Source organism: Chionomys nivalis, chromosome 1 (genome assembly GCF_950005125.1).
Source record: "Chionomys nivalis chromosome 1, mChiNiv1.1, whole genome shotgun sequence".
Taxonomy (NCBI): Eukaryota; Metazoa; Chordata; class Mammalia; order Rodentia; family Cricetidae; genus Chionomys; species Chionomys nivalis.
The window spans coordinates 148,670,504-148,741,699 of NC_080086.1; the positions used below are offsets into that span (position 1 = coordinate 148,670,504).

The following is a 71,196-nucleotide window of genomic DNA, read 5'->3' on the forward strand; positions in this document are numbered from 1 at the left end:
ACAATTGTGTTGAATGGATCCTTAAAAATCTATCTATCTATCTATCTATCTATCTATCTATCTATCTATCTATCTATCTATCTATCTATCTATCTATGTATCTATCTGTGTATCTGTCTATCTATCTATCTATCTATCTATCTATCTATCTATCTATCTATCTATCTATCTATCTATCATCTATGTATGTATGTATGTATGTATCTATTTATCATCTATCTATCAATCATCTATCTATCTATCTACCTATCTCCTCTCTCTCAGCACAGATAAAGATAAACCGCAGATACAGTTGTCCTTTGGTCCCTGTGGGGGATTTCTGGGGCTATTCAAGGACGTTATACCAACTGGCCCTGAATTTGCATGTAACTGCAAACAGTCCCCCTGCACTTCAGATCATCCCTGCTCACCGACAGTAACAGCACAGTGTGCTGGTTCTGTCTATAGCTGCCACACTGTGCTGGCCAGAAAAGAACAACAAGAAACAATGACTGTGCATGCTCAGGACAGATCAAGCCTTGTAGGTCTGACCACATTTTATCTGCATTTGACTGAGTCCACGGCTGCCGAACCCATGGGCACACTGGACATTCAGTATAGTTCAGATACTAGATCTGGGTCCACAGAAAACATGGAGTCAGGATATAGAGTTACAGATACAGGTACAGATGCTATTAATTCTCTTCTTACTATGCTCCACAGAACTGCAGAAGCCTAGAGCTCACTCTGTTAAAAACCCAACCAAATCAGACACCAGTGCAATAAGCTCAGGATTGAGCCTCGGGCTTTGGAAGTAGTTTATGATGGGATGCTGTGTGGCCAACAGTACCAAACCCCATCAACCCATTTTCTGTGGTTTCTACACGGGTGTGTGGTTTCGGCCAGATACGCTCAGCATCAGAAGATAATCAGATGGCCCAGTTCTCTATCTGTTCTGGATATTAACCCCATCTGATTGTAGCTCAACCTTATTTCCCATCCTGTATTCTGCCTCTTAACTCTTTTAATTGCTCCTCACACTTGCAGAGACTGTGTTTCATGTAATCCCCTGGCCGGATCCTGGGGTTGCGTCTGTGCTGTGAGAGTCTCCTTCCCGATGTTCTTACCTGCACCACCATCTTGAAGCTCAGCTTTTCTCTGTAGTTTCCAGGCTTTGGCTCTCTCATTGCCTTCGGTCCATTTGGTATTTTTTTTTTTTTTGAGACAGGGTTGCTCTGTAATTTTGGAGCCTGTCCTGGAACTAGCTCTTGTCTACCAGGCTGACCTTGAACTCACAGAGCTCTGCCTGCCTCTGCCTCCCGAGTGTTGGGATTAAAGGTGTGTACCATTATCTTGTAATTTCTTTTTTATGGGGTGAGAGTTATGTACCTCACGCCATTCTTCTGTGTGTGGATATGCAGTTTGCCATTATTGTTTGCTGAAGTGGGTTTTTGCTAATTTGTGTTTTTGACACCGTTTTCAAAGTATGAGGTGCCCATAGCTGTGTATCTTATTTCTAGGTCCTCTACTGTAACTCATAACCTACACGTCTGTTTTTGTGACAGTACCACACTGTTTCATTGCTGTGGCTCTGTAGTATGGTGTGAAATCAGGTGCTGTGGTGTCTTCACCATTGCTCTTTTGGCCTCATCTTCTCTGCTCCCATAGAAAGTTTTTCCCTTTTTCCCTAGTTCTGTGAAGAACGCCATTAGTATTTGTTGTTGTTTGGTTTCTCGAGACAGGGCTTCCCTGGGTAGCCCTGGCTGTCCTGGAACTCACTCTGTAGACCAGGCTGGCCTCAAACTCAGAGACCCACCTGTTCTGCCTCTGGAGTGCTGGGATTAAAGGTGAGGGACACCTCTATTCAGTGTCATTAGAATTTTGATGGGGATTATATTTTTGTAGATTTCTTTGAACAATGCTGCAGTTTTTACAGTGTTAACTCTGTCAACCTGTGTGCACGGGAGAGCGTTCCATCTTCATCAAGCTCTCTGACAGCTGGAGGGACACCAACCCACTTGGGCATGTGGCTCCGATAGGCCTGTCCTTCCTTCTTCCTGTTCCCTCTGCTTTGCTGAAAACCATTAGATCACATTCCTGAAGCCAGCCACCAGGTCTAGTCCCTTATTCGAATATCCTCTGAGGCTACACCAAGGTCCACTATCAAGTACTAACGTCCAACAACCAAAACACCCCCTTGGCTCACCCAATTAACATGCCCAATCAAAATTGAACACCTCATCCTAACATAGGGGTTCTCCCTTTGCCTTTATAAATGGTCATTTTCTATGTGCTGCGTAGTCTCCCCTCTGTCCAGAGGCAGCCCTTTGTCCCCCAGAACAAATATCCCCGCCCCTTCCCACCCCTGCCCCTTCTCCCTCGTCCCCTCCTTTTCCACCACATCCAAGTCCATTCTAACACAGACCCCTCCCCTTTTCTCCTCTTAAAAAATGAACCTGCAAGGTCATTTGCTGCTGTTTCCTGCCTGAGTCCGAGAGCAGTCACTTTAATTCTCTTCCCTGCTTAATAAAGGATCTCTGGGAAAACAGGTGTTTGGTGCTATTTGTACCTAATCCAGGCTCCTAGAGGAAGCCCCCTCTGTGCGCGCATGTGCCCTCACACACAGGGCTTGGGAATCTCCTTCAACACCTTCACTGTCTTAAATTATTTTTGGTGAGGTCTTTCACCTCTCTGTTCAAGGATCCAATTTAACCTGGTTGTGTTTATTCCATTTTTGTTTGCTTGTTTGTTTCTGGCTGCAGTGGACGGGACTCTTGGCCGACATCTTTCTTACAGGTCTGTGTTACAGCGCAGAAGACCGGCTGAGATCTCTGTGTTGGTTCTGCGTCCTTGCTGGAATTGTTTCAGTTTCTTAAGCATTTCGTGACTTCTCTTCACTAATGATGGGAGAACTGCTATCAAGTTGCTTAGCAAGAAAAGTGCCTACTCATAAAAAGATCTTGATCAACATTTTATATTAGGCTGTGATCCCTTTATGCAGGTCAGCAGAAGCTAAACAATGAAATACACCAACTGCTTTGATTCAGCAATGGCAGGCTCACTGATGGACACACACACACACACACCACACACACACACATATACATACACGCTACACATACATACACCACACACACACCACATACCATACACACACACCACACATACACACACTACACACATACACACACTACAAACACACACATACCACACACATACACACACATACACACCACACATACACACACCATACACACACACCACATACCACACACACACACACACCATACATACACACTACACACACATACCACATACACATACACACACATCACACACATACCACACATACACACACTGCACACACACATATACCACACATACACACCACACACACTCACACACACACCACACATACACACCACACACACCACACATACACACATACTACACACACACACTCACACACATGGATATACTAGCTAAATATCAGCACAATTCTTTAACTGAATAGCCCTTCATTGCTAGGCAAGAATGCTAAGGTAATTAAATGTTAGGACATCTACAAGTAAGATTCATGGTGGATGGTCAACCAAAAGAAATGCAGTCTGAGCATCTATTTAGATGCTTCTAAGGCTTGGCTATGGTTTAAATGTCTCCCAGAGGTTTATTCATTGGAAGTTTGGTCCTTGGAGTGAAGATGTTAACAGGTAATGGTACATTTAAGAGACAAAGCCGACTATGGATCCTGCAGTCCACAGTAATGACCTGCCAGGCAATGTGTGCCTTCCCATGTGAAAGCGGCATGACTCTTATCAGGACCGCCAAACGCTTTCTCCTTGGGTTTGAGCCCCACTCCATATGAGAGATCCTATGCCAGGTGTTGTTTACCTGGCCAGGAACTGTGGCACACAAGGTCACAGGCCTTGGGGAAGCTTTCTACTACCGTTTTCCTAAATGGTCCTGTTGCCCAGCTGTCTCTAAATACTCATGTTTATATATCTCAGCCTCAGTCAGAGAAGTTTCTATTTTCCGTGACAACAGTTAGTGTGTGCATTCATTGCTGGTCATCAAGAATGAGTGATAATGGAATTTGTGGCCCTAAATGGAAGAACTACATCGTCTCTTCCAAGGTTCATGGAATGAGGCAGAAAGAATATAAATACCAGAGGATGGGGGAAAAGGGCTTTTGGACATTATATGGCCTTTGTACTCATGAATTCACTGCACAGAACAAGAACAAGGCTGTGCTCATCAAAATTTCATCCCCACCTCTCTCTGAAGAACTAATGGTGGTAAGAGACGGCTAGAAAAGAGGGTACCATTTTCTTCAGTGGTATAGCAATGATAAGTTGCCAAAGCTCCTTAAAATAACCCATGCTCATGCAAGCAACTCTAACCAAACTGTGTAACACACAGCAGGAAGATGTGTAAGTAGAGGGGGCTTGGAGAAAGTAGAAGGGCTGTGATTAGTGCAAGAAGACCCAGAGAGTCAGTTCATCGGAGCTTGGGAGCTTAGGTGCAACTCTGGCCCTGTCTCAAACGGGCACTAAAGGCAGTGCCTTTCTGTCTCCATGCTGACCAATCATTGATTAGGAGCTACCAGAGCGTGAAGGACGACCTTTCAGGAGGTTACTGCTCAGGTCAGAGTGAACCTCAAGTGTGGCTAGGGCTGGTGGGCACTCATCTGCGCCCTGTCAGTTGTTAGCAGTCCTCTCGGTTTGGAGATCAGGGTCACACTTCTGCAAAGAGCAGCATGCAGTCCTGCAGCAGACGATAAAGTGTCCTAGGCTGCCTGTGGACCCCTGAATGGGGTCTTCAGAGCCAACGCCATCAAACATAATCACTGGCTGTGACTCGATATCACAGCAAGTACAAAAGGAAGAGATTCACCTAGCCCTAAGCTGAAGGTTCAACCACAGCACAGAGCTGTTTCCTCTGTTCTTCAGACTGAAACCTGTTGCCCTGGCCCCACCCCTCCAGCTTCTACGCTCAGGGCTTGCAGGACTGCAGCAGGAGTGACCGTGTAGCCAGCTTCCTTGAGGACGCGTGGGAACTCAACGGTCCTGCAGGAGAAGGTGAGCCGTGGGATGGAGGACACAGAGCATGTGGGACAGGGACTGGGTGTGATGGCCATGGTGCAGCCCAGGCACTCAGTGCATGAGGTTGAGAGACCCTGGAAGGATACTGAGACTGCCTAGTATGCGGTTCATCATCTCATGACTAACAAGAAAGACTTGCTTGATAGGAGGCTTCTACCCAAGTCATTAGATGCGGTTGCCTGAAAACCCATCACTTTTCCTTAAGATGTCACTGCTGCCCCTGAGGCAGATCTTCAGAACTAGGAGGCAGGTCACCAAGTGTGAATGTGCCCTAACTCCCTTCAATTGCCCACATCAAATCTCAGTGCACCAATGACTGTCAGAGGGACATCAAAGTGGGCAAGATTGAAATCCTGTTGCTGACTCCACATCTGGATCCACCTTGTGCTTCTCAGGAAAGATGCCATGACCCTGAAAGTATGGGGACTCGGGTGGATGTTGTGAGCTCTGGAACAGGACAGGCTGTGCTGAAGGACCCATGTGCCTGTAGTTCTGACTAAGCCTGTGAGCTGCAGTGTTTGCTGTCTGGGTCCTCTTTCATGATGCTGGGAATCTAACAAAGGGCCATGCACACGCTGGGCCAATGCCGTGTCGCTGAACTATGGTTTCTGCCCTTCGCAAATTTTCTTCATACAAATAGCCTTACACAGCAAGTGCCTCAATCTTGAGTGGTGGTCACAGCACTGCAGGCGACCTTTACAGAACTTGCCCCGTGGAGTCCAGAGCCAGCCTGATGGGTTGGTTGCACAGTCCCTTTACAAGTGGAGAGAACTGCATCTCAAAGGGTTTAGGGATTCTCCAGAGTGGTCTAGGCCCTGCTCTCTCTCTCTCTGTAGTCTTCTAGGGACTTTCTCCATTCACTTCTGAGCTTCAGGTTCTCGGGGTATTCCTAGAAACATTTTAGAAAGTTTTGAGATGAGTGTTTCTGTCTCCTAAGCTTGGCTTGTTAATATGAAAAAAAAACCACGAGAGATGGGTGGCCCTCACCTGGCATCCCTAGGGTAGACTTGTGCACAGCTCCTCTTTCTAGAGGGAGGGCTGTTCTCGCCCCTCTTGTTCCTGGTGGCACATCTGATGTGATGCCCACCAGCCTTTATAATCATGGCCTGAGAAAGAAATTGCTTAGGGCCTGGTTATAAGAAAGTTTAATGGAGTCAGAGGGTCTTGGCCTTCAGCACCTGCCCTGGACAATGTGAGTATGGGACCCTAGGGCAGGTGTTGGGCATGTTGGAACAATAGTTTCTTACCTACAGAACCAGGAAAGAAACTGATTCCCCATGCAGACTCCCACGAAGTGTGCACATGGGTGGAAGCAGTGCACAGTGAACTGTACTTGGAGAATGCACACACACCCATAGCTCTTCACTAGAGAGAATACTACACACAGAGAAGGTGAGGTGCCCATTTCCCCACCTCTGGGTCCTGGGCAGTTGCTCTGTGACGTCCCAAGGGACTTAGCACATCCTCTGTGTGCGTGTGAGTTAGTCCACCAGTCTCCTAGTCAGGGCAAATGGGATCATTCTTTGCTCTACCTTTTATAGCTATCACTCCCACCAGCGAGGTTCTGCACACTTCTGTCTGTGTTGTTCTCAGTGTGTCCTTGGGTACATCCTCAGATTTGATATTGTGGTACCCTGGGCAAATCCTTCAGTGATGGCCTTTCACAGAGCTGTGTGGCTTGGCTTTCCCGTCTGCTGTCTGACAGTTTCTGCCCTCCCCACACTGTACCAATGGAATGTGCTGCTGTACGTCCAGACTTCTGCTAAATGTAGGGATGAGAAATATATGCTGGACTTACCCCTTGTCTAGGGACCTTCCGCTAAGTGGTGGACCTTAGATACCAAGACCGGATCTCTTGATGGGCTTGTTTTCACTGCTCCGGCTTAGCAGGCAGAATCAGGAAAGACACCCAGGTATCCCGCCAGCTTCTTGTCTTGCCATCTACACTCTTTGTATGTGCATGTGTGTTTAATTCTTTGAGAATTTCGTATTTGAGTACTGTATTTATATAATTTCTAGCGCTCAGGGTTGACTTTAACTTTTGCACTTTTTAATGATATCGTTATTCATTATATTTGTAAATCATTTAGGCATTTGTTCAATGATACTTTTTATATGCTGATCCATAAACCTGCAAGGAACAGAATGCTGGGTACAGCCTGATATGTGATAGAGTATTGATCTGCAGCTTTCCAGTGGATAGTGAAACTGTCTCTCTGTTTCTTGTTCTCTCTATTGGAGTTGTCTAATTCTTCAAATACTTAGGGAAAGTGAGGTGAAAACATCTGGACTTGAGTAGAAAAGATTTTCCCCACTAACTTGCTAGTTTGGGGACTCAGTGGATGAGACAGAGACAAAGAGAGAGAAGGATAAACATATGGGAAGCTTGCATCAGCCCACATTTCCTACAATGTCCTTCAATGTGAATTCGGGCTGTGAGTTATGGCAATAACTTCCTCTTTTCAAGTCCAGGCAAAGCCCCACTTTGCCATAAGGTTCCATGTTTATAAATTCCATGGGAGTCTAGCTTGCTAATATTCTATTAGGATTTGGCAACGATAATTGTATGTGAGATTTACTTGCATTTTTCCTCAATCATTGTCAGCTTTTACCTGTGAGTTTCCTTTGCCTCCCAGAAAGCATGTGGGAAGCTCTTTCCTTCCCTGGGTTCTGGAGAGTAGAATAGCATTGAAATTCTCCAGTCACCCAAGGCTCAATATCGCTAATAAAATTGTTTTGAGGCACTATGGGAAGCTGAGCATTTTGATGAAGGAGGCTAAGAAGTAATTTGCAATGTCTTTCATGGTTCCCTGGACTCTCTCACTGTCTGCATCCACGTGGTTCAAACCTGAACGGGCATATTTCTGCACAGTTACACTTGTGATTTAAAATCCAGACATTAGCGTCTCTGTCTTCTCCTTAGAGTGGGATGGTTACCTACAGTCCCGAGCTAGTCGACTCCAAACATTTTGTGTTGCTAACCCCACAGGTATCTGCTATTGCCCCTGAGTATGAGAACCTTTGCAGATGGGAAAGGTCGAAAGGTTGGAAGGGTCAGTGTGGCTTCCAGTTTATCTAAACCACTTTCTTCCCTTTGACATGTGCTCAAGACCCCTGGAGTCCAGAACCTTCTGAGAAGATCATGGCTGAGCCCAGTGACAACTCTCTGAGGATTGTTCTGGTAGGGAAGACAGGGAGTGGGAAAAGCGCCACAGCAAACACTATCCTGGGGCAAAGGAAATTCGATTCTAGAATTGCACCCCATGCTGTCACTAAGACCTGTCAGAAAGCGTCCCGCAAGTGGAAGGAGCGAGAACTCCTGCTTGTTGACACCCCAGGGCTCTTTGACACCAAGGTCAAGCTGGAAGCCACCTGCATTGAAATCAGCAAGTGTGTCCTCCAGTCCTGCCCTGGGCCTCACGCCATCATCCTGGTACTGCGGCTGGGTCGCTACACGGAGGAAGAGCAAGAAACTGTCATTAGGATCAAGGCTATCTTTGGGGAGGCAGCCATGCAGTACATGGTTGTCTTGTTCACCCGCAAAGACGAGCTGGAGGACCAGAGCCTAAAGGACTTCCTAGAAAGTTCAGATACAAACCTAAAAAGCATCATCAAGGAGTGTGGTGACCGCTGCCTGGCCATCAACAACAGAGCAGGGAAGGCTGAGCAGGAAACGCAGGTGCAGGAGCTGGTGGAGCTGGTCGAAGCCATGGTGCAGAGCAATGGCGGCGTCTGCTTCTCTGATGCCATCTACAAGGATGCAGAGCAAAGGCTGGAGAGCCAAGTAGCGCTCCTGAGGCGACTTTACACTGAGCAAAAACGGAATGAAGTTAGAATAGTAGAGGAAGAGTGCGCTCTCGGGAAACTCACTGCTCAGGAGAAAGAGGAAATGGTACAGGCGATTAGGGGAAAATACGACCAAAAGATAAGACAGGAAGCAGAGAATAACATACTCAGCCAGATTGTTGAAGGAATTAAGAAAATTCTTTTGAAAGTGTGGCATATTTTTCGTAAGTAGTATGTGTGTTTTTTTCATTTCTTCTAAGCATTTCTTCATCTCCCTCCCTCCCATCCTCCCTGCTGTCCCATTCCTACAGCCACCAGCAAACTTCAGAGATAGCAGAACCAGGAATTCACTGAGCCAGAGTGAAGACTCAGTGTCAGGCTCCCAGACCGGGTGGCACACTCTGCACGCAGCTCCCTGTGCCAGCCTTGCCTTCCCCACTCTGATGGACTGAAATGCCTCTGCAGACATGACCCGAAATATACACTGCTCCCTATGCCAGCCTGCCCTCCCTGCTCTGATGAGCTGAAATGCCTCTGCAGCCATGACCCGAAATAAACACCACTCCTTTAAGCTGCTTTTGTGAGATGTTTATCATACGAACAGAAAAGCCAAAATATAGTCCTTTATCAGTTTGTAATTCTGATTTTATTGTTAAAGGAGAATCTATGGTGTTAGGACAGTACAGACACATTTGTTCTGAATTTCAGAATCAAATTCTTAACCACTCTGACCACCACACATCACTGTCTCCCCTAGGAATCATCTCCATGCTTTCTTTTGTAATTCTTCGGACTCACTCACCCAGGGTTGGTTAATCTTAACTCCGTAGAGCTTCTGTCCCCACAGGAAATGAGTTACTGACACACAGAGCGTAGTTTGGGGTTGGTTCACAAGGGTAAGGAGAGAGGAGAAAGCATCTCCCCACACTTGCTGTGAGAAACTGTCGTGGACCTCATGTCTGAGGGTCAATGCTCAAGTGAATACCACATCCCACTTGACTAGAGGGTGTTAGGTGCCCACTGCTCTGTGAATTTGGGCTTTTGGTCTTCCTCAAGGGATGGCACAGTTTTGTCTTTCAATATTTGCTCAGTTTCTGTGTCCTTTGTGAAGATTGATTAGAATATGAAAACAAGGCCATCAGTAATTGTTGATGAAACACAAGAATAGAATTACACACTTTCCAAAGAAACAATTATCTCCCAAGTGTTTTTATTTTGGAGTGTTCTCTTTGAGCCCTGCATCTTAAGTAGGTGGTATGCAAGCCCAGGCTCTTAGTGTTAGGCGTGCAGATCTCATCTCTTTTGCATGGTGCTGTGTATCCAGGAGTAACAGGCCCTGGGTCATCTCAGCAGGATGGCCATCAGTGCCCACCATTTAGGGACTTGAGTCCCTGAAGCCTCGGTCAGTTCGGCTTCATTTTACTCAGCTGCTTTGAGTTTTCTCGCAGTCCCGACCCGAGCTTTATTTTTGTTTTGTCTGTCGTCGTTCATGGAAAATGTTTACTCAGGAACTTGAGGCCAGTGAGTGACTGGGATTTTTGCCCCCTGCTCACACAGAAAAGGACAGTTCTCTGCCATCAATGAGGACTTTGTAACTACCATCTTACGGTTTTCTTCACACATCGAACCGGAAACAGTTACTTTTCACATGTGGCCAACCACCTAACCATAGAGTTCATTGTACAATGTAGTTGAACTCAGGAAGGATAAGAAGTCAAAACAGAAGGGGCTTCTACAGCATGTTTGGGAAGGAAGCGGTGGTTGTTGATGAGCTTCTGAACGGAGGAAAGAGCAGGCAAGAAGCCCCTGAACATCCTCAGAGGTCTCAGCTAAGGCTCCTTTGCTCACTTGGACCACAATCATCTGTTTGCACGCACTGAGGAGGTGGGTGAAGAAGCCGAGAAGTGGAGGAGCGTCCCAGTAAGGGGATCAGAAACCAGTTTCTGTGAAGCACAGTGAGGGGAAGGGATGTGACGAACCCTGAGGTGATTTTTTATTTTCCATAAGAAAAATGTCAGGACCTGTCTGACCGAACCCAGCTCCATGTCTGCCATCCACCTGTAGATCTCGCTGCCCTTCGACTCCTTTGACGACCTGAGAGTGGCTTGCTGCCACTTCTCTTGGGCTACGCTCTGCTTCTTCCTAGAAACACATCTAATCCCTTCCTACTCACTGTTAACTCTTCAGCTTCATTGCAAACAGCATCATCTCTTCTTAGAAGTGTTTTCACTGCAACCACCATCAGTGCAGCCCCTGTAACCCCCAGCGCACCCCAGAATTCTTCCTAATAACATTCACCGTGGTGAAGTCTCTTCAGTGGTACGCCTAGCCGAGAAAGTCAGAGGGGGGTTGTGATAAGAAAGTCTTCCTTTCTGAAAAGACGGCAGCAGAATCCCTCCAGGGTGGAGGAACAGTCAGAAAAGTACCACGGTTGAGATATCTAGACATGAAATAAAGTCTATGCTTTCCTAAAACAGGTTCAGACGCAACTAAGGTGATCAAAGAGAGAGGAACTGGGGACGGGAGAGATGGCTCAGCTGCTAAAAACACTTGATGTTCTTGTGAAGGACCTAGGTTCAATTCCTAGCACCCACATGGCAGCTCACAACCATTTATAACTCGAGTTCTGGGGATCTGATGCCCTTTTCCGGCCTCCATGGGTACTGTATGCGTGCGGAGCACAAATATACAGGCAAAACAGCAAACACATAACAATAATAAACTGAATTTTTAAAAAATAGAGAATTGCTCTATACTAGTAGACAAGATCACTTATTAATGCCATTGCCAAACACTAAATAAACTAACAACCAACAGAATCTGGCAGAATCTTAAACAATTGAGATGTCTTACGGGGGCAAACAAGATTCAATATTTGAAAATATTTCCATATAACTTAAAGCATTCCAGAGCCGTGAAGTAGTGCAGACTGGCCACCTCCTCAGCTGCCAGCAGTAGTTAAAGAGGCCAAAACCCTGATAAACCGTCCCTCCTGCTGCAGCAAAGTTTTCCATCTCAACCACAGCTGCCATCTTGTTTATTAAGAAACACTGATGTCATGCCATGGGCACCAGGAAGACGATACAGAGGCTTCTGTCACAGCCACTGTTAATGTTCTTCTAGATACTAGTTATAATAAGCTAACAGTGGAAGAACTTAGAAGTCTGTTTTCTAAATTCAAGAGGACAAGACAAGCTGTCCACCATTTGAGCCAAAAGTGCACCTCTACAAACCAACATCAAAATAACCAACCATGCAACTGAGAAATTGTCAGAAAATGAAAAAGATGGATATCAATAGACATTGTTCTGAGCATGTTGAAACTACTCACTACTTCCACGCTGAACAATCTGTATGAAAATCACAATGAAAAATTTCACCTATTATATCGTTAAAGATAAAATGGTGAGCAGATGACTGCCTTGAGTTTTAGTAACGTTTCTTTTACATAAGTGGGTGCTTTTATATTAGGGGCATAGATATTCAGGATTGAGACTTCATCCTGGTGAATTGTTCCTGTTATGAGTAAAAAATGTCCATCTCCATCTCTTTTGATTGATTTTAGTTTGAAGTCAACTTTCTTAGAAATTAGTATGGCCACACCTGCTTGTTTCTTAGGTCCGTTTGCTTGATAAACCTTTTCCCAGCCCTTTACTCTGAGTAGATGTCTGTCTTTGTGGTTGAGGTGTGTTTCTTGTAAGCAACAGAATGTTGGATCCTGTTTTCGTATCCAATCTCTTAGCCTGTGCCTCTTTATAGGTGAGTTGAGTCCATTGATATTAAGTGATATTAATGACCAGTGGTTGTTAACTCCGGTCATTTTTCCTTTCTTTCTTTCTTTCTTTTGGTAGTAGAGTTTGTGTGTTTCCCTTCTTCAAGTTGTGCTGGTGAAGGGTCATTAGATGTCTGAGTTATTGTGGGCATTGTTGGACTCCTTGATTTGTGATTTTCCTTCAATTACTTTCTGAAGGGCTGGATTTGTGGCTACATATTGTTTAAATTTGTTTTTATCCTGGAAAATTTTGTTTTCTCCATTTATAGTGAACGAAAGCTTGGCTGGGTATAGTAGTCTGGGCTTGCATCCATGGTCTCGTAGTTTCTGCAGTATATCTATCCAGGACCTTCTGGCTTTCATGGTTTCCATAGAGAAATCAGGTGTAAGTCTGATAGGTTTACCTTTATAGGTAACTTGACCTTTTTCCTTTGCAGCTCTTAATATTCTTTCTTTATTCTGTATGTTTTGTGTTTTGATTATTATATGACGAGGAGATGTTTTTTTTTGATCCAGTCGATTTGGTGTTCTGTATGCTTCTTGGACCTTCAAAGGAATATCTTTCTTAAGGTTGGGAAAGTTTTCTTCTATAATTTTATTAAATATATTTTCTGGACCATTGAGCTGTAGATCTTCTCCTTCTTCTATCCCTATTATTCTTAGGTTTGGTCTTTTTATTGTGTCCCAGATTTCCTGAATGTTTTGTGATGAGAATTTGTTGGTTAGACTCTAGAGGGGTTCACAGGTGTCCAGGAATATGTCCCCAGCTGGTACCTTGGGCAACTAAGGAGAGGGAACCTGAAATGACCCTATCCTATACTGATGAATATCTTGCATATCACCTTAGAACCTTCATCTGGCGATGGATCGAGGTAGAGACAGATTCTCAATTTGGAGCAACGGTCTGAGCTCTTAAGGTCCAAATGAGGAGCAGAAGGAGGGAGAACAAGAGCAAAAAATCAGGACCACGAGGGATGCACCCACCCACTGTGACAGTGGAACTGATTTATTAGGAGCCCACCAAGGCCAGCTGGTCTGGGACTGAATAAGCATGGGTTGATTCCGGACTCTCTGAGCATGGCGGTCAATGAAGACTGATGAGAAGCCAAGGACAATGGCACTAGGTTTCAATCCTAATACATGAACTGGCTTTGTGGGAGCTTAGCCTGTTTAGAAGCTCACCTTCCTGGACGTAGATAGAAGACCGTCGTCTTCCCGCAGGGCAGAGAATTTGGACTGCTCTTCAGTATCGAGAGGGAGGGGGAATGGTGTGGGGGGAGGAGAAGAGGAGTGGGGATAGGGGGAGGGGAGTGGGGGGAGGGGGCAATATTTGGGAGGAGGGGAGGGAAATGGGAAACGGGGAGCAGGTGGAAATTTTAATTAAAAAAGAATAAAAAATAAATAAAAGAAAAAAAAATGGTGAGCAGAGATCTGAGAGGAGCTGACATCAGCAAGAGCCCTGAGCTGCACTTTGCTAACGTTTTTATTGTAAGCAGTGCAGCAATGCTTATCACACTTGTCAGCCTGCATCAGTTGTTACCTGGTTCTCCCTGAAGAAGTCGATTTAGGCAGCTGTGTCTCCTGTTCCTCCATTGAAAGTCACTCTAAAATCTGAGGACACACAATACCTTTATTAATTCATGGTGTTCTGTGTCAGGAGTGCTAGCAAAGCCCAAAATGTACAACTGAGTTCTGCTGGGGCTCAGCTAGAGTGGTCCAAACAACCACAGATAGTAGAGACAGTTAAATAAGGAGACATGTTTGAGCCTGTGGCTGTCACCTGTTTCTAGGTTCTCAGAGGTCTAGGTGGAGTTTCTATCTCACCCTCCAGTTCCCAAATAATGCACAGCCATTCCCCAGATAATTGATTCGGAGACTTAATATAAATTACAACTGCTTGGCTGATAGCTCAAGCTTGTTACTAGCTAACTCTTGCAATTAAATTAAATTAGATATTTCATATCTATGCTTTGCCACGTGACTTATGACTTGTTGCCTCATTTTCTACACACCCTGCTTCCTCCATGGCTGGCTGATGTCTCCTCTGACTCTGTTAGGGGCCATTTCAGGCCTCTCCTCTCTCACAGGGCCTTGAAGTAAAAACCTTGAGATGGAAAACTTAAAGTTAACTAAAACATTGTGTGCTAATCTTAGAGACTCAAGGTCCGGAAAGCACCATAGAGTGCCCCCATTATTCCTTGCTTATCGCTAGCAGCAGATGTTCTAACTGCTGACCTTGCAACAACCCCGCTTAGCTGCCGAATCCCTTCCCTCTTCCTCCTTCCCCCTTTTTTCCTTGCCTGAGTTCCCCACTGGAGGAGTATTTAAGACAAAAGCTTGCTTCAATAAACGAGACCTTGACAAAAGAATCTTGCTTGGTCTCCTTCCTTCTCACCCATGTTCTTTCAGATAGTGCCTCTTCAGGACTCTGGAATAACTGGACCTGCTGGGAGGGTCATGACTCCACCCTTCTTCTCATCATTCTCCTGGTTTGGTTGTCTCACCTAGAATTCCTACCTGGCTATTAGCCAGTCAGTTCTTTATTAACCAATGAGAGTAATACATACTCATGTATACAGAAGGATTATTCCACAGCACCCAGGTGCACTTGTGGAGACAGGAGTGGACTCTTTCACACCTTCCCAAGGCGGCAGCGCTCCTCCCCTGGTGAGTTTGCTTCCCCAAGACCAGCAGAGCATTGCAAGGTCAGAGGAGTCTAAAGGCAGTGTTGGTCGGCTCTGTTCATTACCGGGCTAATAACAGGAAGAAGGCGGATTCTGTGTGAGCCCTGAGTTCACAGACGCACAGAGATGTCATTTTAGGAGCCCACTGCGTTGTCATAGCAGCTCTGCCAGGTCCACTCGCTGAAGTAGGGCCTCTGAATGTGCTCAGATGGGACTGTAAGAGGCACCACCTCGCATGTGCCTTTAAGGACTTGTCTGCAAGCCCTGCAGACAGAAGCCCTGACCCATCCACAGCTCCCACCAAACCTGCTCCATTCCCACTACACCGCAATTCACACTAGAGGACCCCTTGTTCTGAACAGAACACTTCCAACAGAAAGCTACATAGCGAAACTCCAGACAGAGAAGACCTACATTGTAGTCTCAAGGAAGGAGGCCACCATTGCATTCCCCAGCCTTTGCAAAGCCCTAATAATTCCATCCAAACTTCTCTAAATCAGCCTTAAGCAACTCTAACAATATAGCAAGGGTTTCTATAAAGTGTAAGGAAATTATCAAGGGTTTCTATAAAGTGTAAGGCAATTAAATGCCAGCCTAAGAGTTTACCACTTATCTCCACCGGATGAGCACTGACCTCGTAAGTTTGCCTGCAGTGGGTGATGGCTTAAATGCCTTCATCTTTTCTACTGCACCTCTGCAAGCATCCAGAAGATAGATTCAATACGAGAGTGGGTTCTTATGAAGAATGACATCGCATTAGCTCACAAATAAAGACTTTTAAAATGTGTTTGAGTGTTTTGTCTTCATGTATATATGTGCACCACATGCAAGCCTGGTGCCCATGGAGGTCAGAGGTCAGGAGAGGGTAGAGGTCAGAAGAGGGCAGAGGTCAGGAGAGGGTGGAAGTCAGAAAAGGGTAGAGGGCAGGAGAGGGTGGAGGTCAGAGGTCAGGAGAGGGAAACAGTCAGAAGAGGGCAGAGGGCAGGAGATGGTAGAGGTCAGAAGAGGGCAGAGCCAGAGGTCAGGAGAAGGTAGAGGTCAGGAGAGGGTGGAGGTCAGAGGTCAGGAGAGGGAAGAGGTCAGAAGAGGGCAGAGGGCAGGAGATGGTGGAAGACAGAAGAGGGCAGAGGTCAGGAGAGGGTGGAAGTCAGAGGTCAGGAGAGGGAAGAGGTAAGAAGAGGGCAGAGGGCAAGAGAGGGTGGAGGTCAGAAGAGGGCAGGAGAGGGTGGAGGTCAGAGGTCAGGAGAGGGAAGAGGTCAGAAGAGGGCAGAGCCAGAGGTCAGGAGAAGGTGGAGGTCAGAAGAGGGCAGACGACAGGAGAGGGTAAGGCAGAGGTCAGGAGATGGTAGAGGTCAGAAGCGGGCAGAGGGCAGAGGTCAGGAGAGGGTGGAGGTCAGAAGAGGGAAGAGGTCAGGAGAGGGTGGAGGTCAGAGGTCAGGAGAGGGAAAAGGTCAGAGAGGGCAGAGGGCAGGAGAGGGTGGAGGTCAGAAGAAGACATTGGATCCCCTGGAACTGAGCTATGAATAGTTAGTTTTAAATGATCTGAGCCATCATGTGGGTGCTGGGAAATGAACCCACTCCTCTGCAAGAGTAACAAGTGCTCTTAATTGATGAGCCATCTTTCCAGCCCTTAACTCACAAAAAAAAAAAAGGACCACCGACTATGTGTTCATCCACTCCTGAGCTGCATTTAAAAGAGGTTTGTGGTGAGGAGGAGATGGCTGGCTGTGCAGCATGAGAATGGCACCCTGGAGCAGAACATGGCACTGTCCCCGCCCAAGCTTCGTCCATGAACTGATCCAAGGAAGTGGCCACTGTCTTTACATCATGACCCTTACCCTCAAGGAAAGGACAGTGACCTACACGCGACATCACAGATGGAAAACTCACAAGGACACATCTTTGTGCTTCCTGTGGGGGCAGCACCGCCTCTCAGTGACGTCACTGTGCTCTCACAGCTGCCTCTGGGGTGTGGGCTCTGCACCTGTCTCTCCTGTGAACTTTGACACCCAGCGATAAGCTGTCCACCATAGCAAAACCGCTTTATTCCCAACGTGCAAAGTCTCGGGATTAAAAGCAAATGTAGTCCAAATTGACATGAAGCAGACTCTTTGCAGAGGAAGCAGGGGGATGGCTGTGTGCATTCTGTATCCTCTTCCCATCACAGACAACAGAGCCGCCTTCTCTGGAGAGTACCGCCAGCCTGGCTGCTGTGATGTTTCTTCCGGAAGAGTGGGTGTGGGGGAGAGCAACTTATCGCAATTGATCTTATTGTGAGAGTCTGGATATTTTCAGGGTGTGTTCAGATTAAACACCCTCTTAACTCATAATCCTCACAAAGTATGCCAAGTCTAAGCCTCCCCAAAGGACAGCAGGCTAATGACGCTTACAAGGGAGCCCTGTAAAACTTGTCAGTAACGCGCCTTTCCATCTCAGCTTGGGATTTTTAAAAATATTAAGTCCATTTGTTCTTTTTGCTTTGCAATTTTTATCATCTCTTTACCTGCGCCTCTTCCCTCCTCCAGTATTCTGTATCATTTTGCTAAAAAGTGTGCCTTAACCAAGCCTGGAGGCCTGAAATGCAGGCCTGTGGTGCCAGTTAGCTGGAGAGGCTGAGGCAGGCAGATGGCAGGTTGAAGGCATGTCTCAGCTACAGAGCAAATTCAAGGCTGGGTTGGGCAACTCAGTGAGACATTGTCTTCAAATGAAGATAAAAAGAGGGCCAGAGGTGATGGAGGTGGGTCATCTTTCTATCTGTTGTTTCATTGGTTAAGTAATAAAGAAACTGCCTTGGCCCCTTTAATAGGACAGAAAATTAGGTAGGCGGAGTAGACAGAACAGAATGCTGGGAGAAAGAAGCTGAGTCAGGAGTCGCCATGATTCTCCCACTCCAGACAGACGCAGGTTAAGATCTTTCCTGGTAAGCCAGCTCGTGGTACTACACAGAATATTAGAAATGGGTTAGATCAATATGTAAGAGCTAGCCAATAAGAGGCTGGAATTAATGGGCCAGGCAGTGATTAAAAGAATACAGTTTCCGTGTAATTATTTCGGGGCATAAGCTAGCCATGCGGGCGGCTGGGTGCCGGGGACGCAACCCCACTCCTCATATTACAACACAGAGGGGCTGGAGTGATGGCTCAGAGGTTAAGAGCACTGACTGCTCTTCCAGAGGTCCTGAGTTCAATTCCCAGCAACCACATGGTGGCTCACAACCATCTGTAATGAGATCTGGTGCCCTCTTCTGGCCTGTGGGCATACGTGGAGACTGATCACTGTGTACATAATAAATAAATAAATAAATAAATAAATAAATAAATAAATAAATAAATCTTTAAAAAAAAATAGAGGGCCAGAGATACATTTGTTTAATGCTACAACCCTTGCCTAGCATTATGTGCTAGGCCAAGGGTTCAATCCCCAGCCCTGAAAAATAAATATAACTGCTGCTCAAATGCAATCATTAATCATCTGAACTAAACTGTAGAGCATAGTCTCCCTGTCACTCCAGTCGCACAGCCAAGCATCGGAGCCTCACGAGCCCTGGGAACGCTGCTGTCATCGCAGAATGCGCGATAAAGCAGAAATTCTTCACAAACAAGGGCTGTGCAAGAAACCACAAGACGGTTGTCAATAGTATCTTAATGTCTGTGGTCTGAATCATTTCCCAGAATTGTTCTACGCCACAAGATTAAAATGAACTGTTGTGACTCAGTAGTTCACAGCAGGCCCTGCTGACTCATTTCAGCCGGGCTCTGGTCCTTTTTCCTCACTTCTCTCTTGTATGTGTCGACTTCTATGGACACATGGCCAGATGCTATAAGACACAGGGACAAGGTTCCTTCCAAGTGTGGTATTACAAGGGCAAGAGTGGAGAGGGTGGGCCAGGAAGAAGGTTCTTTGAGGATGTTCCCACCCTCTCTAGTGAGGATGAACCTAGGGCCTCACCTGTTAGGTAAGCATTATGCTGTGGGAACTGCAGCCCCGAGTTGATATCCCTGCCCCCATTTGAGGTGCTTATCTGCAAGGAAAACATAATAAATTCCCTCTGCTCCTGGAGTGGGGAAGGAAGGAATTTTGAGTGCATGGTGACCATTCCTTGATCCCTGCCAGGGTCAGGTTACAGTCCCTTCTCAGCCCCCTCCTCATTTGGTGCCGTGGTATAAAGCCACCCCCAGCAAGACTATAAAGGAAGCTGTTCCACCTCAGCCTCATGCTCTGTGTATTCATTCAACCTGGACACCCTCCGCCGAGACTCTAGGTTCCAGCCCGCGCTGGCGTGGTATTATGCCACTGTGCTATGTCCCCAGACTCCTTTTTAGTTTTGATTTTGAGGCAGGGCTGCCTAGGCTGCCCTTAAACTCATGATACTACCTGCCTCAATCTCTCTAGAGTTGGACATGTCTGTGTTTGTTGGGGACATCTTTAAAGCTATGCTGAGACACAGGCTCAAAGGGTGGAACAAGAGAAATATCAGCATGTCCAACCTATAGGAACGGCCCAGAGACTGGCTTTCCCTCCAGCTGGTCAGCTGGCAGTCCCCAGTGTCTGGCTATTGCTCGTGCCCAGACGTTGCATCTGCTGAAGAGAGACACCTCTAGGTTAAGCGTTTTCTCCAGGGGAGGTTTACATTTAATAACCAGCTGATAGAGTTATAAAATTCAGTCCCCTCTTCTTCAGTCTCAAGATCAGTGCAAACTATAGAGTGCCATGTGGAGTCACCATTTGTTGTGACTGTGTCTCAGTCTAACTTGTCTTTGCCCAATCCTGTTTTTTCCTTCCCTTCTTAGCCATAAATCTCAAGATGACTCCCTAGTGGCTCCTTTCATCACCACTCTGTCTCCCACCTCAATAGCCCATAAGCCTTGGAATCCAGTCTTTACACGCATGCACACATGCACACGCACACATGCACAAGGACACACACAGACACACAAATACACGTATAGGAACAGCATAGTTTGCAATACTAATATATCAAAGAAAAAATCATGTAATTATTCCAATCACCATTAAAACAGATTTAAAAATAGCTCACACCTCTGAATAAAAAGTGTTTACTTGGACGCTCACCTTTCTGGACGTAGATAGAAGGACCTTGGTCTTCCCGCAGGGCAGGGAATTTGGACTGCTCTTCAGTATCGAGAGGGAGGGGGAATGGAGTGGGGGGAGGAGAAGAGGAGTGGGGATAGGGGGAGGGAAGTGGGGGGAGGGCAATATTTGGGAGGAGGGAAGGGAAATGGGAAATGGGGAGCAGGTGGAAATTTTAATTAAAAAAGAATAAAAATAAATAAATAAGTAAAAAAAAAGTGTTTACTTAGTGAAATAGGAATGAATGAAGTCTGCATGCACTGATTTGAAAATTAATCACTAATAGCCAATATCAGCCTCAGTGATAGTAGGTATTCTATTTTTAAAATTTTTCTTTTTTGTTTACTCAAGTACTGGGCATAGAACCCAGGACCTTGGGTATTCTAGGTAAATGCTCTATCAATGAGTTACACCTCTAGTCTTTGGTGTTTTGTCTTGTTTTGAGATGAGAGTTTTTTTTTTTCTTTCTTTTTTTTTTTTTTGAGACATGGTTTCTCTGTGTAGCCCTGGCCGTACTGGAACTTGTTTTGTAGACCAGGCTGGCCTTGAAATTACAGAAATCCACCTGCTTCTGCCTCCCAAGTGTTGGGAGTAAGCCATGCGCCACCACACCTGGCGAGTAGGGGGGTGTTTTTAAGTACCCTAGAATGCCCTTAGATCTGTCATCCTCCTGTCTCAACCTGGAATCTAATTCATGTAAGAGAAATCCTTAAAGAGCAAAAGAGAACTGAAGATTAGCAGTAACCAAGTCTAGGACTGAGTGAGACCTCGGAGTCCTAGATCTTCCTTCCCTCCCTTGGCTATGGCAGCATGTTTGATGCTACTGACCCCGCCGGACACAGTCACCCCTTGGTCACAGTGCTTGATTCTGTAGGGAAATGCCAAGACCACAGCTGCAAGGCAAATGTTTCTGTCTCTTTAAGCCGTCATCATCCGGCCTTTCTCTGGGTTTCCTGATCTCGGGGACCCAGGCCGCCCAGTGACTTCCTCTCTGCTCCGCCCTCAGCACCTAGAGACCAAGAGACCTCTTTACTCATGGCTGAAGGGAAGGCAGGAGTTCTCTGGGGCTTCTCTGGGCCACTTTAAAGTCTGTCACCAAGAAAGGTGAGCCTGAGCCTGTGAGCAGGGTGGGGAGGGGGCTGGGCTGTGAGACCAAAGTGTCTGCTGCCTCCACACCAGCATTTTACAAAGCACTATGCAAGAGCAAACCGTGCAAGCGCATGTGCCGCAGGCAAGAGCGGGCGTCTAGACGCCTGAGGGGTGGTCTGGGTTTCAACCTGAGCAAGTTCAGAGGAAGTCTTAGGAGTACACAGATTCTTGATGGGCAGATCTTGTCTCTTCCCAAACTTCTTTCATACGGTAAGAGAAACCTATTTTAGATTCCATTCCAGGAGCAAAGTGCGGTTTAGAAGATACCATTCCTCAAACTGCACATACAACAAATGCAGAAGATGCTTCTATGTCTCTATAAACCATGCCTTCAAGGCCAGTCTTGATGTGCCAAGTCTGCGCCCCTCTGAAGTCTCTTATTCTCACACCTGCGTGGGAGGGGTGCTCTAACACACCTCAGAGGAATGGAACTTGGTCATCAAGCCCTGTCCCCACCTGTCATTTAAACCTTTGTTTCCTGAATGAAGTTTGTCCCGCTCCGACTATAGGGACCTCACAGTTTTTTCCTGTCTACAGTGAAGAGTTGGAGAAATAGCTCATTTTCAAATACTGGGTGTGGATTAAGCTCATGAGGAACAATCCACTGTTCTAGCAGAACCACTGAGGACGGGGCCAAAAGATGCGATGTCCAGGGAACACCTAAATATTTCTGAGAAACGCCAAGGCAAGAAAGAAACTAGATAACTCCTGAGCTCTCTTAAGCATGTAGAACTGTTCTTGCTTTATATTCCCTGATAATTAAAGCCACTTGTCACCCAAGATTCATTCAGTGCTTGTTTTTCTATTAAAAAAAAACATTGGAAATACCATTGGCTTCCACTCTGAGCTTCGGGGAGTCCTGACGCCCTGCCCTGGCCTCCCCTGAGTCCATGCACATGCTTCTTCATTTCCACCCAGGACAAGGTCTTCGAGCTCCTGCAGAAGTCTTGTTCGCTGCTCTCAGTCTTGTGGCTGCTTCTTCATTTCTGCATCATTTGTGGGAATTTGCTGATTCCCGCACCCAGAACAGAGACACAGAACCACACAGTGAGTTCTACTAAAGGCTTTGGGGAGAGGGAAGAGGTGCTAACCCAACCTATTCCCAAAGCCCCTCTAGGGAGACAGGGTGTTGAGTTAACATCTTCCTTTTTCCTGTGTGTGGTGCCCACAGGGGGGAGTGTGGGAGGAAACCCATCACCCCTAGTGAAGACAAAGAGACAGATTCTGAAATGATGAGAAATGCAGACAAGCACTCAGACAAGAATGTGGGAGCAGAGCTCTTGCCAGAGAAAAGCCAGAGAGGGCTGGAGAGACTGAATCTGGGGTCTGTGCAGTCACAGACTGAGGCCTGTTCACTGGAAATGGGGCTGGAGCAGCAGACTGAGGGGACACCGTGCTTTGTGCTTAGGGACTCCTGGGACCAGGCACACATGACCAGAGCGTGCTTGACTGTATCAAATAACTGTGTAGTCAGAACATCTTTGATGGAAGGGAAGTTGCTTAAAGAGAAGGGCTCAGAAAGTCATAAGACAACTCCGTGGAGCTGGTTCTTCCATCCATCTTTACTGGGCTCAGGAGAGCAAGCTCAGGTTGTCAAGCTAGCACTGCAACCATCTTTCTGGTCCCCCCAGAAACTATTCTTCAAAAATCCAGATGCTCTCGATAAGAAGGAACAGCAGATTTTCCTGTGGTGGACAAAAGGCACCCACCATGTCTCTGCTCACCTGGCCCCTAAAGCCTTGCTTTGCATTGCAGTGTCCCTGCTCTTTAGACTTAGCCTGACATTGTGGCTGGTTTTGCCTGGCTGCAGGAATGAGCGCATGAATGAGGAAATCATGACTGAGAGTCCTGAGAAGCATGGGAGGAAGGAAGATGGCAAGAGACGAGGAAAGCGCCTACGGTAACAGCCCTTCTCTCGATGCATCCCGGCCCGTGTGGGCACTAAGGGTAGGAAGTGGGTGGAGCTTCCTCAGATCTGGGAGCCCCTGGGATGAAACAGTGGGACCCATTTGACTGTGTTTCTGCCCCTGCCCTGCTGAGAGAAGCTCACAGCTTTGATCCTGTCACTGGTTCCCACAGCATGAAGGAGGATCCTACGCCTACTCTGGTCTTCACAATATGACACAGAGGATGGGAAACCCAGGACTAGAGTGAGCCTCACTCACCAGGTCTCCGGTGTTAGAATAGAGGGCTAACTGTGTATTTAGTATTTGAGGGGTCGGGGAGATGACTGTGGGTAAAGGCACAAGCAGCCAAGCCAGATGGTTGATGCAAGGAGGGAACCGAGTCCTGAAACTCGACCTTTAACCTCCATAGGACACAGTGATACGGCACCCCCGTAGATAAAATGTAACAAAATATTATCTAAAGGGGGGGACTTTCTCTTTAAGGAGCCAGCTTAAGACAAGAGAGGAGAAAGAGGGAAGCAGGTAAACTTTCCTCTCTAACAGCCCGGGAAAGGCCCACATTGTCTGCACTTCCGTAGGAGAGGTGTGCCCTAGCCTGAGCACTTCCTGCTCTTACACAAGCACTTGGTGGGCTGCGATCCAACCTGTGCCTGGGACTGAGGGGCTTCCCTGTGGTCGGTGACTAGCATCTGTGGGGGAACATTAGGATCAAATCAGCATCAGGTCTGCCTGTGTAATACAAAGGCAGAGAGGGAAGATGGGGAGGAGCCTGAGCTCTGAGAGCCCAGAGCAGATGGGAGCACCAGCTTCCAAGGGGAGCAGGCACTGCGGTTTGTTCCCTTTCGGCCTGAAGTTTAGAACATAGGCGAGTCCCAGGGAAAAGCCGTGTCTCTGACTCAGTGTTGCCCTATCTGGTCCTCAGGCTTGGAGGAGGATTCACAGGCCCCAAAGGGGCCCCCACTGAGGCTCATCCTGGTAGGTAGGACCGGGACCGGCAAGAGTGCCACTGGTAACACCATCCTGGGCCGGACCTGCTTCGTATCCAAGCTAGGGGCTGTGCCTGTTACCAGATCCTGCTCCTGGGCCAACAGAAAATGGGCCGGTTGGTATGTAGAGGTGGTGGACACCCCGGATGTCTTCAGCTCTGAGGTCAAACAGACCGACCCTGCTTGCTTGGAGACAGCCTGCTGCTTCCTACAGACATCGCCCGGGCCGCACGCGCTGCTGCTGGTCACCCAGCTGGGTCGCTTCACCACTCAGGACAGCCAGGTGCTGGCCAGGGTGAAGCGGGTGTTCGGGGAGCAGGTGATGACGCGGACTGTGGTGGTGTTCACTCGCAAGGAGGACCTGGCAGGAGAGTCTCTGCAGGATTACGTGCGATGCACAGATAATCGCGCACTGCGGGAGCTGGTGGCCGAGTGCGGGGGCCGCGTGTGTGCCCTAAACAACCGAACCACTGCCCGCGAGCGCGAGGCACAAGCTGAGGAGCTGCTGGGCCTGGTCGCTGGTCTGGTGAGGGAGCACGGGGGCGCGTACTACTCCAATGAAGTGTATGATCTGGTGAGGACCCTGCGGGGCTCTAACCCTGAGGACCAAGTCAGCAAGGTGGCAGAGATGGTGGCAAGACGCATGCAGAGGCCCCTGCGCACCAGGCTGCTAACTGGGCTGTGGGACTGGCAGAAATCTTACAGAAAGAGCTGGAGACGGGGCGTGGCCTTCCTGGGTGTGGCCTTCCTGATCTACCTGCTGGTCTACAGAAAGGCGCCTCAGACCATTGGGGACCAGAATAGCAGATAATGCTGGTCTTAGAAGATGTTTTAACTAGGAAGAAAATCTTTTTAAAAGGAATACTTAGATCTCTGCTGAGAGCTCGCAGTACTGGGGGAAACACGGTATCAGCTTTGCAAAGGTTTCGGAGGTGATGAGTCTCAACTTTAACTACATAATTCAGAGTTTAAAAAAAATAAAATTTGTCTAACTAAAGTTTTCCTTTAGACCTTTTGATCATCCCTGTGGTTCATTCTTCACTTAAAACGGCTAAAACTCCTGGTAGCTTGTAAAAGGGGACAAAATCACAGCACAAAGAGAACAAGCATTTCCTTTCTTTTTAAAACTTATTCTTTGGTAATTTCATATAATAAATTTGGGTCATATTCTCTCACTTTCCCCAAGTCCTCCCCACTTCCCTCCTCTCAGAACTTCATTTTTTTATTTTTTGTTTGTTTATTTTATCTCTTAACAACAACACGAAGCTGGATTTGTTGGCCAAGACTCCTGAGCCTGCCCTGGGGTGTGGCTGATATACCCAGTGTCACTTCTTTGAAGAGAATCCATTTTCCTTCCCCCGGGAGTTATAATTTGTGACTAGTTTCTTGGTTGGAGGGGGCATTTATGTCTGGCTTGCACTTGCTCGGGTGTTGGGCATGCCGCTACAGACTCTGTGATCACATGTGCACCTGCCCTGTTGTGTCTAGAAAGTTGTTTTTTTGACGTCACCCAGCAGCTGAGGCTCTTAGGGTCCCCCTGCCCTCCCTTCCACAGAGATCTCTAACAAGATGGCGGCCAGGAGTTTCTTTCCTTTGCTCAAACCAAAGCCCAGGGTCTGGAAATTGGCTTCCCTAATTAACAGTCACAGGACAGAAGGGTCACCGCCTGCTTTCTAGAGAACACAGGCACGTGGCTTCTTTGGGCTTAATTTGTTTCTCTGTGAAAATAGATATCGAGTTTGGAAGCTATCAAAATTCTTTCATTTTTTTCTTTAAACAAAGGAATTATTTCAAGATGGGCTTGATGGCACATGCCTGCCACTCAGGAGACAGAGGCAGGAGGATCGGGTGTTCCTAGCTCAGGGCCCTGGGTTCAATTCCTAGTTGGGGGGGGGTGTTAGTGTGTGAACTCTTGACAGTTAGGTTTCTGAGAGATTCTGGCTTTGTCTGAAGAGTTACAACCTGCCAGGATGGCTCCGGGTCTGTTGATTTCTCCCTACCGCCCACCCTCCCTAACAAACTGAACCGAACTCACTCCAGTGCTGTCTGCTAGGTTGAGACTGTGTGAAAACAAAAGCCGAGGGGTGAATAAAAATCAAAATGGAAAAACTCGCTCTAACAGGAACATAGCCATCCCTCAGAAGTCTTTCTCTCTTCCTTCCCTCCTTCCTTCCTTCCTTCATTCCTTCCTTCCTTCCTTCCTTCTCTTCTCCTCTTTCTCTTTTTTTTTAAAAAAAAAAAACAAGTCCTTAGACCCCTTTGTCCTTCCTATCCCCCTTTGCTTTGAGATGTTTATCTTTTTAAATCCTTTTTTCCTCTCCAGGTGAAGAGCAGAAGGAGCTGGTGGAATGCAAACATCAGGGAAGGTCAGACCCTGCTCCTCAGGGACATAGGCTCTAACTTAGGTTGAAGGCCTCTCCTCCCATCGCAGACCTTCCTCTTGCCCGAAGGATGTGGGGAGCTCATTTCCCTCTGGATAAAGACACAGCTGGTCACTACCAATTAGGAGAAAGGACAGTGACACTAATAAAGGTTCTACCACATCCTCTGGAGGAAGAGCTATGGCTTCTTATTAGACTGTCTCACTCCGTGGCCTAGGCTGCCTTCTAACTCAAGGCAATCCTCCTGCTTCAGCTCCCTGACAATGATAAGAAAAAGCCACCATGCTCAGCTTGAGTTATGTCTCCTCTTGAAAATGGATGCAGAGGACTGCATCTATCTGGTTTTAAACTCTCCCCACCACCCCACCTCACTGCAGTCTCTTAGCGTGTCACCTCCTCCGCTCCCCTGAAATCTTAGTATCCATAATCTAAAGCCAAGCACACTTCCTGCCAACAGAAAGCATCATGAGGGAATTCTGAGATGAGAACCACTGCATAAGCCAGAGCTGGGTTTGATGATCAAGGTTCAATACTTAACAGGTACAGTCAGGTAAAGAAATGCTCCACACAGCAGAGAAGAGGCAGTCAGCACCCAATCTCATGTCTGAGCTCAGCTGCCCTTTGAGGGGGCTGTCCAGGCCCTCTGGGACCAGCAGTGCTTTTCTGCCTCCGTTTAGGGGACTGTTTTAAAGACAAAGTGGTCACGTGGGTCCCAGGGTCTTGGGGGCGAGCAGATGCTCACCTTCGGTGCTAAGGTGCTAAAGGGAGAACCCAGGGCCCAGCACTTTCCAGTCTTTTTTTTTTTTTTTTTTTTTTTGGTTTTTCGAGACAGGGTTTCTCTGTGGCTTTGGAGCCTGTCCTGGAACTAGCTCTTGTAAACCAGGCTGGTCTCGAACTCACAGAGATCCGCCTGCCTCTGCCTCCCAAGTGCTGGGATTAAAGGCGTGCGCCACCACCACCCGGCAGCACTTTCCAGTCTTAAGAGGGCTTTCTGGAACCTGGGGGACTGGGCTGTCCTCCACCACCCAGCTTCTGACTCCCAATGCTTTGTGTGCTCAGACCTTTCTGAAGAGGAAATGAGTAGGGCAGGGCGGTCCTGTTGGCTTTCCACAGGAAGCGGCCATTTACCACGGCAGCTCTTCTGTGTTCCGGCAGATTTCAGGTCAGCAGCGTTCAAGGCCTTTTCCCTCCATTTTAGGGGACAGCCTGTGGGGCAGTGGCGTGTTCTGCATCACCATGTTTTTCCTTCTTTTTCTGACTCTGGAGTTACCGCTCTGCATAACTCACAGAAAGACCTTTCTGTGAGAGCATCATCCAGCAAGTACAGGTCCCCTGCCTGCCTGCAAGTGACTCACGCTGGTGACTGGAGGCTGAACCCTGCTGGCCCCGGGTAAGGAGGAGGCTCTGACAGCCACTTGGGGGCCGGGAGGACCAACGGGGACCTGTTCTGCTTCTCTTTAGCAGGCCCTCAGGCGAGCTCTGGTACTTTGGGTTCCCTGGACAGTGAAGTGAGCATCAGCGACAGCACATGGTGGGGCAGAGCCCTGAAATTTCCATGTCATCATCCCCAGACCCATGGGGATGCTGGGACTTTCTGCCCCATTGCCTGCGCCTTTCTGAAACCCTCGGTTTAACAAAGCTGAACCAATGTTTTTTCCTCTTTGACAGGTGGGAAATTAAAGTCCCAGCGCCCAGGTTTTCCCAAGATCCCCAGCAGGTGGCGAAACCTTCTCCATTTTTACGCCAGACTCCTCAAAGCCCACTCAGGTCAGACAGGCTTCACCCCTAGGAGGTCAGCATGGGGCCTTAAGGCTCTACAGACCAGGATGGAATCTCTGTGTTCCCTCCATCATGATCCAGTCCTCCCCTAGAAGGCCAGTCAGTGAATTCTATCTCCTGACCTCGTTCTGAAACCACCCTATTCTTCCCAGTCTGCGTAGCCCATACCTTTCCTATAACACAGCCCAAGACACTGTAGCAGGCCAATAGCTGTGAGTTCAAGACTCGTGTGAGCGCTCCCCTTGTTAGCTGAATCTTAAGGGAGAGGGTGGGTTTTCCTGGACTCTAGGTCACCAACCTGCTCTGTGACTCCAGGACCTGGATATAAAGGTGAGGGAGAGGCAGATGGGTGGAGCAGATGTCAGTGAAGATGTTTTTATTTTTAGTTGTGTCAGAGAGTGCAGCACACACTGGTGCTATGGGACTCTCGTAGAGGTAGGAGGGCAGCTTTCTGAAGCAACTTCTTCCCTTCTACTTGGTGCAAACAGCATCTTTCTTGTTGCTGCTACACCATGGGCTTGCTGGCCTGACAGCTTCTGGCCAAGTCTCCTCTCTTCACCGGCTGCCTCGCTGTGTGAGACATTGGGATTGCGGACGCAGGCAAGCATCTCCAGCTTTTCACTAGCGTCCTGGGCCTCAGAGTCAAGTCCTCAGCTTGTGCAGCCGTTGCTCTGCCCCTGTGTCATAGCTGCCAGCCTGGTTCTTGCGCATCAGGAAGCCAGAAAGACCGTCTCTCAGAAAGTGGCTCCCTGAGCTGTGTCCTCACTGCGGGGTAAAATAAAGCATCCTGATGAATCAGCTCGGCTGGCTTCAGACAAGAATGTTCATTTTGTGTGTTTTTTCTGCCTGCTCCCTGAGTGATACCTGCCCCCTGGTCACCCACTGCCGCTCACACGCTGCCTGCCAATCTCCCGTGGCCTTTGTACCCACCTCTGAAATTGGCAGAATTTTCCTTTTGGAGCAGAAATCCATGTCCATTCTCGATCGCCCCACTGTTGTGTGCTCTGCAGGCTGACAGCCACAGCGTCAGTTCCTGTCCCTCAGTGCCCCACCCCTCCCCTCCCTTTTCCTAGGCTGTTGTCAGTCCCTTCTCCTGTGTGACCATTTCAGTGACTCCTTCTCATGCACCCTGTCTCATCTCTGGGCACGTGGGCATTTGCTTATATTCATCAACAAATTTGTCCTTTAGTGGGACATATGTCTCCTGTAGTCCGTCTGATTCAGAACCTTCCCCACTAATGTTGCTGAGTTGGGTTGTGACAGCCACATTGCACACAAGCCAGGTTCTAATGAAATCCTTCAAAACAGAACAGAAACCCCAGGTGGTTCCAGGACAGCAGGCTTATTGATTTATTAGGGATTATCTCCCCCAACTACCCATTGGGTGAGAAGTCCAAGAGGCACAGACAAAAAGAGCTATTTGGGGAGAGTTAGCTATAAGGCGAATGTGTGACTCTGGGCAGCCTTGCCAATCCTCCTGCCCTCCTTCCTCAGGTCAGTTCTTGGAGGAGTTGCCATCCTCCCAGGGAAAGCCTGCTGTATTTGTCTCTTTGCCTCTGGAACATTTTCCCATGCTGGGAATGCCCGATACTTCAAACAAACCAGTGTTATTCACAGCACAGCAATTATTTTCTCTGTCCTGGCAGGTTCGTCTACTTTGGTTCAGGTTTTTTTTTTTTTTTAAGTCTAGTTCTTGCTCATAACAGAATTCTCCAGACATTTTATACTTCCAGCTTGGTGGAGTGTAGAAAACCTACACCTGTATTAAGGCACCGCACTGCAGGACCATTCGCGAGCCAGGCAAGGGCCTGGAGATTGAAACACACAAAGACTCACAGACAGAGACAGGAGTCATCCTTGAGGCCAGAATGCCCCCTTTATTGTATCCAGGGGCAGCCTATATAGGGATCCTTAACTGATAGCCATGCCCCAGCCAAACCCACCAGAAACCACTCCCCTGCCATCAGGAACTCCTGAGGGTCTCATGCTCAGAGCAGCTGCGAGCATTACAAGTTGTTTACCAGAAATTCAGGATCTGGGGGGTTCATAGCTCCCAACAGTGGAGAAGATCATCCGTTCATCTGCAGGAAATGCCTGCTTTCCCACGAGTGAGGAGGAGCAATAGCACACTGTGCTGCGATGCCCCTGCCTCACTCCAGTCAGTTACTTACAGATGTTTGCAGTCAACATAGGTGCGAGAGTTAGCCATGGAAATGGCCATGGGAGGACAGTTACCCCGAGCTACCTGAGTCAAAGCGCCTCGCCAGTTCCCACGTGGACGTGACTTTAATTCTTTCCTGTTTCAGTTCCAGAAGAAATGGAAGGCCTCCGGAAGAGCACATATGGAGCCATAGTTGAAGGTAAGAAAGCACCAAGGTCCTGAAGGGACCAAGACCCAAAACAGGTTCAGACACTCAAGATCAAGAAGAAGACAACTGCCGTTTGTTCCCTGTGTCTCCAGATCTCTGTGTCCAAGCCTCTGCTGTGTTCATGTACACATATGCACACATACATACAGGCATACACATACACATGCACAGAGACAGACATGCACACAGACTCAAGTGCTTGCAAACACACACATGTGCACACACACTCCACACGATGTGGTGAAACGTGATTCTGACACACATTCAGGGTTAGAAGGGCCTGCAACTAAACAGAAACAGGGTTTCTCTTTCTTCCCTCATCTCCTCTCAGTGGGGGGGGGAGAGAAGGAGGGAGGGAGAGAGAAGGAGGGAAGGAGGGAGGGAGAGAGGGAAGAAGGGAAGGGAGGGAGGAAGGAAGGAAGGAAGGGAGAAAGAAAGTTGCCCTAAAGTGATTATGTCTTACAGAACCCCCCATAACACTAAGGGAAATTAAAACCAGCACAGAGTAAAGGGAATCAGCTAGATTTTGTTTGCTGTGATACTGAGAATTGAGCCCTGAGCCTTACAATGTCGGATGGGCACTCTACCACTGAGCCACCCTCAGCTTTCCCCCAAATGACAGATTTTTAGGAGTGTACAGGGCACTTAAAACTCATTTGGACTCACGGGACAGCCCCGGGTCCTCATCCCTTCAAGGCTGGAGATCTGAGCTCTCGTCTTCATGGTGTCCCTCCAGCACTCCTCTTGTTACAGGCCCTGGGCCACGCCCAGCAATAGATGGCCTTTCTAGCATTCTGCTTCTGATTCTAACCATCTTCTCTCCCACCCTTCTGCACCCGCCCACTTTGTATCATTTCCCCGATGTTAACTGTCACCGTCCCCCACCTCAAATCCAAGTGCCCCCTTGCTTCCTAGGCTAACCCAGCTGTCTCTGCGTGTGAGCCAGTGCAGCTCTTCTACCTGGAGTAACCTCGGGGTGGGGGTGGGGTCGGATATGCCGAGCACATTCACACAGTATGTCTAGAGCACTGTGGGTAAAAGAGGTGGCTGTCAGCCATGACTTCATCTCTGCCCCCTCCTTAACTAACGCATACTTATTTCACAACCAGTTTTCTGGGGAACTGCCTGAGCATCCTCCAGGGGAGAGCACAGGGACCTTTTCTTCAGAAATGGCACATTTGTTGTGGTCCAGAAGGAACAGAGCCTCTCCTTCCTGTGGCAGTCCCACCCCCTGCCCATGTGTCCTAGAATGGGCTCCCAACAGGGACTTCATGAAAGTCCAGGACCACCTAAAATTACAGGCAAACAGCTGGGAGCATTTGAATGGCACCTCTTTCTGGGAATGAGGACAATTGATTTCAGGAGATATCCGCAAGGACCCAGGACGTCAAAGCCCGAAGACTTGCTGAGTGAGGCACAAACCTACTTTTGTCTACAGGGAGCGGGGAAGCCTACTGTGGAGCAGAATCGGGCTGCCTGAGGATCCTCCTGGTGGGTAAATCTGGCTGCGGGAAAAGTGCCACAGGGAACAGCATCCTCGGCCGACAAGCGTTCAAGTCCAGGCTCAGAGCCCAGTCAGTGACCAGGACCAGCCAGGCAGAGACGGGCACATGGAAGGGAAGGAGACTGTTAGTGGTAGACACGCCCCCCATCTTTGGGTCAAAGGCCCAGAACCAAGACATGGACAAGGACATTGGAGATTGTTACCTGCTGTGTGCCCCAGGACCCCACGTGCTGCTGCTGGTGGCCCAGCTGGGACGCTTCACAGCTCAGGACACCCTAGCCGTGAGGAGGGTGAAGGAGATATTTGGGGCAGGAGCCATGAGGCACATGATCGTCCTCTTCACCCACAAGGAAGACCTGGCAAATGAGACTTTGGATGAGTTTGTGACCCACACTGACAACCACAGCCTGCGCAGCCTGGTCCACGAGTGTGGGAGAAGGTACTGTGCCTTTAATAACAGGGCCTCAGGGGAAGAGCAGCAGGGACAGCTGGCAGAGCTCATGGCCCTGGTGAGGGGGCTGGAGCAGGAGTGTGAGGGCTCTTTCCATAGCAACGACCTCTTCCTTCATGCCCTTGTGCTCCTTAGCGATGGCTGCCGTGAGTACCAGGAAGCCTACAGGTGGTACCTGGCCAAGGTGAGGCAGGAGGTGGGGAGGCAGAAGCGGGAGCTGGAGGAGCAGGAGGGCAGCTGGGTGGCTAAGATGCTTTGCAGAGTCAGGACATGCTCATGCTCCCAAATCGCAGCAGCCGTCCTACTTATTGGGTGTGGTTTGATTTTTATTGGCATTTTAATTACCTTGTATGTTAACTGGTGGAACTGAGCCTTTTCAGGTGATTTCTGCCATCAGCGCCCTCTCCCGGGGTTCGCATTTCTGTCTGCACCGGGGCACCTCGGTTTCGCTCTCATTTGACTCCCTTGAATCAAGTATGAAAGAAAAAGAACGCATTTCTTAAGTTGTGAGGGTGAATCAAGGAGTTCCATCATAAAGGCCCGGGTGCTAATACTCAGGCATCTGCACTGGCCGGCCCTTAGGGTCCTGACAGGCTGCTCCTCAACTGCACCCCCTAAGAACACCCCATGCACATTCGCCATGTTCCCTCATAAAAGTCAAGCCTCGTCCACCTCCTGTCTCCTTCTCTTCCACCACTCTTGTCCCCAGGGACCAGGATCTGGCCCTCTCTCTGCCCCCTTTTCTGACCCTTCTTTCCTCTTCCACTAAACCTCCACTATGAGCCCTGCTGTATTGCTTTACTCCTTCCTGCTGATTTTTAAACTATAATATTGGTGTCGGACCCGTGGCAGGCTCTTCTGGGCTTCCTCTTGCCCACTGGCAGCCTGAGGCATGTCGAGACCCCGGATCCCGGTCCACAGATGACAGCCTCACTTGTCCAACTAACAGGTTGCTGAGCCCGGCTAACCAAAATGGGCGTGATTGGTGAGCCTCCCCTTGTCTGGCCATTCCACACGAGTGAGGATTCGTCGCTCCGCCATGGTTTCTCACCTCTGGAACAAGCCCTGATATCAGTCAACCCATGTGTCTCTTGGGGCTCAGCACACCATGGCCCCTGGACCTTTGGGTGATGACCCACTGGCCAGCTTCTGCCTTCTCAATCAATCCCCTCGGAACTCCTGGGACACTAGAATTGCAGACCCTTGGCTCTTACTTCTCTGCCTCGCTCACGAGAACTGAATCATTGTCTACACCTCCAAGTGCTCAGGCTTTTAAGTGCTTCTAAATTCATCTGCCTTTGCGAACAAATCTGGCCCAAATGCCCCTTAGATATCAATCCAAATGGCGGCTTCTCAGCACCCTATATCCTGATATTTTAAGGGACCTTTGCTACATTCTGTGAGTGATCCAACAGATGGAAGGGGTGCCCTGTTTTCAAGCTTTCTCTTATCTCCACTTCAAGCCCTTTCTACATTCTTTTTCCCGGTTCTTATACTCAGCTTCGAAGCCCGTTAAGCTGCATTTCCCCCTTTCATTGAGTAAACAGACAACAAACTGGGGTTTTATACATCTAACTCTGCTTCTTTCATTTAAGAATTACAAAGTTAGTTTCCAAAGCAACAGTCCGCCTCTGCCGCTAAAGCAGTTTCGTGCTGCCAGGTCCCTTTCCGCCATCAGCTGTGCACCGTGCGCACCCTTTAAAAGTGCCCGGCAGGCAGAGCATGTAGTGGGGAGCTGCGGGCAGTGTTCCTTCGCCCCAGCTCCTGGTCGCTTGGCTAGCTTATGCCCCAAAATAACAACACACAAACTGTATTCTTTTAAACACTGCTTGGCCCATCATATCTAGCCTCTTCTCGGCTAACTCTTGCACCTGGACTAGCCCATTTCTAATAATGTGTGTACCACCCCAAGGTGTGCTTACCAGGAAGATTCTAGCCTACGTCCATCCTGGGTTGGAGCTTCACCGTGTCTGCCCTGGGGAGCAGCTGCATGGCATCTGAGCTCCCTTCCTCTTCCTCCCAGCATTCTGTTCTGTTTACTCCACCCACCTATGTTCTAACTTATGAGGGTCAAGCAGTTTCTTTATTAGCCAATGACCTTCCTCCATCATTTCCCCTTTTTCTGTTTAAACAAAAAGGAAAGACATTCACTTTAACATAGCAAAATTACATATAACAAAACAGTTATCAAGCAAGAATTACAGTTACAATATTTACATCTGTTTTATCTTTTATCATAACAAAGGAAAACGGCTATAACTATCTATCTATTCTTCAACTCCATCAAAGACTCCAGAAAGATACAATATTACCTGAGTAAACAAGAAATAAGCAACTTTCAAAACTCTAGAAATGATAGAGACATCTCGCTTCCTGGACAGTCACCCAAAGTTCCTCTGTACCATTGGGGCATCCATCTTTGGCCTACAGGCCAAATTTCCATGAAGCAGGAAATTTCAAAGGCAGTTCAGTCACTATCTGCTGTGTCCTGCAGAATGTCTCGCAGACTCCTTCATGAATCAGGAACCCCAAAAGATCATCTCACCTTTAGGCAAGTTCAGCAGTTCTCTCTCTGAGGGTTCTTTGTGTCCAGTTTATGCAACAGTCCAGGCAAGAGCAGTTTCTTGCCCAAATGGCTATCAAACTCCATAAGGATCCTCTTCAATGCCCATCTTCTTCTTGAAGTAGATTGGTGCTGCCAGGAGCAGAGTGTCTCATTGTCATGAAAAGTCCTAAGTTATTAAAACATTTAAAATGCCATATTCTATCATCTTTGAAAGATATGAAGAATGCCTATCTAAAATATGTCTATGTACATCTAGAAAATCTTAACTAACATGACTACAAGCTTGACTATTATAGATGATTATCCATTAACAACCTATATACATTACATTTTTACATGAACTACACAATCACAATACCTTAATCAAGATCAGAAATATATATACATACAACAAAATTGACCTTAAATTTAAATCACTAAAGCAAAATCCATATCAATGCAAATTATTCATATCTGTACCATATCCCCCTTTAAATGTAAAAGAACATTTATAAACAATATTTGGGAATATGGACATAGTTATTTCTCTCCAAACTGCTTCCTGCTGAATGGGGGCACTGTTAATCAGATATTTCAGGGTATAACCTGTGTGCTAGGTTCATCTCAGTCATCAATTGAGTGAAGTAATTTTTTGAAGGTGTTCACAGCAACCTTTCAGGAGGGCGTGGTCTATCATACCGTATTGGGATGGAAGCAATCCGCAGGGTGTCATCGTCTGTAAAAACAAAAGAAGAATCTCTTTTCCAAAGTATCATATCCTTAGATCCAAATTCTGAAGTCAAGGTATTTTCAAAATATCTATGTTGGATTAGTTCAGTAGCATTTATAAACAAATATCTTTTAGCAACTGTTGCTCCTTCCTCAGCATTCAAACAATTCAAACAGAGCATAATAGCATACAGTATCAAAATTCTCTGTGTATTTTCCATCTTTGTGCGCTTTATTTTAACCTCTATTTTGTTTATTTTTACTTTTAATTTTTGCTTTTTGAGACAGGTTCTCTGTATCTTTGACCTGGAATAACTCTGTAGACCAGGCTGTCCCTGACCTCTCAGAGATCCACCTGTCTCTGCCTCCCAGGCATTGGGATTAAAGGTGTGTACTGCCACACCTTGAAGTCACAGAGGTCAATCTCCCTCTGCCTCCCAAGTGTTGGGATTAAAGGTGTGTACCACCACACCCAACTACTTCCTTATTTTTGTTTTTTTTTTTACTTTTAAGAACTTTAACTTTTAGCCTGCATATATTTTTAAACACACTGTAAATCATTTAAAGTTTTCTTTGTCTTTGAATCTCTCTTTACTGTATATCTCTCTTTTTCTGACCACATGAGTCTTTAATTTACCAAGCAACATCACTAGGACGAAAGCCGTGGCTTTGACGGCTGGAACTAGCCCATTCCTTAGCTTTCCAGCTTCATGGCGGAGATACCAGCTGTAGCCATTTTTATTGCCACAAGTCTAAGTCTATGGCGTTTCAAGGTCCCTGCCAGCAAGCAGGCTGCAACAGACAACACTCAAGTCCTCTCTCTGTAGTTGGCCCTCCTGCCTCAAACAGTCAGAGTTTGCCCTGGCAGGACGGCCCAGAAAGCCCGCATTTTAAAACAACACAACTTTTTTCCTGCTACGGCTGAAAACAAACAAGCATGCAGTCAGCTTTTATCAATACCATTTAAGTGTTTCGTGGCAGGACCTCTTAATGAGCTGCAGGGTTTTGCAACTAAAGCTGAGTCAGGAAGCCTCTCTTAGATGAGAGCGTTTGCTTGCCTCTAGCAAGCAGAGCAGACCCGAGAAATTGCTGCTACCAAGAAAAATACTTTACTCTATTCTTTCCCAAGCTTTCTCAGGCTTTCTGTGGATTCAGTTGTCCACACGTTGGCACCATTCTGTAGTGGGGAACTGCGGGCTGTATTCCTTCCGCTCCAGCTCCTGGTCGCTTGGCTAGCTTATGCCCTGAAATAACAACACACAAACTGTATTCTTTTAAACACTGCTTGGCCCATCATATCTAGCCTCTTCTCGGCTAACTCTCGCACCTGGACTAGCCCATTTCTAATAATGTGTGTACCACCCCAAGGTGTGCTTACCAGGAAGATTCTAGCCTACGTCCATCCTGGGTTGGAGCTTCATCGTGTCTGCCCTGGGGAGCAGCTGCATGGCATCTGAGCTCCCTTCCTCTTCCTCCCAGCATTCTGTTCTGTTTACTGCACCCACCTATGTTCTAACCTATGAGGGCCAAGTAGTTTCTTTATTAGCCAATGACCTTCCTCCATCAAGAGCGCATTCCCGTTGCCTCGTCTCTTGTCTCTACACCTGTCTTTGTCTCTATTTCCACCCCCCATACCCCTTTTTCTCTCGTGCTTCTCTTCCTCTTGTCTGCCTGCCTCTCTCAAGTCCTCACTCCGAGGCAGCCTTTCACGCTTTCACTCCCAATAAACCTCTTGCACTAACTCTGTTGCGTGCAGCGTGTTTGCTTGGTGACATACCGGGGAGGGCCCGCCAGAGATAGCCACTTCACGCTAGGAGCCTACCTGCCTGCTCCACCTGCACAGATCCACTCTCTTCCACCTGCAACAAATCTGCTTTCTGATCTGATTTCTGCTTTGCCTTATGTTCAATACCAACAACTGGGTCTCTGGCAGGGCTCCCTGCCTTTGACCATTCCCCTGGATGTGAGGTTTCATTTCTTGAGCACAGTGTGATTGTGTCTCTCAGGGCTCATAGCCCTTGGCCCCTGTTCTTGTGAGATGATGTATTGGACAGCTTTTGCCCACTCAGTCTGGTCCTCCCTGGATCCCTGGATCTGTCTCATCCTTGGGAACTGTGTCATACACCTCCTTGCTTTTGGAGACTCACTGACCAGTATTCTCTGGACCGGCCAGTCAGGGAACTGAGAAAGAATTCTCCACTTTTTTTTCTTTGCTCCAAGACCTGCTTGCGCCTGTCTGCTCGCCCTCTCTAAATGTCCTGTTTGCTGCAGCATGTGGGTCAGATGAGGAGGCTACTTCCTCCTGCTCAGACACACCAGTTCCCCCTTTCTTTTTATTTGCCCGACTCCTATTTAATATAAGGTGTGTGTGTGTGCATGGGACATGTATTTAACCCCGTATATGTAAATATAAGCTGGGTTTAATTCTGCATGTATGTGTATGTAACTCGAATTCAATTCTGTGATATGTACATGAAACTATTATTTAAATAAACATGTTTTAAACAGCAGCCATGTGGCTCGCTTTCACCTTGACTGGTGACATCATCATGATGTAAGCAACTACATGGCTGGTGGCCATTTTTTACTAAGGTTAAAGAATACATTTATTAATCCTAATGAACCTCTGTTCATTTTATCTCCTTTTAGACTAAGAATGCAACACACCTCAAACATTTTGGGTTGGTAAGGACTTTGTAGGATGATAGAAATGTAAAGTTACATGTGTCAACTCTGGTTTAGAATATACTCTATATCGTGATAAAAATTTAAGGTTATAAAAGTCTATTCAGAAGGTATACTATTTGAGGAAGGATATGAACAAAAGTGGGGAGGGATAAGAGATGGTGTTGGGGACTGAAAATGAACAAAATGTATTATATAAATGCATGAAAATGTCATAATAAACCAAGTATTATGTATAACTTATATATGACAATAGGAACAGCAACAATAAAACTTTAAAAGAAGTTAAAAAAATAAAGGTCTATTCAGATTAACAAAAGCTGACTTAGAGATTTACACCTAAGTACTTACGTCTTTGCCAAGTGGTCAACATCAAGCTTCCAGAGAACTTAAATAAGTGATGTCATATGTTTGATAAATAAGATTTGATGAACAAGATATGTATTCTAGTACTCACTCATAATTGGTTTCTAGCCATGGATAGGGGCCACTGAGTCTATAATTTGTGATCCTAAAGAAGCTAAACAAGAGGGTAAACCAAGGAAAAACATATAGATATCCTCCCAGCTATGGGAAATAGACAAGATTGCCGGGCAAAAAATTGGAATCTTGGGGGTGGGGTGGGATGTGGGTGAGGGGAGATGGGGAGAGAAAAGTGTGAAGGAGAAGATGAGGGGAACTGGGGAAATCGGGGTGATTGGGGATAAAGGAAGGTTGGATAGGGGAGCAGGGAAACTCATATCTTAGTTAAGGGAGCCACCTAAGGGTTGGCAAGAGACTTGAACTTGGAATGGCTACCAGGTGCCCAGGGCAATGTCCCCAGTTAGTTCCTTGGGGCACCTGAGGATAGGGAACCTGAAATGAAGCTATCCTATAACCATACTGATGAATATCTTGCATATCACCATAGAACCTTCATCTAGCAATGGATGGAGATAGAGACCTACACTGGAGCACTGGACTGAGCTCCCAAGGTTCTAATGAGGAGCAGAAGGAGGGAGAACATGAACAAGGAAGTCAGGACCATGAGGGGTGCACCCAACCACTGAGACAGTGGGGCCGATCTATTGGGAGCTCACCAAGGCCAGCTGGACTGCGACTGTAAAAGCATGGGATAAAACCGGACTCTCCGAACATGGCGGACAATGAGAGCTGACGAGAGGCCAAGGAGAATGGCACGGGGTTTTGATCCTACTTCATGTTCTGGCTTTGCGGGAGTCTAGACAGTTTGGATGGTCACCTTCCTAGACCTGGATGGAGGGGGGAGGACCTTGAACTTTCCACTGGGCAGGGAACCCTGACTACTCTTGGGACTGGAGAGGGAGGAGAAGAGGAGTGGGGGGAGGGGGAGAGGGGCGGGAGGAGGGGGAGGGAAATGGGAGGCGAGGAGGAAGGGGAAAATTTTTTTTCTATATAAAAAAAAAGATATATATTCTATAACGGAGTTTCTGGTCCCCCCAAGAGGGTCCTTTTCCCAGAGCTGGGCATTTGGGCAGAGGCACCCATGGCTTGCCAAGGGCAATGCTGGCCTCTGTGCTCCTTCAGTCCCTGCTCACAGGCCCCCTTCTCCTGTTTCCATGTGGCCTTGATGATCTTTCCCATCCCTTTTCCTTGTCTTCTCAGGAGACAGCCTTACGAGTGTGGCACAAATTTGTTATGTTCCACTTTTTACTATTGACTACCCTCAGTCATCAACCACCTGTCTCCTGGTATCAGATGGAAAGAGGGTGTGAGCTGATGCTGTGGTGTGGGGGAAGGACCAGGGGCTTTCAGGTTTATGTGAAGATGGGAAAGCTTAAGTTCTGACAAGGAGAAAGCAATCTGAGATGTATAAAAGAACAAAACATGTTCCAGATTTCTCATGCGTGCTCTGTGACTGTTCACAATCTTGACATTAATTGATGGAATTCTGGTAAGCCATCAGTCTAGCTCTGGTGAAGCCCTAAACATTATACTCTACCACTATAGTATCACAGCTACAAGCTCAGGATTTTAAATTCTCTTTGGCTGCTTTCTAATGTGTCTAAAACTTATCTCTATGTAAACTCTCTATGTAAATTCAAAGTTCTCGTGAGCTCCAGGGAGTCACCTCGAACCCACTTCAAACAGCATTTTGCCAGGTCCAAGTGGTTCCTGACTGTTATACAGAGACTGGACAGTGAAGTGAAACAGACAGGTACCCCAGGACATGGCCAACACCCCAGATATCCCAGGTTCCCCAAAGATGACCGACGCTCCCCAGGTCAGCAGGAAGCAGTTTCGAGAACATGGCATCCTCATCCCTGCCTCACCTGCTACCCCTTTCTAACTCCTCACCTTTTTATAATAAACAAGACGGGGGAATGTTAGTATTCAGGCATCTGGACTGGCCTGCCCTTGAGGTCCTGACAGGATGCATCCTCAGCTGCAGGCACTAAGTACACCCCCGTGCACATTGGCTAAGTTTCCTCAATAAAAGGCAGGCCTTATCCACTTCCCGTCCCTTCCTCTTCCACCACTCTTGCCCCCAGAAACAGATCTCTGTCCCCTTTTCTGCCTCCTTCTCTGTCCCCCTTTTCTGACCCTTCTCTCTCCTCTTCCAATAAACCTCCCATGTGAGCCCTGTTGTATGGTGTGACTCTCTCTCCTGCTGTTTTCAAAACTATAACACTGGGGACTTTCAAAAAGGAGGGTGTTTGGACTCTGTCGCAATGGGTGTGTCTCACCTAGTGCCCCACTTCCTACAGAGGGGATGTTAACACACAAAGCTGAGGACAGAATCTTATTTTAGTCGTAAGTCCACCTTGATCTCATTTTAGCTGTAAAAGCCAGGTCTCCGTCCTCTTTCCACCCCCAAGAAAGGAGAAGGACAGTGTTCTCGAAGTAGGGGGCTCTCAGGTGTACAAGAGAATGGAGTCAAGAGGCCTGGGCATGAGTGGGGAACGGAGTGAAGAGGCTACAGGATCAGGGTGGGTCTCACCCCAGGGAATGCAGGGTTGTCAGTCAAGAAACACAGAAACCAAAAGTCTACCTTCAGTAATACAGAGAGCCAGTGGGTGGGTATCCTGGGCTTGGAAGACTGGAGAGTACAGTATAGCTGCTCAACATCACATGCAGGCAAAAGCCACTATGATCAAGAGGCTGTGTGCTCATAAAACTTGATGAGTCCTGAAGGTTGAATTATATGTAATTTTCATGTGTGAAACTAGAACATTATTCTCCTGAATCCTTCAGCCATTAGAAAAAGGTGAAAATGAGTTGGAGAACTACTCAGGGTTTAAGATCACATATTGCTCTGCTGGAGAAGCAGAGTTTGAATCCCAGCACCCACACCAGGCAGCTCACAACAGCCTGTGGTTCCACCTCTGGGTGATCCAGCACCCTCTTCTGGCCTCCACAGGCACCGCAGTCACATGTGCACACACAAACAAAAATAAAATTAATCTTTTTTAAATATGTGAAAATGAGGTTGGGAAGATGGATGCAGGGTGGGTGGGCAAAGTGCTTGCCAAACAAGTGTCCACATAAAATCCAAGCTCAGCGGTGCACGTCTGTAATTCCATAACTAGGGGTTCGGGGGAGACAGGTGGATCCCGGGGCTCTCTGGCCAGCCAGTCTAATGGAAAAGGCAGCTCACGGTCAGTGAGAGAAATGCCTTGGAATAAAGCTATCCAATGAAAGAACTCTACAACGAGGACTGTAAAACAGAGAAAGAAACTGAAGAAGCCAGAAGATGAAAGCATGGATCATATCCATGAGCTGGGAGAATGAATGGCGTGAAAATGTCAATACTGCCAACACCAGCTCACAGGTTCAATACAGTCTTCATCAAAAGTTCAGTGGTCTTCAAAGAAATAGAAAAAATAACATTCTTATGGAAGAAAAGAGATTCCAGAGAGTTAAAGAATAATTCTGAGCAAAAGAACAGTGCTGGGGGTTCCAATAACCTGCTTTGAAATTATCCTACAGAAGCATAGTAACAACAATAATAAAAACCCCACAAGACCCAAAACATGGTATTACTGTAAAACTAGATACACAGATCAATGGAATAAAATAGAGGACCCAGACACAAATCTGTGAGGTTTTTTCTCCTTTATTCTTTGGAAGGTCTACCACTCAGCTCCCAAATAATTACACAGAGACTTATTCTTTCTTATGAACGCCCAGCCTTAACTTGTCTTATTTCTAACAATTTTCTTTTTTCTTTTTAAATTTTTTTATAATTTATTTTTATTTTATGTTCATTGGTGTTTTGCCTGTATGTATGTCTGTGTGAGTGTGTCAGATCTTGCACAGACAGCTGTGACCTACCTTATAGGTGCTAGGAATTGAACCTGGGTCCTCTGGAAGAGCAGTTAGTGCTCTTTACTGCTGAGCCATCTCTCCAGCCCTAGACAGCTTTTCTTAAATTATTCCATCCACCTTTTGCCTGTGGGTTTTTATCTTTCTCTATTCTCTATAACTTTCTTTACTTCCTAGTCCGTGGCTTGCTGTGTAGCTGGGTGGCTGACCCTGGGCCTCTTCTCTCCTCCTTTTTTCTTTCTCTACTCTCTTCTCTTTTTCTCCTTCTATTTATTCTCTCTGCCTGGCAGTCCCATCTGTCCTTCTCCTACCTGGCAATTGGCCATTCAGCTCTTTATTAGACCAATCAGGTGTTTTAGATAGGCAAAGTAACACAGCATCCCAGAGTAAACAAATGCAACATAAAAGAACATATTTTTGCATCATTAAACAAATGTTTCATAGCATAAACAAATGTAACACATCATCAACTAATATTCCACAACACAAACCCACACATGTGACTTTGTGACTTTTGACAAAGAAGCAAAAAAAAAAAAACCCCACAAAAACAAAACAAAACAAAACAAAACAAACAAAAACCATACATCAGAGAAAAAAAAGCAAGCGATGCTGGGAAAGCTGTGGATCTTTGTGTAGAAAAGTGAAGCTGTCTCAGTCTGTGAAATCAGCTCAAAATGTGTCGTCTTGATGTAAGAGCTGAAACTGTTGGGAGAAAAAGCAAAGGAACTACTTCAAGATTCAGGTAAGGGGTGTCTGCAAGGGCTCTGATCACTCTGGAAACAGTGCCAATGATTAGCAGATGGGGTTTTATGAAATTCAAAAGCTTCTGTGTGGTATAAGAAACAATCACTGAGTGAGTAGAGACACCTTCTGAGTGGGACAAAACCTTCACAGCTACTCAGTTGCCATAGGATTAAGATCCAGATATACCAAGAACTCAAAAAAGAAAGAAATCAGATGAATACCTAGAAACAGCTAGAATTCGATAGAAAGAAATCCAACAGCACAGCTGATAAATGAGCTAACACACAGACTCTTCTCAAGATGGGCTACAAATGACCAATTAGCACAAGAAAAATGTCTGCAACACTAACCATTTGAGAAATGCAAATTTCTTGGGGGTTGGATGGATGGCTCAACGGTTGAGTGTATGTTTCAGAGGACCAGAGTTGGTTTCCCAGCACTCACTCTCAGCTGCCTGTAGCTCCAGGGCCGTGGGACCTGACACCCTCAGATACTGGTAGGGATGTAAACTCATCCAGCTACCACGGAAATCAGCATGAAGCATCTTCAAGACACTAAAAATAGATAGCGCAAGTAATCCAGCTATAGCGTATAGAATGAAATACACCTGACTTCCTCAGTTTGGGTCCAGTGTTTCCATACTGCCCTCTGCTTCTTCCTTTGGGAATGTGAATGGTTGCTGTGTGTCACAGTGTGGTGGAAGTTGCAACATGAAATATATAATAGCGTATGCATCCAAGACTCCAGGTCAACACACCACAGAGACAGCCACACATCAGTGTTTATGGCAGCACTGTTAACAGCAGATAAATTATGGAACAACCTAAGTGGTCTAAAATGGGAGAATGGAAAAATAAATGTGATAATATATAAGCACAATGGAACCCTTTCATGCTTATTTTATTTTTGAGAATTTCTAGTATGACAGCTATAGTTACATCGTTTCTAACCCCTCCAATTCCATCCATGTCTTCCCTATTTTCTCTCTTGACCTCTTATCCTGTATTATACCTATATACCCACATGTACACACATGCACACATAAATACTATCTGCTGAGTCCATGCATCATGGTTAGTATGTGTATGTGTTTAGGGATGACCACATGGGATTGATAACCCATTGAAAGTTCATCCTTGGAGGAGACGGCCTCTCTCTTAGTGCACTAGAGTTACCTAAGCAAGACCTGCACACAACACCTGTGGACATCACAACAGGATTTTATTTAGCTATGAAAAACAATGACATTGTGTCATTTGCAGGAAATAGATGCAACTGGAGTTATTTATATTAATTAGATTAAGTCAGTTTCATATTGAATATCTTTTATGGATTCTAAATTTTTATATAGATAAATAAAAATCATGTGTGTCTATCTGACATGGAAGAAGTGACATTTTCTAGGAGAACAGAAGAACTAATGGGAGGAGAAAGGTAGGGAATATGGGGGTATGCTAAAAGTACGGCATAGAGTTGTATTTATTTATTTTGTTCTTTTCTCATACACTCCAACCACAGTTGCCCCTCCCTCCCCTCCCCCTAGTCTTTCCCCACCACCTCCCTTCTCCTCCAGATCCACCCCACACACCTCCCCTCAGAAAAGAAGAGGTCTCCCAAGGATCAACCAAACGTGGCACAGCAAGCTACAGTAAGACCAGGGCGCATACTATCACTTCAAGACTGGACAAGGCAAGCCAGTAGGAGGAAAAGGGTCCCATGGGTAGGCAAAAGAGTCAGAGACAACCCCTACTCCCACTGTTAGGAACCCCACAAGAACACCAAGCTACATAGCCATAACATATATGCAGAGGAGGTAGGTCAGACCCCTACAGGCTCCCTGATCTCTGTGAGCCCCCATGAATCCCGGTCAGATGATTCTATGGGCTGTGTTTCCTGACTCCTCTGGTTCCTCCAATCCTTCCTGCCCCTGCTCTGCAGGACTCCCCCAACTCTGCCTAATTCCAGCCAGAATTCTAAAGGGGAAACAGAAGAGGCTCAGGGCAGCAAAGTCTGGCAGACCAGGAGCGTGGTTTTCTGAAGGTGATGCTGAAAGCTGGGAATCCTGCAGGACTTTAGAAACTTCTCTAAAGTACAAAGATTCAAACATTAGAATATATGAGCATAAAAATAACAGTGAGGATTGCTATGCCCAATACAAAACTAGCAAAAGTCTCAGAGTGCAAAACCATCCACACTTTGCCTCAGAGGTGATGGAGGAAGGTCATTGGTTAAAAAATAAAGAAACTGCTTGGTCCTCATAGGTTAGAACATAGGTGGGTGGAGTAAACAGAACAGAATGCTGGGAGGAAGAGGAAGTGAGCTCAGACGCCATGTTCCCCTCTCCCAGGCAGATGCAGGGCAGCTCCTCTCAGAGGCAGACAAGATGAAGCAAGCTGCCAGGTCAGACATGCTGAATCTTTCCTGGTAAGACTGGTGCTACACAGATTATTAGAGATGGGTTGATCGGGATATGAGAATTAGCCAGCAAGGGCTAGAGCTAGTGGGCCAAGCAGTGTTTAAAAGAATACAGTTTGTGTGTTGTTATTTTGGGGCATAAGCTAGTCAGGCGGCCCAGGAGCTGGGGCGGCAGGAACGCAGCCCGCAGCTCCCACTACACGGAGGAGGAGCTTGAGGACCCAGTTGCCCTCCTGCTCCTCCAGCTCCCGCTTCTGCCTCCCCACCTCCTGCCTCACCCTGGCCAGGTAGCACCTGTAGGCTTCCTGGTACTCACGGCAGCCATCGCTAAGGAGCACAAGGGCATGAAGGAAGAGGTCGTTGCTATGGAAAGAGCCCTCACACTCCTGCTCCAGCCCCCTCACCAGGGCCATGAGTTCTGCCAGCTGTCCCTGCTGCTCTTCCCCTGAGGCCCTGTTATTAAAGGCACAGTACCTCCTCCCACACTCGTGGACCAGGCTGCGCAGGCTGTGGTTGTCAGAGTGGGTCACAAACTCATCCAAAGTCTCATTTGCCAGGTCTTCCTTGTGGGTGAAGAGGACGATCATGTGCCTCATGGCTCCTGCCCCAAATATCTCCTTCACCCTCCTCACGGCTAGGGTGTCCTGAGCTGTGAAGCATCCCAGCTGGGTCACCAGCAGCAGCACGTGGGGTCCTGGGGCACACAGCAGGTAACAATCTCCAATGTCCTTGTCCATGTCTTGGTTCTGGGCCTTTGACCCCAAGATGGGGGGCGTGTCTACCACTAACAGTCTCCTTCCCTTCCATGTGCCCGTCTCTGCCTGGCTGGTCCTGGTCACTGACTGGGCTCTGAGCCTGGACTCGAACGTTTGTCTCCCGAGGATGCTGTTCCCTGTGGCGCTTTTTCCACAGCCAGATACACCTGCCAAGAGGATCCTCAGTGGCCCTGACCCTGGGGTGCAGCCATCTTCCTTTCTTCCTTTGGGGGTAGAGGGAAGCTCAGGCGTCAGAAATGATTCATGAAGAAGAGGACAAAAAACCAAGAGGAACTAGTGCAAACCAATCAGGATTCACCCTCTGTTTTAACCACTCACATCCACCACACACCACACACGCGTTTGTGGGATAAAGTGCTCCTGGCGGTCAGAGGCCAGGGCATCTTCCCCTAGAGATTCATGCTCCTGGTGGTCAGAGGCCAGGGCATCTTCCCTAGGGATTCATCACCCCAGTTCCTACCGTTCTTCCAGGACTTTCTTTCTGTCCAGGTCTGAAGTGGTGAGCCCCTGCAGATAGCTCAGGGCAGTCTAGCGCTGACCATTCTGTGTGTCTGTCCTTTATCTTCATCTCCTCCCCCATCCCTGGTCTCTCTTTTACAGGATGGTAAGGTTTTATCTTGGGGAACTTCCCTTGCCTTGGGAAACATGACAGCTAATGGCCTAAGACGTTCAGTTATCTGGAGGTCCATTTGCCTTGCTGTAGGTGTCTGGAGAGAAGCCTGTCCCTGTCTATGCGCTGAGCCATGGTCCTTGACTGTTGAAAAGAAAGAGTCCCACCCCCAGCAGGAGTCTTACCTGTGGAGAAGGTAGCTTTTGCACCTGTCTGAAGCATCTCCATTTTTTTATTTCTAGAAGAGAAAATATACAAAGAGCATTCATACTAGATTTGGATATGATACACAACACCAAACACAATATCCTGTAGAAAGGGACATCAGATCAAAGAAGAAGGAACCGCTGGAGTCACATGCATGTCCTTACGGGTAGCTCTAAATGACCCAGAAGAGAAAGACCTAAGTCATCGTCACCATGACTTGTCTTCAGCCACAGGCAGAAGGAAAATGGGTTCACCTTCTTATTTAACTTCTCTAGGATCACGAATTATAGGCTCAATGTCCTTTATTTATGGCTAGAAACCAATTATGAGTGAGTACATCCCATGTTCCTCTTTTTGGGTCTGGCTTACCTCACTCAGGATAGTGTTTTCTATTTCTGCCCATTTGCATGCAAAATTCAAGAAGTCATTGTTTTTTACTGCTGAGTAGTACTCTAATATGTATATATTCCATACTTTCTTCATCCATTCTTCCATTGAAGGGCATCTAGGTTGTTTCCAGGTTCTGGCTATTACAAACAATGCTGCTATGAACATAGTTGAGCATATACTTTTGTTGTATGATAGGGCATCTCTTGGGTATATTCCCAAGAGTGGCATTGCTGGGTCCAGGGGTAGGTTGATCCCGAATTTCCTGAGAAACCGCCACACTGATTTCCAAAGTGGTTGCACAAGTTTGCATTCCCACCAGCAATGGATGAGTGTACCCTTTACTCCACAACCTCTCCAGCAAAGGCTATCATTGGTGTTTTTGATTTTAGCCATTCTAACAGGTGTAAGATGGTATCTTAAAGTTGTCTTGATTTGCATTTCCCTGATCGCTAAGGAAGTTGAGCATGACCTTAAGTGTCTTTTGGCCATTTGAACTTCTTCTTTTGAGAATTCTCTGTTCTGCTCAGTGCCCCATTTTATAATTGGGTTGATTAGCTCCTGGATATTAACCTTCATCAGGCGATGAAAGGAGACAGAGACAGAGACCCACATTGGAGCACCGGACTGAAATCCCAAGGTCCAAATCAGGAGCAGAAGGAGAGAGAACACGAGCAAGGAACTCAGGACCGCGAGGGGTGCACCCACATACTGAGACAATGGGGATGATCTTTCAGGAACTCACCAAGGCCAGCTGGACTGGGTCTAAAAAGGCATGGGATAAAACCAGACTCGCTGAACATGGTGGACAATGAGGACTGCTGAGAAGTCAAGAACAATGGCACTGGGTTTTGATCCTACTGCACGTACTGGCTTTGTGGGAGTAGGTGGATGCTCACCTTTCTAGACCTGGAAGGAGGTGGGAGGTTCTTGGACTTCCCACAGGACAGGGAACCCTGATTGCTCTTCGGGCTGATGAGGGAGGGGGGCTTGGCTGGGGGAGGGGGAGGGAAATGGGAGGCGGTGGCGGGGAGGAGACAGAAATCTTTAATAAATAAAAAAAAAAGTGAAACAGGGGCCACACTGCTGTGCGGTCTGTATTACTTTGCATTGATAATATCAAAAGAAGAAGAAGGAGAAGAAGAAGGAGAAGGAGGAGGAGGAGGAGGAGGAGGAGGAGGAGGAGGAGGAGGAAAGTGGGCTGTGTGTCCACAACAACAGTTGATGACGCTGGTCACTATTTCCTACTGATCATGATCACATGGGTATCTGGGGTTCTGTGGGAACCTAGTACTAGGGGCTGCTCCCTGTCCCCAGCATCTCCAAGAGACAAATGTAATTCTTCCCTTGTTCCATGGCAACGGTCCTGGTCCCTCCTGCCCTGCCCAGAGCTTAGTTGAGTCCAGTCCGCAGGACTTTCTCTGTCCAAACTGGGAAAGCCCCAGGCAAACCAGGACCAGCTGTTCACCCAGGAATAGGGGTCTGTTGTGGGGCCAGACTGGGGAGTAATGGATGCACCCAGGACACAAGGAAAGGCTAAGTCCTGCAGCTGCACAGCCAGTGCACTGTGCTCCCAAGGTCATAGTGGCCCCTGTGCTCCAGAGGTCACAGCGACCCCTGTGCTCTCGGTGTCATAGTGGCCCTGTGCTCAGGATCATAGTGAGCTTGTGCTCCCAAGGTCATAGTGGCCCTGCTTCCAGCTCAGTCCTGGACTGGAGACACCCTGAGGGTACCTCTCTTACAGGGCCCTTCCTTTCCTTCTGCCCTGTTCCTCACAAGCCTCTCTTGATCCTTGTCCTGCCCCACTCTCCCTACCTCCTGTACCAGGCAGGGGATCCACAGGAAAACGACTTCCCAGCTTCCTTGTTGGAAGGTACCTGCACAGACCTTCCAAAGGCAATGCAGGGCCCTGTTTGGTCAAAGCTTCTGTTTCCTGGAACCAGGTTCCAGGAGCAGGCCTTGTATTAGTCAGGGTTCTCTAGAGGAACAGAACTTACCAAACATATACACATTAAACATATATTCTATCCCATATGTTATGTATATGTGGAATAAAAAGGGAATTTATCAGAATGGCTTACGTGCTGGGGTCCAGTTAGTCCAACAATGGCTGTCCAACAATGGAAAGCCCAAGAAGCCACTAATTCTTCAGTCCACGAGGCTGATGTCTCAGCTGGTCTTCCGTACACACTGGAATCCAGCCACAGGCTCCGAGGCCAGCGAAGGGAGGGACTCGCGAGGTGAGAGTGAGGTCCAGCAGGCGAAGAGAGAACTTCCTTCTTCCACGTCCTCTCTGTAGGACGCCAGCAGAAGGGGTGACCCAGATTAAAGGTGGCCTTCCCACCTCAAAGATCCAGATCAGATCTAAATTAAAGAATTTAATTAAGAAAAATTCCCTCATGGGTATGCCCAGCAATCTGAATTTTATTAGTTCCACATGTAGTCAAGTTGACAACCAAGAATCACCAAAATAGGCCTGAAAATGAACTTCTAATTACAGAATCTCAGGTCTTTGGTGAGTCAACACATGTTTTAGAACCAAACACGTTTGGGAATAGATGCCTTTCCTAGGTGCCCTCCACATCTGAGACTGGCCAGACACCAACTGGGCAAGAACCATAAATTAATTAGCAAATTGGGATCCTTTAATTTTATACTGAAGGCCAGAACCCAGCATTCATCTCAGTAACTGCTTTGTCGTTCATGCTGAAGATGTTTTAGCTCCAGGGGAGGCGTAGCAGTGACTCTGAGTCTGTCCCTGTGACCACATCACACGTCCCCATTTCTTGGATCCTTTCCCTTTGGGTCAGCAACTCCCTGTCTCTTGGCCTCTCTGCTCGGCAGCCAGTCTCACAGAAACTAATCTAATCTGGTCACACAGATGCCAAGAACTCTCACAGGTCTCAGAAAAACTGCTAGTTGTGTATCTCAGGTGAGGGCTTTCCCATGGAGACCTGGCCCTGAGCACCAGCTGTCGTCCTGCCCTTTCTGGGGTTTTCAGAGAGTGTCACTCTATCTCAGCTTGGTGGGGGCTGCTGGGCCAGCAATCTGATCACACAGAAATGCAGACGCTGCGATGAGGACTGTTGTATGCAGATCACCTTATAGCTGTGCTGGGAAGTGCAAGGCCCAGGTAAGAGGCTGGGGAGGCCAGTACCTTCAAGGGTAGAAGGGCGCATGTGCAGCCAGCTACAGAAAGGAGCGAAGGGGGTGGTGTTGGTGTTTCTAAGCCAAGATCTGGGTACCCTGGAGGCCCTGTGCTGCTTTACAGCCCTGTGAGGAGACCAAGACTCTGGAGGATGGGCGAAACCAGGCCGCACAACACTGCACGAAAGAGCAAGGGTGATACAACCACAGCTTCCTGGGCAGTGTGCCCCCAACTTAGGCTGATAGGATGGGGTCTCCCTCTGTGTTGCTTGTTGCCCCTAGGTGCTGACCAGTGGTCTCTCAGGCAGGACCACTCTTATGGCACCTTTGGCCAAGCAACAGGTAGCAGGTCATTCCCCCAAAGTGAAAGCCGTAAACTGCTGCCTTCTCAGGATCCAGTCTCATCAGAAGGGGAAATGAAAGCAAGGGCAGGAGCAGCAGGGGTTTTCCCACTTCTTAAACCTTCTTTAGACTTGAGGACGTCTCAGATGTTCAGAGTTTCCCTCTTCTGTGCTTTCTCTAGTTGGAACCAACACACTTCCAGCGAAGGTCACTTTTTCTATTCCCAGGTTGCACCCCCTTTGCATTCTGTCCCCTTGGGGGATCTTATTTTAAGCCACCACCCTCCTGGGACAGCTCTGTGCCTTCCCCCAGCCCCCTGGAAGCGAGCCATCAACCCGTCCCACCCACCTCACAGCCGTCAGTCCTTCTGTACATCTTAAGTAGTAAGTGGAAGGATTGGTGGGTGTGCATCCGGTATTTCCTGCCCCTGGTTGGACCTCAGAGCTAGCAAAACTGGAAGGGCTTCCCAGTGCCCTCCTAGGACGCGCTCCCTGGCATTGCCCAGGACTGGGAGAGACTGGAGGAGAGAGCAGGTTTAGGCCACACTTGGAAACACTGTGAGAAGGTGGCAAACATTGGCCTGGAGTGGATTATCTTAGTCTCATCTGACAAAAGGAATTATACCATTCTCTCCCGTGTCCTTGAAGAGAAATGGTCCCTGATCAGAAAAACACGACGGGCTGTGAAGATAAACCACTGTGCACGGGTCAGAGGGGTCACTTCCAGGAGCAACCTTTCCTGCTTGTAACTTCATTCTGCTTGCTTTGCCTTATCTTTTCTTTTTTTTAAAGTATATCTAAAACACAACTTTTAAAAGTTTAACTAAAACACAAAAATCAAATGCTTTATGTGAACAGATCAACCTGAGTAGCACCCTGACATCCTTCTCCATCTTTAAAATGAAAGGCATTCCCTCCTGTCCAGGACTGTGAACACTCACCAAGAAAAAGGAAAGCAATGGGAAAGAAATAAGATGAAAACTCCAGGGGATCGGTGAGCACCGGATTCATGGGCCCGGTCTCAATAGACACCATAGAGAGACTGGGGAGACGCCTCAGGCTCACACACGAGGAATGGAGTTTGTGTTCTCAGGGCCCTCAGAAGAGATGAGTGTGACTGCGTTCATCCACAGCTCTGGCACTGGGGGACGAGGTGGCATGGAGGCAGGCAGATCCCTGGGCTCCTTTAGATCCCTCTGGCCAATCTAGGCTGTGGTGGGTGAAGCCACTCGAGTGAGGCCCTGTGTCCAATGCAGGTGGAGGGTGACAGAAGATGAGGTGAGATGTCCCTGCTCTCCTGCAGTGAGAACCCAAGCTTCAGGGCACTTCTTACCCATGGTTGGGCTCCTGCCCTGGACTGGATGGAGCAGATGTTCCTAAGGGAGTCTGGAATTCCTTCTGGACCATGGCTAGTGTGGGAATTTCAAATCATTCATGAGCCCAGTGCTCCATCTTCCAACCCCAGGTCACAGGAAGTACGGCTGCCTCCCCCCCCCCCCCCCCCCCCCCGTCCGTCCTGAAGAGTGACTTCCCCCCTGCCAGCTCCTCCCTAGCCTCCAGATACTCAACACAGCCTGGCTGAACAGTCATGGGGAAATTACTTTAGAAAGTAAACCCATTCCTCTCCCTCCCTGCAAACTCCTGGCAGGAAACAGAGTCTCTAAGAGTCCACCTCCCCTGAGCCCCTAGTTGGATATTAAGCTTGTCATCTTGAGAGAGAAAACTCACTGAGGTTCCACAGACAGGCGGAAGTCCTCTGGGAGAATCCTTGAGGCATAAGATGCTATGGCCTCCCCAACTTTTCCTATAGTAAAGAGATCAAGTGCCTTGCCCTTCAGGTGGACACTAATTGTTACCGGCAGATTTAAGGGTGAGCCGGGGAGAGGAAAGCGTGCGCACACGTGCAAACACATACACACACACACACATACATGCTGCATGCAGCACGTACACACACACACACAAATGTACACACACATACACACACAAGCCGCATACACACACACGCTGCATGCACACACACATACACACATAAACGCTGCATGCACACACACACACACACACACACGCACACATGTACACACACACAGGAGCCCTGTTACCTGGTCGGTGCTGGAGGATCTTTTGATTCAAGGTCTACACACGCTGTGATGCACCTTCCTGTCCTAGGCAGTCTCTCACATTGGTTTTCAATCTCTTCATGAAAATACAAGAGCTATGAGAAGAAGAAAAAAGAAGCTCATAAAATCTGTCTGCCAAGAGAAAGATGGCATCCCTGGGGCACAGGAAAGAGCGGTATGCACAGGTTTCTCGGCAAAGCTGTGCTCAGAGGGCTATGGGGAAGAGGTTGCCTTTTTTTATTTTTTTTTGTTAATAAAGGCCAGTTCTCTTTCCTGCCCCACCCTCGTCGCCCACACTGCTGAGATGCTCTTGTGAAGGACTCATTCTCTACAAGACTAAGAGAGGAGAGAAGCCTAGGAGCACAGCATCCCAAGCTTCCAGCTTCTCACCTCTGGGCCAGGCAGAGAGCGTGCATCTCCTGGCCCCTGCACTCACGTCTGCTCTACAGTGGAGACTAAAGTGGCTTTCCAGGGCCCCACTGGACAAACCAGCGGGTACCACGCTTGAGCCAGGCTATGGTACCCTGGCTTCCGGGGAGAATGTGGGAGGACAGAGCTTAGGTTTTCTCACCTGGGAAGATCTCGTCTCCACAGGACCCATGGAGCTAGTGACCCAAGCAGTGGTCTGACTTCGGCAAAGCAACAAGTGTTTAGGGAATCCCAGGTCCCCCCTGTCTCTTCTGCTGCCCTGTTGGGCCTCAGGGTTGCTAGGGTGACCCAGATCTCCTCTCTGGAAAGCCATTCAGGTCCCCCTACTTCCTGGTATGTTTGAGTTCAGATAATTGTTTTTATTTTCTGTGTGTTTTGCCTACATGTATGTAAATGCCCTTTACACATGCTTAGTGCTTGCAGAAGTCAGAGAAGCTGCTGGATCCCCTGGAACCGGAGCTATCAACAGTGATAAAGACTATCTGAACTACTGAGCCATCCCTTCAGTCCCAAGTTCAGATGGTTTAAGAAAGTCTAAGCAGGTAGGTAGGATGTGAGTGACTCGGGCCCCCAGCTGAGTGTGGAGAGCAGGGCGTTCCCGTGCAGGGACACACACAAGTAGCATTTTGCAGGGAAAGCCGGGCTTGACTTCCACAAGCCTTCTCGAATGCAACTTTAACTTTGGAGATAATCATGGGTATTATGTTGAGTGAGGTGGAGGCTGTGACCCAGTAAGAAGGCATTTCTCCTTTTAGCTGTTAAAGTGTTTGTCTAACTATTTTTATCAATAAAAACTTGGGAGTCGGCTATCAGGATAAGAACCTGAGTGATCAGGGGAGCAGCAGAGAGGCAGTCAGTAACCTTCTCTCTTTCTCTCTCCTTTCTCTGTCCTCTAAGGTGTTATGGCTAATTTTAGTCAACTAGTAGCTAGCTCTGCTCTTTGATTCAAAGTAAACTTTATTGGTGGTCTCAGGAATGTCAGAGTGTGATCAAAATACCCCACAACAAGCTCCAGAACGTTGTCTAGTCTCTTATTTTTGCCAATTAATAAAGATCATTTCTAAAATAGAAATAATGTATGTGGGTTTTCACACCATGTTCCCACCCAAGGCCAGCTTTCAAAGCCGCCTCTGTGTGTTTTTATAAATATGTCATACATGAGAAGGGAATGCCACTGACAGTTTCAGAGTCGCCCTGGCCTTACAGGGCCTCCTCAGAGAAGTCAAGTCCAGCAGCCTTAACACCTGCAGACCAATCCTTGTGGATCAGAGCCGCAGAGAGAAGCCTATGACCTCGAGCCACACCTGTCTGTGCCCTAGGGAAAGGCAACCTGAAGGAAGCACAGTGATGCTGCCTTTGGTCCAGGCCTTAGCTGCTGTACCCACGCTGTTGTGGCTGTTTCTTTGACAATGTGCCCTCACAGGTTTAGTACAAGATTTCTAGACAAATCCCGAGGGAACAGACGATCTGTCCTCTGCTGACGCAGACATAGGGCTTGAGAGATTGTGGAGCAGCTAAGAGCACTTGCTGCTCTTCCAGAGGACCTGAGGAGGACAGAACCAGAAACTCTGGTACCTACTTCTCTCTCTCTCTCTCTCTCTCTCTCTCTCTCTCTCTCTCTCTCTCTCTCTCTCTCTCACACACACACACACACACACACACACACATACATAAGGGGAGAGAGAGAATTTAAAAAATTTTAAGTGATATAGTGAAGAAATTAAAAAATTAGAAATTTTCATTTAAGTTCAAATATACTACTTAGTAACTGTTGTCAATGTCTTGCAAACACTGCACCCTGCTGGTTGCCTCTTAAATGTGCTGTTTTGCTTTTGGTCCAGTCTGGAAGTGTTAAACAGTATTTTAAGAGTTTTGTCTGATTTGTGTGTATGTGTGTGTGTGTGTGTGTGTGTGTGTGTGTGTGCGTGTGCACACATGTACGCTCCTGAGTTAGCAGAGGGAGGCCGGAAGAGGCTGACTGAAGGTGTCTTCTACTCTTCCACCCTTTGGCTTTTGGACAGGCTCTCTACTGAATCATTGTTCTCTGCTAGACTGGCTGCCAGGAGCCCCAGGGTCTTCCCGTCTCTGACGCCCAATGCTGGGAGCATAGGCTCACTCAGTCACACCCAGACTTTATCTGGGTGCTTGGAATTCAAATTCAGGTTCCCATGCTTGCATGGCAAGGGTTCTTACCCTTATCTCTCCAACCCAGCAATGTTTTCTTTGTGACTTGCTGTTCTAGGGAGTCCTTTCTCATCCCTTGTCTAAAACCATGTTGCTATGCCTCAACAAGAATCCACACACTAATACCTATGTCCGTTTTGTTCACAATGTCCAAGTGCAGAGGCAACACTAATATTTTTTAGTAGGTGGATGGATAATTGGACAAGGTGACGCATCAGAAAGCAGAAACTAGAAAGAGAAGGGTTATCCAGACACACGGAGGCCCTTGGGCAGTTTTGATGCTGTTGTGACCCAGACTCCTCAGATGTTGGCTGTGGCCTTGCACCATCATCTCCCTAGAGATTTCAGGCTGGGTCTGCTGCTGCATTCTTGGCCACAGTCATTCTGGTTTTCCTGCAGCTGTAGCCTGCAGGCAGCTTCCGTGGGATCATCCCTCCTCTGATCATGCTAATAAACCTAAGGTTTTGATCATATTCTCTTGGTTCTGGTGCCCCGGAGAGAAAGTAATGCAGGGTTTGCGTGTGTGTGTGGCTGCCCGCACATGGTCTTCATGCATTTCCGAGCTCCGTCCACTGACTCCAGGAAGAGATGTCCTGCAATAGCGAACACAGCCCACGCTCAGGTCTTGGCACCTGAAGTCCACTCTGTAGAGAACTAAGAAAGTGGGTGATTCTAACAATAGATGAGGGGAAACCAATACACAACGACTGTAGAATAGATTAATGTGAGGAAAGTAAGGGAAATAAACAGATTGAAAAAGAGGGGGATGTGTCCAAGGAACCTGTAAAGGGGGCAAATCTTTACTTCAGACCTCCCTCACACAGCTGGACCTGAATTAAAGGAACATAAGACAGCTCAGCAGAGGAAAATGATACAAATGTAGTTAATACAAGTTTCACCTAGAGGGCGCCGTCCGAGGAGCTTAAAGAAGTAGTTAGCATCAATCCACATACACTGGCTTGGATGGGAAGTAGTGGTCAGTGAAACTGTGCTAAAACAAGTGCAGTAGTTTGAATGTAATTGGCCCATGATCTCATAGGGAGTGGCACTGTTAGGAGGTGTGGCTTTGTTGGAGTGGGTGTGGCCTTGTCAGAGGAAACACATCACTGTGGGGGCGGGCTTTGAGGTTTCCTATGCTCAGGATACTGCCCAGTGTATCAGCTGACTTTCCCGTTGCTTGTAGGATGTAGCATTCTCAGCTCCGGCACCACGTCCGCCTGCACGCTGCCATGCTCCCTGTCATGATGATAATGGATTGAATCTCTAAACTGTAAGTGAGCCAAACCAATTAAATTTTTTCTTTGTAAGAGTTGCTGTGGTCATGGTGTCTCTTCATGGCAATAGGAACCCTAAATAAGACAGCAAGCAAAGACAAAAAGAGAAGTGAGCAGGAACGTAAGGGTTTGTACAGCTTTTCCTCGGCCTCATCTGCCATCACAACAAGAACATCAATGTCTTTTTGGTAAGGGTTAGGTGGGGTGGGGGGTCTTCCGAAAGGGAATTCCATTTTTGTCTTTTGGAAGCAACACATATCAGAGCGATCTTCATGAACCTGCTGTTTGTTCCATGGCTTCAGCTTGAAAGACTTCTTATGCCGAAGTCGCACATTTGGGGATTGTATGTTCTGAAAGAGCCCCCAAGGGCAGAAGCTTTCTTTTCTGTAGGACCATCCAGATCTGTCACTCAGAGAAGAATAGATGAAATTGAAGTGGCATCCATTTCTAAACCCCAAGACTCTGGATCCCTCACAGGACCCAAGGACCCAGTGTCTTGGGGATTACAAAATGCTAGCTTGCTCCTGACTTCTGCTCTGTTAGCTTCCTTATGGAGCCCAGGACAGTGCCCCCCACAGTGGCCTGGACTCCCCTCCATCCTTATCCGTCTAGCAGATTGCCTCACAGACATGCACACAGGTCAATCTGATCGATTGAAGGTTGTTTTTCAGTTGAAGGTCCCTCTTCCCAGGACACTCTTGATTGTATCAACTTGACAATAAAAACTAACCAGGACATTTTAGAAACAGAGTCACAGTAACTATTAAACTACTAAACTCACAATATCTCAAACTTCCCACACATTTTAGAGGGATTAGCCTTAGCAGAATGCTTCTCAAGTCAGGGCTGAATTTATAGTCATTTGATAACGGTTTGGATACACATCCGGATACTGAGAAGCAGACAGGCTCTAGTGGCTTCCTAGGGAATCCTTCTGCAAGCCAAGCAGTTTCCACCATCTTGTTTTCAACAAAAGGAAGGCAAGTGTATCCACTAATGGACCATTAAAAACTGACGCTAGACCTCCATACCGTCCGGGGCGTTTATATTAAAGGAGCACAAAGAACTGGCTGACATCACCATAGAAAGATTGTTCCCATTCCTGCTGATTTATTTATGTGGAAAAGATTGCTCCAGGCCAGCATTGGGCAAACCAAGAGGAAAAAACAGGAATAGCATTAATGCCAAGCATTGTCTCATTCTAGAACAGTATGACATCATGCGTGTGTGTGTGTGTGTGTGTGTGTGTGTGCATTAAAGAAGGCTCCTTCAGCCATTGAGAGGTACACCTCTCAAACTTGAAAGTTTCTGACAAATTATTTTACAAATGTTTTCATAAGTTTTGTCATTTTGATCAATTAAGTATTAACTATATGAGAAAATTTCACAGTTAAAGACATATGGTCACAAAAAATGTTTTAATGTTAATATATATTTTATTGTAGAATTGTGTAGTAAGGTAATCATACTTTCAAATATAAAACCCAATCACAGACAAATAGAATTCTGTAGGGAACTAAATGAACAACCAAAGAGAAAAGGGGCGAGGGCTATGGCAAGACCCTAAGCTCAATTTTCTTCACTGAGGGTCGGGGAGGGAGGAATAGGGAGGGGTAGAGAGAAACAGTATAAAATCCTATTATAAGAAGGCGCGATGGTGTACTGTTAAAATAGCAGTCAGTTGTCAATTGCTATGCTTTTGCTTTATTTGGAAATACTTTTTACAAGCAGTGGTCATCGCGTTTACAGCTGAGCAGTTCTCCATTGTGCAATGAACCATTTTCCTCATCCATTCTTCGGCTGAGGGACATCTATGTTGTTTCCAGGTAATTATCCCAAGAGGTAACCCAGAGCCAGAAAGACAAACATGGTGTATACTCACTCATAGGTGGTTATTAGGAGGAAAACCCAGGATAACCAACCTAAAATCACAGACGCAGAGAGGCTAGATAGCAAGGAGGGCCCAAAAAGGGATGCACAGATTTCCCCAGGAAGGGGAAATAGAAGAGATCTCCTGGGCTAACTGTGAGGGGTGTAGTTGGGGGATGGTGGGATGGGAATAGAGGAAGCAGGTTTGGTGGGCTGGGTGCAGGACGCTGGGTGGAGGCAGGACAGAGGGGAGAACAGCAAAAGAGACTTCTTGATGGGGGGTCCATTTCGGGGTTAGGGAGGAAGCTGCTGTCAGGGAAGCCTCCAGGAACCCACAAGGATGACCCAACTAAGATTCCTAGTAATGGTGGAGAGGGCGCTTGAACTGGCCAGCTACTGTAAGCAGACTGGCGACTCTCCTAATTTCCATCAGAAATACTCTATCCAATAACGGATGGAAGCAGAGGCAGAGATTCACAGCCAAGCCCTGGGCTGAGGAGCTCCAGGAATCCTGTTGATGACAGAGAGGAAAGACTGTATCAGCCTTGGGGGTTAAGGTCATCACAAGGGAACCCACAGAAACAAATAACCCGGGCTCCTGGAAGCTCACAGACTCACTGACAGCTAAGGAGGCTGCGTGGAACTGACCTCGGCACTCTGCACGTGTATGACAGCTGTGTAGCGTCTTCTACACTTGGTCCCACACCTAGAAGTGAGATCAGGGCCCGTCCCTAACACTTGAACTAGTGCATGGGTACCTATGCATCATATTGGGTTGCCTCTCCCAGCCTCAATGCAGAGGGAGGAGCTTAGTCCAACCTCAACTTGATATGCCATGCTTTATCGACACCTATGGGGGGCCTACCCCTTTCTGAACAGAAACAGAGGAGGAGTGGATGGGGCAGATAGAGGGGAAGGAACGGAAGAAGACAGAGGGGAAACTGTGACCAGGATTAAAACAAATAAATAAAAATACTGGATCAAAAAGTCATCAGACTATGACTGCTGTTATTTTGCCATGAAATATGATTCTACATGGAATCACCTGTCCCTGCAAATTTGGAATATATTATGGTAGAAGCAGGAATGTTTTTCTTTTTATTTACTCTTCTCTTGTACAATACATCCTGACTGCTCATTTACATGCTAGTTCTCTTCCAATAGGGGGTGTCAGAAGATAAAATACAATGTAAAGATACTGGCCAGAGAGTAAGCCTAGGAGACAGGTGACCCAGCCTAATAAAGAGGTTGCGACTATAAGTTTAAAAAGACAATTTCATTAGTCAGAGACAGAAAAAATCTTTAAAAACACAAGAGTTGTATAGTTCACAGCTATAAAGGTGATTAAAATACAAAAAGATTTTAAAAAGCATTTTAAGTGTATTCATAGCATGGGAAAATAGTTGAATGTCATATCTGAATCAATTCTTCTCAGGTAACTAAAATAAGAAATTAAAAAAAAATTATAGGCCAATTTCTGGCTTTCTGGAGTCTGACTCTCACAGGTACCTGTACAATTCTGAAACAAAAGGCCGACCAGGGTTCTGCCGCTCCAGTGAGAAACTGAGTGAGCTTGTGGTCTTCTCTCTGTGTGGCTTTCCTTCCAGATGCAGGCAGCATAGTAGCCATTGGTTTACTATGAGAGATGGGCTTGTGGAAATGTATGGGGGGAGGGGTTGTAGGAGAGGATAGAGCTTTATGCCCTGATGTCAGCTGATTTAAAGGCTCAAGATGGCTCCCCCTGTCGCCATAGCACCTGTATGTACCACATGATGTTGCAATGTCTGTGTTTGTGTCTCCTTGGGAGAAGAGAATCTACATGTTGAAATACAATACCTACACAGGAAATCTGTTTTACTGCATAAACACTACAATATTCAGTATCTAGCCCAGCCAAAGTCTCCCATTAAATAGTTCTCACAATTTTACAATTATAATTTGTAAACTGAAAATAAAAACTCACCGTTTGCACTATCCTTCTTGCTCTAACTTTTATCTTTTTCCTTCTCTCTCCCTCAAATTCATGAGATGTTTTTTCTTAGACAAGAATTATTAGACAAGAATCTTAGACAAGAATTATTGGTTAATGTAAAATGTAAGAGTTAATTAATAAGAAGCCCAAGCTATTGGACAAGCAGTTTATAATTAATGTAGGCCTCTGTGTGATTCTTTCAGACTGCATGGCTGTGAAACAGGGCAAACAGAAAGCTCCACCAACACACATGGGCTCAGATAGTCCCAGACATGAGGATCACAGGAGATCCTTTGAGAACTCCAGGGAAGGAAAACTGAAGGAAAGCACTACTTTAGCAGCTGATCATGGAAAAATAACAAACAATCAAAAAAAAAAAAAAACCCAGGCTTTGGCCCTAACAGTCATAGTGTTTTGAGGAAACTATAAGTGATCTTCAGTCTCTTTTAGGAACAGCTGATCCTGAAATAGAGGAGACAGGAGGTCAGATGACAAGCTTTTGAGGGTTCAACTATTTAATAGATACATTTGTGTGTTCCCATCTGTCATGCATGTCCTCCAGGTGTCCACGAATAGACAAGGGTTGGTAGTTTGCTCACCAGGGCATTAGTACTGGGAGGTGAACATTTAGGGAGATGTTCCTGTTCTCATCCTCATGGAGGACTGGTGTCATGGTTATGAGGATCTGTTGGAGTGAATTTGTCACCGTAGTGCCAGGTAATCACGTGGTGTCTGTCACTCACTTCTCTTCTATCAATCACCATGTGAGAGGACAACGACAAATTGTCCGAGACTCTGGAATCCAGATGCTGGCGGCTTGTTCTTTATCTTCCCACCTGCAGAACTCTCTCTCCTCTTGCTGGTTCTTTATGTTTTGGTAATTTTTTCATGTATGATGGTTTGTTGAAACATATAGTCACATATAATCTCATAACTTTAATCTGTAGAAAACCTTTGTCTGGCAAACTCCCAGGCCTCCATGCTGGACCTACAACAATTACTATATTAAGTGGCCATATCAAATTGTCCCCTGACTTCACATCTCCATACTCATAGGTTAGGGAGCTCTCTCTCCTCATCAGAGAAGTTTCTTAATACAGAAATCTGTGTTTCAAAATAAATAAATAAATAAATAAATAAATAAATAAATAAACCAAAACCTCAAAACTCAGAGGAGTGTATGTGAATTCACAGGCATAAATGTGTTATTCCTATTGTGCCTTCCTCTGAGGCTCAGACACCATCCTGGAGGAAGGATGAAAAGGTTTTAGATCCAGAGGTCATAGAATTGCAATGAAGCTGTGATCAAGCCAGTTAGTATTCTAGCATGGAAGGGAAAGGAGCTCACTGGCCCCTCCCCTAACTGAAAGATGTTGACAGTTGGTGGCTTCTACAGGAGGAGGAGTCAGCTTTCCTTATAGTGCTGATGCAAGGGTAAGTTGAGCAGCATTTGGTGGACAGCCCTACACACATGAGAATAAGAATATAAAATGATCTCATAGCTGGTTGTGGGATCAGGGAGGATGTGGAGAAATTAAGGAAACAATGTTAAAAGTACACTATATTTATGAATAATATCCTCAGATATTAACTAAAATGTATTACTTGAAAGTCATTGATTAATGTTGCTAAAATTGTTATAAAAAGTTTTTATATTTTAAAGAAACAGGGTGAGAATTCACTGTTACTGAATTTTTCTGTATGTGAGTGGAAGTCATTGTCACTGCAGCTCAGCTCTATGTGCTTTGGACTAAAGGATTTTGGCTGCAGAGTAAGATGATGGGCTCATTCACTTATGCTTTTCAACTATTTCCCTTTTCCAGGAGATGTGAACTCCTGCCTTGTGGATCTTACTGAGGCCTGTGAGAAATGTTTCATCATCTTTGGGGAAAAGGTTATTTTAATTACTGTTACTTTTCTTTCTATTTCTATACTTAATTATGAAGTAGCCTGGGACCCAATTAAACAAGAATAAATGGAAAGTCATGGGACTCTGTTGCTTAGTTTTAAGTGATGTAGGTGGGTTTTCTATCTATCTGTTGCTTTCATTGGTTAATTAATAAAGAAAACTGCTTGGCCTGATAGGTCAGAACATAGGTGGGTGGAGTAGACAGAACAGAATGCTGGGAAGAAGGAAAGTGAGTTAGACGCTATAACTCTCCTCTCCAAGATGGACGCAGGTTAAGATCCTTCCTGGTAAGCCACCACGAGGCTTACACACATTATTAGAAATGGGTTAACCAAGATGTGAGAATTAGCTAATAAGAGGCTGAAATTAATGGGCCAGGCAGTGTTTTAAAGAATACAGTTTCCATGTAATTATTTTGGGTCAAGATAGCCGGTGGCTGGGAGCCACGTGGCAGGAAGCTGCCCACTGCTCCTTCTACATTTAAAGAGATTTGTTATTACTTCTCTACCCTGTGTACCTTATGTGACAGAGTGTTGCATTGCAGCACTAATGTGTGACTGTTGACACCTGTGTTGGTTCAGGTGAAACATCCTAGGCACAGCAAGAGCAGAAAGTCAATGCCACAGTGTTCTAATAAATACTCCCTGGGTGATGAGATTTGCAAAATTACAAATAAAGGCAACCATTCCTTATAGAATCAGTATAGTTACAGAAAATGTAGGTAAAAAATATAATTTTACAAAATGATTTTTAAAACTGCTTCCTATGTAAAGTAGAACTGTATGTACAAGCTTGATTTTCATTGATTTTACATAAAATTTAGTTAATATTCTTGCTGTTTGACTCTTCTGTGTACAACATAAGTGCCACTCATCAATGTAACCTCTAGGTAGATAGGCAGAGGAGCTTGGTTCAAGATGAATTGGTGTTTACTCCACTTGTTCTTCATCCTCCTTGTCATTGCAAACCATTTAAAAGCCTCCACACTGAGGTCAGGTGTGAAAATTGCAAGCCTTGTGTGTTCATGTGGTGGTCGGGAAATCTCATAACTTAAGAGACAGAGAAAGGACGAGAGATGTGAGTTCAAGGCCAGAACTGCCTGTGTAGCAATCAACCCCTGACTTGGTGTCAAATATCAGACCAGAGATTACATATTGACAAAGTAGTGATGAATGAAGAGGCTGATGTTCTGGATACTGAAAACCACTTTTTAAGAATTCTTCTGGGATTTGGAACTCAGGTAATAGATGGCACTTAACATGTAACAATAGAAACAAGTTCTTTATGTACACAGAGCTTCTCATTTCTTTGGTTTCTCCTGAGTGAATTACATAGATCTCAAAGATTAATCCCTGACATGGACCAGCTATTCAACTCATTTGCATAAAAAGTGAAAATGGTTTAATTTCTTTGTAGATAATACAAAAGCATTGTAAATGTATTTGAGGTGTGTGTATATCTAATTGTAAAAGTGAAATTGAAAGATTATATATATATATATATATATATATATATATATATATATATATATATATATATAAAATAACAACTCCTAACTTTCTGGAATCTGACTTACTCAGGTACTCAGGCTGACCAGGGTTCTGCTGCTCCAGTGAGAAGCTGAGTGAGCTTGTGGTCCTCTCTCTGTGTTGCTTTCCTTCCAGATGCAGGCAGCATAGTAGCCATTGGTTTACTATGAGAGATGGGCTTGTGGAAATGTATGGGTGGAGGGGTTGTAGGAGAGGATAGAGCTTTATGCCCTGATGTCAGCTGATTTAAAGGCTCAAGATGGCTCTCCCTGTTGTTATAGAAACCACCTGTCTAACTTGATGCTACAATGTCTATGTTTGTGTCTCCTTAGGAGAAGAGAGATCTAGGTGTGGAGACAAGAGTGTTAAAATACAATACTCACACAAGAAGTCTGATTCACTGCATAAGTGCTACAATATTCAGTGTCTAACCCAGCCAAAGTCTCCCATTAAATAGTGCCTAAAATTTTACATTTAATCTTTGTAAAATGAAAATAAATCCTTATTATTTGCACTAACCTTCTTGCTCTAACTCTTATCTTTTTCCTTCTTTTTCCCAAAAATTCATGGGATATTTTTTCTTGCTGATACAAATTTTTAGAAAAAAGCATAAATGTATGACTCCAATAGGCTGTGCCTGTTCAATGATGTTTGCATGTGTAGATGTCAGGTCTGAGTACTAGATACTGGATAACTAGGTGGAGGACTCATCTCAAGGGACAGCTAGTTCTCCCTCTATGAGCAATCCTCAATTGCCTAGAGCTCTCTGTCTCGGGTTGTGTCCCAGTGAGGTTTCCTCCACCCACAAAAGCAGGTCTAATGGGACTGTCCATCTTTCTGCCTCATTTTGGCTTCCATATTTTGTGGTACCATGGGTGTAGATTCCATGTCATTTCTAGGAGACACCCTCACTGTGTCTATTCCAATATGGAACTCACCAACAAATCTGCAACTTGTGATTCCAAAGACCATGAGGGGCAAGTCCAGAGATGCAACAGGTCAGTCTCTAGAGCCTCTAATTGAAGGAGCAGAGCACATTTTACTGTTCCTATGACGTGGACTGTACCTGACTGTGTTGTGGCACCATGCAGAGGACATCAGTGGGAGTCCATTCTTCCTCATGTGGAGTCTCACTGGAGGACAGTTTCCAGATGCTGGTGTCCTGGGATCCACACTGAACCTTCAGTTACTGCTCTGCCTCCCACACCTTCCTCAGCAACTCGAATCAGATTTTGGCACCATATGGGGTTGGGAGCAGCCCCTCCAAATTAGAAATTTTATCCCAGTGATTTTACAGCTAGGTGAGGGATCTTGCCTACTTGGTCCCTTTCACTAAATTTTTGCTTTTTGAAGCAATTCCTACAAATGACAAAGACACACACCATGGATGGAGGTTCACCGATCTTCAGGAAAAAGGAAGGGCCAAATAGAAATTTCAAGGTAAACCATAATAGAATATCAACATATTTATTCAAAACTATATACAAAATGTAGGAATGACATTCATAGTAAGACTGATAAGTACAAGGCTTTAGACCTCTAAGGGATCTGTAGTCATCAGGTTATAACTCTGGCTTCTTCTAGGTGGGTTCCTGTGAAGAAACCCAGGAACACATGTCTGGTCTTGGAATAGCCACCAAACATGCCTCCAGAGAAGGAAATTCATGGTTTTCCATTACACATTTTTATTAAAGTTATATCTGTACTCCTGGGTCATGTCATCTTAATCCAATGGATTATTTGATGTTTCTGATCAGGTCAGGTTGAGGGACAAAGTCAGCAATGAGAAGATGGGGAAACTGCTGTATCAGGAAATGAAGATTTGGAGCACAGTCTGGAAGATGTGAGGCTGATGTCACATACCACAATACCAACTCCGGTAATTCCATGTTTCTCTCACTGTGGTGTTGTCCAACACAAACATGATCACTTGTCCTGGATCTATTGGAGAAAGCTGGGCACATGATGGCTTCTGGGTGCAGCCCACACACCCATCTTGCCAAATTGTTCAGATTATGTCTCTGGTGTCTATCATACATGATGAAGGCCATATTTCATACTCCTGAGTCCTTTCCATTGAGAGAATATATCTTGAATTTAAGGAAGAGAATATAAATAGGACACAGGTTTCTTGGTGGAAAATGAGCCACAGTCCTCATTGCTATCCATTTGTGGTCTGTCATCAACTCAGGAAGCCTTCTTTCTTCATTGAATGTGCTTGGTGAACAGAGCCTAGACACGGATAAAAATTAGTTAAAGTCACGGTAGGACCATGTGCCATTTAATCACTTTTGATATTTAGTTATGACCATGTTTTTATAACGAAGGAGAGAGGGTCCTTGTAACATTCAAGTCATGGTTTCTGGTCTTGGCTCCCTTACTGTCAGAGAAGTATTGCATCTTGTAAAGAGAGGGAGTGGCCGATACACCCTAAATTTAACATTGACATGACTTAGTGGTAATCAGGGAGCTTACACGGCCCGACTGATATCAGTTTATGGCCTTTGACCTTATCTTATTCTTCAGAAACTAACTCATGGTGTTATAGAGTGTAGAATATGTATATGTCCAAATCAGACAAAAGGTCAAACAGTTCTTCTTGACCTGGACACAGAGGATTTCCAGGGTGCAGCCCGCTCACCCTCCATTCCAAGCTGTGTCCCTGTCGTTTGACATTCATGTGAGGTCCAGATTATTTCGAAGCCATGATGTCACCTTGGCACATTGGTGAGGGGTTTGCCTGTGTTGGGACAATCACGACTATAACCCACAAACCAAAACAGAACCTAAAGGAGCTGTCAGACGATCTCCTTATTGATCAGAGTTCATGGCCTAAGATCTGATGTCACTCACTGGTGAGGATTCGAGTTGTCTTGGTGAACATGTCATGGCCTTGGTAACAAATAAGGCTGTGATGTGGTCAAAGAAATTGACATAAAGATAATGCCTGGCTTCAGACCAGGTCATGGTTCTTGGGCGTCCATTTCCTTTGATCCTTAAGATGGGGTTTGGGCCCTTTAAGGCCTGGCTCCTCTGTGGTGGGATTGTGTCCTGGAATGCAGGGAGCAAGGGTGCGGCCCGCACACCCTTGAAGATGATCACTCAGGCTACCTGCGCTTCAGGAACAGATTGATTTCCTTTGAGGTCCGTTCATGGCCTGGCCCCTAGGTTAGTAGTCAGGTGGTCATCATCAGGATCGGAATCTTGGCAGATATAATGTGTCCAGGAGTCCTTTACTCAGAAGAGGACCAAATATGCGCTAGTCAGCGATTCTTAGAAAACAGGCTGTTGTGTGAGTAACATTTGAGATCTGTTCATTCCTAAAGATATTGGTTTAAGATCCCTTTAGTTCAAGGTAAGGTTATGTCTGTCTCAGGCAGCTGCAGGCACAGTATGACTCTCATTTTCGTATGCTATGTCGGTGTTGATATATCATGTCCGTGAGCCCCTGGCACATTACAGCGGTGGTTTATACATGCTTACACGTGTTGTGGATGTGGTGTCCATTGAAGGAAGTATGGGTGTGTGTTCGTCACACCTATCGTTGAGCAGGTCAGCTTCCAGTACGCTCAGAAAGAGTAGTGTAGTCGAGGCCAAGATTACGGGTGAACAAGCTGGGATGTGGGCCCATCCACGACTGAGCTGGTCACAAAGAGCTGACAATCAGGTCTAGGCCCATTGAGCCTCATGGTCCATGGGCTAAACATAATGTTCATTGCCTTCAGTTTGGGCCTTCGCCCTGTTCTCTATGTCCAGGGCTTAATGGGGACAATGGATCTGGGTCATTTGTCCCAGGGCTCTGATTGGTCTAGGCTTAGACACTTCTGGTTCCGATGAACCTTGGACACGCACCTTTTTGTGTGGTCTGTCCTGGCCCTGACTCATTTTGTATTTTTACACGTGTCTTTGTGCCCTGAGCCTCTGCTGGGCCTAAGGTCAAACAGTTCTTCTTGACTTGGACACAGAGGATTTCCAGGGTGCGGCCCGCTCACCCTCCATTCCAAGCTGTGTCCCTGTCGTTTGACATTCATGTGAGGTCCAGATTATTTCGAAGCCATGATGTCACCTTGGCACATTGGTGAGGGGTTTGCCTGTGTTGGGACAATCGCGACTATAACCCACAAACCAAAACGGAACCTAAAGGAGCTGTCAGACGATCTCCTTATTGATCAGAGTTCATGGCCTAAGATCTGATGTCACTCACTGGTGAGGATTCGAGTTGTCTTGGTGAACATGGCATGGCCTTGGTAACAAATGAGGCTGTGATGTGGTCAAAGAAATTGACATAAAGATAATGCCTGGCTTCAGACCAGGTCATGGTTCTTGGGCGTCCATTTCCTTTGATCCTTAAGATGGGGTTTGGGCCCTTTAAGGCCTGGCTCCTCTGTGGTGGGATTGTGTCCTGGAATGCAGGGAGCAAGGGTGCGGCCCGCACACCCTTGAAGATGATCACTCAGGCTACCTGCGCTTCAGGAACAGATTGATTTCCTTTGAGGTCCGTTCATGGCCTGGCCCCTAGGTTAGTAGTCAGGTGGTCATCATCAGGATCGGAATCTTGGCAGATATAATGTGTCCAGGAGTCCTTTACTCAGAAGAGGACCAAATATGCGCTAGTCAGCAATTCTTAGAAAACAGGCTGTTGTGTGAGTAACATTTGAGATCTGTTCATTCCTAAAGATATTGGTTTAAGATCCCTTTAGTTCAAGGTAAGGTTATGTCTGTCTCAGGCAGCTGCAGGCACAGTATGACTCTCATTTTCGTATGCTATGTCGGTGTTGATATATCATGTCCGTGAGCCCCTGGCACATTACAGCGGTGGTTTATACATGCTTACACGTGTTGTGGATGTGGTGTCCATTGAAGGAAGTATGGGTGTGTGTTCCTCACACCTATCGTTGAGCAGGTCAGCTTCCAGTATGCTCAGAAAGAGTAGTGTAGTCGAGGCCAAGATTACGGGTGAACAAGCTGGGATGTGTGCCCATCCACGACTGAGCTGGTCACGAAAGAGCTGACAATCAGTTCTAGGCCCATTGAGCCTCATGGTCCGTGGGCTAAACATAATGTTCATTGCCTTCAGTTTGGGCCTTCGCCCTGTTCTCTATGTCCAGGGCTTAATGGGGACAATGGATCTGGGTCATTTGTCCCAGGGCTCTGATTGGTCTAGGCTTAGACACTTCTGGTTCCGATGAACCTTGGACACGCACCTTTTTGTGTGGTCTGTCCTGGCCCTGACTCATTTTGTATTTTTACACGTGTCTTTGGGCCCTGAGCCTCTGCTGGGCCTAAGGTCAAACAGTTCTTCTTGACTTGGACACAGAGGATTTCCAGGGTGCGGCCCGCTCACCCTCCATTCCAAGCTGTGTCCCTGTCGTTTGACATTCATGTGAGGTCCAGATTATTTCGAAGCCATGATGTCACCTTGGCACATTGGTGAGGGGTTTGCCTGTGTTGGGACAATCACGACTATAACCCACAAACCAAAACGGAACCTAAAGGAGCTGTCAGACGATCTCCTTATTGATCAGAGTTCATGGCCTAAGATCTAATGTCACTCACTGGTGAGGATTCGAGTTGTCTTGGTGAACATGGCATGGCCTTGGTAACAAATGAGGCTGTGATGTGGTCAAAGAAATTGACATAAAGATAATGCCTGGCTTCAGACCAGGTCATGGTTCTTGGGCATCCATTTCCTTTGATCCTTAAGATGGGGTTTGGGCCCTTTAAGGCCTGGCTCCTCTGTGGTGGGATTGTGTCCTGTAATGCAGGGAGCAAGGATGCGGCCCGCACACCCTTGAAGATGATCACTCAGGCTACCTGCGCTTCAGGAACAGATTGATTTCCTTTGAGGTCCGTTCATGGCCTGGCCCCTAGGTTAGTAGTTAGGTGGTCATCATCAGGATCGGAATCTTGGCAGATATAATGTGTGCAGGTGTCATTTACTCAGAAGAGGACCAAATATGCACTAGTCAGCAATTCTTAGAAAACAGGCTGTTGTGTGAGTAACATTTGAGATCTGTTCATTCCTAAAGATATTGGTTTAAGATCCCTTTAGTTCAAGGTAAGGTTATGTCTGTCTCAGGCAGCTGCAGGCACAGTA

The 71,196-nt window shown here is 46.6% G+C and overlaps 3 protein-coding genes across 3 annotated transcripts; 2 read left to right on the forward strand and 1 right to left on the reverse strand.

Moving 5' to 3' along the window:
* Nucleotides 1-8,215: 8,215 nt before the first annotated feature.
* LOC130886222 (GTPase IMAP family member 7-like) lies at nucleotides 8,216-9,099 on the forward strand. Its single transcript, XM_057788217.1, has one exon. It carries the CDS (start codon nucleotides 8,224-8,226, stop codon nucleotides 9,097-9,099), a length of 876 nt encoding a protein of 291 aa, XP_057644200.1. The 5' UTR covers nucleotides 8,216-8,223.
* A 12,315-nt stretch (nucleotides 9,100-21,414) lies between these two features.
* Nucleotides 21,415-35,083, forward strand: LOC130886349 (uncharacterized). The gene is made up of 6 exons (XM_057788227.1): nucleotides 21,415-21,518; nucleotides 22,482-22,610; nucleotides 23,374-23,463; nucleotides 24,393-25,265; nucleotides 30,923-30,976; nucleotides 32,424-35,083. Exons 3-6 carry the CDS (start codon nucleotides 23,421-23,423, stop codon nucleotides 33,308-33,310), a joined length of 1,857 nt encoding a protein of 618 aa, XP_057644210.1. The 5' UTR covers nucleotides 21,415-21,518; nucleotides 22,482-22,610; nucleotides 23,374-23,420; the 3' UTR covers nucleotides 33,311-35,083.
* A 10,802-nt stretch (nucleotides 35,084-45,885) lies between these two features.
* On the reverse strand, nucleotides 45,886-47,866 carry LOC130886470 (GTPase IMAP family member 3-like). The gene is made up of 3 exons (XM_057788327.1): nucleotides 47,815-47,866; nucleotides 46,543-47,324; nucleotides 45,886-45,903 (listed from the first exon to the last, which is right to left on the reverse strand). The coding sequence occupies exons 1-3, from the start codon at nucleotides 47,864-47,866 to the stop codon at nucleotides 45,886-45,888; spliced, it is 852 nt and encodes a 283-aa protein (XP_057644310.1).
* Between the last annotated feature and the right edge of the window lie 23,330 nt (nucleotides 47,867-71,196).

Coding starts and splice junctions, on each gene's coding strand:
- LOC130886222 (XM_057788217.1), top strand. CDS start 8,224: ATGGCTGAGCCCAGTGACAACTCTCTGAGGATTGTTCTGGTAGGGAAG.
- LOC130886349 (XM_057788227.1), top strand. CDS start 23,421: ATGGGAGGAAGGAAGATGGCAAGAGACGAGGAAAGCGCCTACG. Junction 23,464..24,392: donor AGACGAGGAAAGCGCCTACG/GTAACAGCCCTT, acceptor TCTGGTCCTCAG/GCTTGGAGGAGGATTCACAG. Junction 25,266..30,922: donor TGGGGACCAGAATAGCAGAT/AATGCTGGTCTT, acceptor TTCCTGTTTCAG/TTCCAGAAGAAATGGAAGGC.
- LOC130886470 (XM_057788327.1), bottom strand. CDS start 47,866: ATGGCTCAGCGCATAGACAGGGACAGGCTTCTCTCCAGACACCTACAG. Junction 47,325..47,814: donor CTCCAGACACCTACAGCAAG/GCAAATGGACCT, acceptor CTACCCCCAAAG/GAAGAAAGGAAGATGGCTGC.